Source organism: Mixophyes fleayi, chromosome 6, assembly GCF_038048845.1.
Source record: "Mixophyes fleayi isolate aMixFle1 chromosome 6, aMixFle1.hap1, whole genome shotgun sequence".
Lineage (NCBI taxonomy): Eukaryota > Metazoa > Chordata > Amphibia > Anura > Limnodynastidae > Mixophyes > Mixophyes fleayi.
Window position 1 is genome coordinate 190,829,741 of NC_134407.1, and position 72,089 is coordinate 190,901,829.

General features: G+C 40.8%; 1 protein-coding gene across 1 annotated transcript; it reads left to right on the top strand.

Annotated features, from left to right (window-relative positions):
* The first annotated feature begins 22,918 nt into the window (after positions 1–22,918).
* On the top strand, positions 22,919–52,786 carry LOC142095004 (protein-glutamine gamma-glutamyltransferase E-like). Its single transcript, XM_075177704.1, has 13 exons — positions 22,919–23,046; positions 25,403–25,576; positions 28,235–28,471; positions 29,357–29,475; positions 37,027–37,155; positions 37,243–37,414; positions 38,827–38,965; positions 40,621–40,724; positions 43,866–44,108; positions 45,494–45,832; positions 47,765–47,922; positions 48,951–49,084; positions 52,223–52,786. Exons 1-13 carry the CDS (start codon positions 23,040–23,042, stop codon positions 52,371–52,373), a joined length of 2,106 nt encoding a protein of 701 aa, XP_075033805.1. The 5' UTR covers positions 22,919–23,039; the 3' UTR covers positions 52,374–52,786.
* Positions 52,787–72,089: the final 19,303 nt, after the last annotated feature.

Below are 72,089 nucleotides of genomic sequence, written 5' to 3' on the forward strand. Positions count from 1 at the left end.
CCGCATACCACTGTATACAAGCCCACTTCTTCCCTGGAGTGATACAATATTTGAGTTCTGCTTTTGCTCCACCATCCTGTGGCATGTGATTCCACACTGTGGCATTTATTTATCAAGATCCTGCTAGGTTCATCATCATCATCATCATCATTTATTTATATAGCGCCACTAATTCCGCAGCGCTGTACAGAGAACTCATTCACATCAGTCCCTGCCCCATTGGAGCTTACAGTCTAAATTCCCTAATATAGACACACACTCACACAGACACAGGCAGACAAAGAGGGAGATAGACAGACAGGGAGACAGACAGACAGAGACTAGGGTCAATTTTTGATAGCAGCCAATTTACCATACCGGTATGTTTTTGGAGTTGAAGATTTTCGATTGCTGCCTCTATTGGAGATAAATGGAGAAAAATCTTCAGCTACAGAATTTATCCAGAAAATATCACCCTTCCTCACCTGTGTACTTCAGTTAAAATTTGATTTGACATTGGTACAGATAAGTCACAGCGCTCATGTCACAAGTCACAATCAAAAATAGCAGTATTCATAGAAGTTTTTCCCTAGAACAATCCAGGAGGAGGACATGCAAGAAGATCTGTAAGCTCATTTTCTAAGACTATAGACATGTGACACTGTCTGGATTCCTAGTATGATCTCCAGGAAGAGGTAATAGTATTTGAACAACAAAGTGTCCTTATTATAGCAGCGATACACAGGAAGTCAATTGGTGCAGACAATTGTAAACAGCAACTCTGTTCAAAAGATTTTCAGGTTTCAACAGCAGAAAAAGCATATATATATGGATGACACAATAATGTACAGATGCAGTGAGTGCAAAACTTAGTCCATAGAAGTAACAGGGTTCAAGATACAAAGAGTGAACAGCAGCACAGGGTAACAGGTTTACTAGGTATGATTTTGAGGCTGGAGTTGCAGAGACCAGTAGTCAGAGTTACCCAGCAATCAGGAGACACTAGGCACTAGATGATCCACAGGTATCGGGATTCCAAGTAGCCAGGAGGCACAGGGCATCGGATGAGCCACAGGTATCAAGATTCCAGGTAGCCAGAAGGCATGAGGCACTGAATGAACCACATGAGATACAAGCAAAGAAGGATCAGACAAGCCAGGGAGTCAAAAGCCAGGAATTCAGCAAAAGCACCAGGGAATAGGGAAGAGGAAAGTTAAACTGAAGTCAGGGGTCAGGGTCACAAGAAGAAGCGACAAAAAATTATGGACAAGCAGGAGTCAATACAGATGAGCAGGTCAGAATCAAAGACAGGTTCCAGCAGCAAGTACAATTAATGAACTGCACAGGTTGCAGGGAATGGCAGTCTCTTAAAGGTTAGTCACAGGTGATTAGCATCCAGGACTTAATGTGATTAACTCCAGCAGGTTAGGAGAATGTTCTGAATACAACAGCAGCACCTCTGGTAGTGTAGAGGTACTGCAGGTTAGATTCAATATAATGGTAGAGTCCTAAGAGACATGCAGTGATGCTTACTGATTGACTTTTTTAGATTGCATGTACTGTGATCCACCAGATGACATTATTTATTCTACAAATTTTGGTTAAATCTGGACCGATTAACAAATCACTTAAATTTGGAAATCCTGAAACTGTCATTCTATAAACCTTGTCTCTAGATGATGACAGACGAAAATGGTAGTGACCATCTTTCTTTAAATCGACTTAATTGTCATGTCTTCTTTACATTGCACAAAATACCAATGGCATTGAGAGAAGCTACCTGCTTGCAGAGGTACATGACGAAGTATGAACAAACCTATTCCAGCATCAATACCAAACACTTTTTCAAGAGATTTTGCTGCATACTTCACCAAATCAAAGCCATAAATAGCAAACTATAAATGAAGCAGGAGGAATATAAATGTTAAAATGATAGCTGTAATTTTGTTTATGCAAACAAGAACTGTGCACTAAAATTACAGGGAAATAAGGATCTGCATTATAAATCAACCGAATCCTGGATTTGGACCATCCCTATAATAAAGTCATGAGTGAGGACAGCTTTAATTCAAAAGACTACTTACTTTGCAATTAGACAGACATACATAAAGAACGGCGTTGAGCTCTTCCACAGTTTCACTGCCACTAAGTTTGTTATTACAGGTAGAGCCGCGTCTGGGCTCTCTGCACCTGCGCGTGGTTACACAGAGTCTCCCCGATGCCGTTGCAGCAAGTGTTGGTCTGTTCTGTAAGCTCCGCCCTAACAACGGAGGGGGCGGAGCTTAATCACGGCGGGGCCTACCGGTGGTTAGCCCGGCAGGCCAGTCCGAGACTGACTGCACTACTTACATATCCAATCAATAAACTGTCAGATTTTGCTTCTCATAGTTCTTCTTGTTCTAAAGCTGTTGATTTGCTTCAAGCAACTTTATTTGCTTCTGATTCAGTGCAAGCAGCTCATCTCAACAATGCTACTACAAAACTGCAGTTAACTAAGAACTACTGTCTAACAAAACCGAGGCCTGCTGGTGGCCCACGCCCCCATCTGACAGAGAAGGAGTGATGGTGCAGAAGGATTAGCAAACTATGCCTCTATTGTGCCAGTAACGAACACTACTTACAAGACTGTCCATTCCGCATACCACGACATACGATAGAATAGTCTTCAGCTTGTTCCTCTTTGATCTTGGATTTGTTTGTTCTCCACCGTCTGTTGCTACTTTTCAACCTGACCTGTTCCTGGGGAAGGGGTCTAACCTCTCAGTTTTGCATGCTTCTCCTGAGGTTCCAGTTCCAGTTGCCTGTCCTTAGGTGCCAGTTCCAGTCGCCCAACCTGAGGTGTCAGTTCCAGTTGCTTGTCCTGAGGTGTCAGTTCCAGTCGCCTGTCCTGAGTTGCCAGTTCCAGTCGCCTGTCCTGATGTGCCAGCCTCTACCTAATGTTCCACGGTGTCAGCCTCTGCCTCCTGTTCCAAGCTGCCAGCTTATGCTCCAGAGGGGGCACTGCCCCACCAGCCTGCTCCAGAGAGGTCCTGTCCCTCCAGCCCACTCCAAAGTGGGTCCTGCCCGTCCAGTCCCTTCCAGAGTGGGTCCTGCCCCTCCAATCCCTTCCAGAGATGGTCCTGCCCCTCCAGAGAGGGTGCTGCCCCTCTAGTCCACTCCAAAGACATTGCTGATAGTTAAGCCCGAGGTGCCACACAGTACGGTTCAGCCAGAGTTGTCTTCTGGCCTTGTCCCATCTAAAGCATCCTACAGTGCAGTCAGGTCCGAGGCTTCTTCTGTCCAGTCCAAGTGTGCCCAGTCTGGGCCTGCCTCCAAGTGTGCCCAGTCCAAGTCTTCTTATTTTTAAGTCCAGCCTGAGCCGTCTCCTGCCATAGGTGTTCAGCCTGAGCCCTCTCCTGACAAGGATTGTCATTACTAATTCCAGCTATTGGCACAGAAATGTGACAGCACTCCAACTGATTAGACAAATGATGGGCAACTGACAGCCGCAGGGCCACATGCGGCCCTCCGAGTCTTCACCTGTTGCCCCCAGCTCCTGCCTGCTTTGTTGTCAGATTTGTTTTTCTACAGCTGGTAACATTTGTTTGAAAAGCCTGCTGCTATATGTTATTATATTTATATTTTTTGAATATATCCCTTTTCATCTATCAAATTACTTTTCATTTGCTTAATTAATTATAATCAAATTTTATTTATTTAGCTCATTATTTATATTTTTAACATTTAATTTTTCTGCCTTTGTATATATATATATATATATATATATATATATATATATATATATATATATATATGCATACATACATAATATATTCATCCACCACCATTGGCTCCTAAATCCTAAAACATCCTTTACCAAGACCAGATTAACAGATACATGGCCTACTTTCACCAGGCTGGGGGAAGAAGAGATATCCAGCACAAAGAGGAAGGAAGGAAGGAAGGAAGGAAGGAAGGAAGGAAGGAAGGAAGGAAGGAAAGAAGGAAGGAAGGAAGGAAGGAAGGAAGGAAGGAAGGAAGGAAGGAAGGAAGGAAGGAAGGAGAGAAAGAAAGAAAGGAAGAAAGAAAGGCAGGCAAAGCCAGGTAACTCCACACACAAACTCCACCCTGTGCTCCACAGCAGCAAACAGCTAAGTGAAACGTTTAGTTTAGTCTAACTTTGTGGAAGATTACCATGTTTGTAGTACAATCTCAACATTCCTATACAAGAAAAATGTACAGGTGAACATATGAAACCACACACCCAGGAAATGCTGCCATCTTGTTCTGTACACCTGTGAGCTTTGTTGAAACCTATGTGCCCTTGGAGGAGAGGGAAATTTACTTGCTAGATAAGATAAGGAAATATCTGGTTGGAAGGAAGGTGGAGTTTTTTTTTGCTAGAGGGAAGGGTTGTATGCTTTAATAATGATGAAAGAGTTGTTTTTGTGTTTGTTGGAAGAGAGAGAGAGAGGTGTTGCTGGAATTGGAGTGTTGTTTGATGAATGTCAGGGAACAAGCTACCCCCCTGTGTAATCCCTGCTGGATCGTGCAGTCACCTAGTAAAAATATATGAACCAGTCTTTAATAAAAAAAAAAATACAATTGAGTACTTAATATAATTCTATTTTATCAGTTAATGAACAAGCTATTTATAAGACTTAATATTGAGTTACTTTTATTAATATTAACCCCTACAGAATTCTTTCATAAACTCCTTACCCTACAAGGCCCTCTCCCACTTCACTGTCCCTTATATCTCCAATCTCCTCTCCATGCACACTTCCACCCGGTCCCTGCAATCGGCCAATGAGCATCGCCTCTCCTCCACTCTGATCACCTCACCCCTTTCCAGAATCCAAGACTTATGCCGAGCTGCCCCCCTATACTGGAATGCCCTCCCATGCTCCCTAATTTGTGCTCCTTCAAACGGTCACTTAAAACTCACCTCTTCCTCAAAGCCTTCCACACATCGACCTAACCCTCTCTCCATGCTCACTCTCATCAGCTCGCGCCTCCTGCGCTAGTTCCCCTCTTCTATCTCCCTTTGTGCCAGCCGTCTGCTTGCCCTCCCTTTAGGATGTAAGCTCTTACAAGCAGGACTCTCTACCCTCCTGTCTCTTTACCTACTCTTCTGTTTCAACTTCAATATAATTGCTTTGCCTGGAGCCTCTGAAGTCATGGTATTATTGTTCTGTACTGTTTTCCCTGTATGGTCTACTGTTTGTATTGTGAATGGCGCTGTGGAAATCTTGTGGCGTCTTATAAATTAAGGATAATAATAATAGTAATTTTAAATAAGTGGAAATGCAGTCCTCATCTCTGGTCGGGATGATGGATATAAAAGGACACACTTCACTTGTGGTAGTAGACATGCCGTGAACACACACAATTTGCCATACTTTCTGAAAGCTATTTAGTATGAAGCTGCAAATCACCGAGCTAGCACTGAATTTGGTAATCAAGCAGGATCTATAACCAACAAAAACTATTTTTAATTATACAAATGCATAAAAATACTTCCTAACATATAAAAAAGCCCAAACAGTCAATAGTTACTAAATGTGGCTATTTTTATTAAGCCCATTGTATTGTATGTTGCTTAGCAGGACGATCACCCCCCCTAGCAGGGGCTTGCTGCCGGCGGCTGCACACTGTGCAGGTCCGTTCGGCAGTGATAATGTGCTGCCCGGCTGCTCTGATTGTGTTTTAAACACACTCAGAGCAGCGGGACAGCACACTGTCACTGCCGAACGGACCTGCACATACTGTGCAGCCGCCGGCAGCCTTAGAAGTTAGGAAGGGGCGGGGCTTAAATCTCCCCCCCTATATCGCCAGGGGTAGAAAAAATTTCTAGATACGCCCCTGACTAGGGATGAGCAAAATCTCCAAATGTTACATTTGCATTTGACAACAGAATTTAACATGTTTCACAGGTTGCTTTTGGCCTTAAATGTTTCCAGTCCAACCCCAACCAAAGCCCTCAGAAGAATGATTTGTCCCAGGTCTATTCATAAATCCAAAGAAATACAAATGTACAGATACAGGGGCTCATGCAGAGTCTGATGCGGAAGCTAGAAATGCACTTTATCTTGCTGTACAAGTGCAGTAGTAAGTATTACGGTTCAGTCTGCAAGCAGTACATCTATTCAGGGGAGTTTTATTGTACTCACTGCATATACCTGTGATCTGAGATCTGTGCACTGGATTAGCTTGGGATACTCAATGGTCTCTTTTTGTGTGTGTTTTTTATGTATAATCACCATATATAGATTTTAAAGTGCTGTACATTATTTCTGCATTTTAGGGCTGCTTGACATTACAACAGGGGGACCCCACACGGACGGTTTCCCTGTTAGATTGTCAGCAGCCAAGTCTGTTATTGAGTAGTGCTGGTAGCAGCTTTTCGCTGTTTGCCTCCTGACATTTCCACTGCCAGGCCAATCTATGAACGACATAAAAATGCAAATGTGTATATTTCAGGGGCAACCAGAAATAGGGAAACAGCCTATATATAACATAGATCTGGGGGTAAATGTATCATACTCCGGTTTCTTCAAGTCGCCGGAAATCGGCGAGATGACAGCTAAAATTTAAAGCGGCGCTGCCTTGTAAAGGCAAGTTTCCCTTTACAAGGCAGCGCCGCTTTAAATTTTAGCTGTCATCTCGCCGCTTGAAGAAACCGGAGTATGATACATTTACCCCCTGATGTTTTTACTATTACTTATTCCATTTTAGCTTCCATATTATATGGCAAAAGTAATCAAACACACATATTTTACCTGATGTCGCCCATGTCTCTTTCTTTTTCCTTATGATATCAGGAGACATGCTGTTGAAGATATTTTTCCTCTTTGGTAAACAACATAGCAATGATGAGAGAGATCATTATTACTTACCTTAAAGACATTTGAGACCAATCTTTGGGTTTATGGACTATCCTTTTGAGAGACATTTGAGTATTCTCATTTAGAGCTATGTGTGTTTGATTACTTTTGCCATTTAATATGGAAGCTAAAATTGAATAAGTAATAGTAAGAACATTAGATTTATGTTATATATAGGCTGTTTCCCTATATCTGGTTGCGCCTGAAATATACACATTTGCATTTTTATATCTGTTACTTTGGGAAAAAATGGATCTCAAGTGAAATATTAGGGCAGCACCTGTTGGAGTGCTTGTAAAAGGGTCCATCTGTTTTTTATTCAACCTATCAACAATGTTGCTGGTATATTTTTTTTATGGGTCGAGAGGGGGAGGGGATCACAATGTTTTTATTTATTTATGTTTATGTAAAACACCAAGAGGAAAAACACCATTCAGCATCATCTAGTTCCTGATGATGATTAATGGGGTCTTGCGTGTTGATACCATTAGAGTATATCTTTATAAGCTTTAAACCTATGGTCATGAAAACACATATGTATATTTAAATATTCTCAATATAGATGCACTCCCCAGCAGGCCCGGCGCTCCCATTAGGCAACCTTAGGCAGTTGCCTAGGGCGCCGGGACCTGCAGGGCGCCGCTGACTAGATTTTCTAATCTAGTCAGCGGTTCAGGAGAGAAGGGCAGCGGCGGCGGGGTGCCGCTGCTGTTTTTCCATCTCACACTAGTCACACATGATCACTGACTGACGTCAGTGATCATGTGATAGTCTGTCCAGCGGCGCCTCTGAGTTCTCCCCTCCACTCTCAGCATACATCGCGAGTAGCAGCTAAAGGAAGAAAAGGTAAGTAACATTTAAATTAATTTTAATTAATTATTCTTTTATCTGGTGAGCGGGGGGTGAGCGGAGGGCGAGCGGGGGGCGGGCGAGGGGCGAGCGAGGGGTGAGCAGGGGGCGGGGAGGGAGCGGCGGCGGCGTTATTTTGCCTAGGGCGCCGTGAACCCTAGCACCGGCGCTGCTCCCCAGAGATTGATAACGTGTGTGCTGCTATTTACCCAGAGCAACCCTAGATTCCCTGTACCAAAATTAACAGTATAAACCGGAGAGAAAGGGTTACTATCATTGCACTAAATGTGCCAGTTGTACAATGTTGGGATACAATAGTACACAACCTACCCAACACTTTAGTTCCAGCTACTCTTATAAACAATACAGGATTGACATGTGATAGACAAAATGTAATATACCTCCTCAAATGTCCCTGTAAAAAACAATATATTGGACGAACGACAAGGAAACATCTTGGCAGAGCGGAGAGGGCAATTAAGAGTGCAGGTAGAGATGAGGTTGGAGGTGTAGGGGGGGATTGATTGAGAGCTTTGAAGGTGACGGTGAGGAGTTTAAATTTAATTCTGTAGGCCATGGGGATCCAATATTAGGACTAGTGGAGGGGGACCGCAAAGAAAAAGCGGCGGGAGACAAAAATGATGAGGATAGCAGCATTGAGGATAGACTTTAGAGGGGCAAGGTGAGGTCAGGAAGGCCAGAGAGAAGGAGGGGACAGTAGTCAAGGCGAGAAATTACAAGAGAGTGAACAAGAGTTGGTGGCTTCCGTGGTGAGAAAGTGCTGTATCTTGGATGTATTCTGGAGGTGGAAGTAGCAGGATTTTGTGAGGGACAGCATGTGAGGTTTGAAGAAGAGCAAGGAGTCGAGGATGACTCCAAGGCAACGGACTTGAGGGACAGAAAGGAGATTAGTATTATTAACAGAAATAGAGAGGGGGGAGAGGGAGAGTCGTGGACGGGGGGAAGACAATTAGTTCAGTCTTGGCAATATTAAGTTTAAGAAAGCGCATAGACATCCAACATTATATAGGAAAAGGTCTGAGGATGAAACATAGATTTCAGTTTCATCAGCATAGAGGGGGTACAGGAGGCCAAATGAGAGATTGAGGGCACCAAGGGAGAAGGTGAAGAGCAGGTGCCTTGAGGAACTCACACAGGTAAGGGAAGAGGGGAGATGTGGAGTCATGCGTAGAAACTGAGAAGGAGCGGTTGGTGAGATAAGAGGAAAAACAGGAGAGGACAGTGTTACAGAGGCCTATAGATTTGAGAGTTTGCAAAAGGAGGGAATTGTCAACAGTATCAAAGGCAGCAGAGAGGTCAAGAAGGATAAGAAAGGAGAAGTGTACTTTGGATTTAGCATAGAGAAGGTCATTAGTGACCTTAGTGAGCCCAGTTTCGGTGGAGTGAAAGGGATGAAAAAGAGATTTGTGTTGGTCAAGGAGTGAGTGAGAAGAGAGATAGGAGATGAGACAGTTGTAGACAACCTGTTTGAGAAGTTTGGGGGAAAAAGGAAGGAGGGAAATATGCCAGTAATTAGAGAGATGGAAGGGCCAAGGGAGGGTTTCTTGAATATGGTGGAGTTGAGAGCGTGATTAAAGGAGGAGGGGAATATTTCAGAGAAGAGGGACAGGTTGAGGAGGTGGGCAAGATGAGAGTAGGCCGAGAGAGAGAGAGAGTGGAGGAGGTGGGATGGGATGGGGTCAAATGAACTGGTGAACTGGGGTGAGGAAGAGAGAAGGGTGCGGTATCTGCAGATACCGGAGTGAAGGATGAGAAGACGAGTGGGCTAGCAAGTGGGAAGGAGGGGAAGGAGATAGCATCCACAAAGGAGGGTGGGAGGAGGGACAAAGTAGGTAGGAAGGGGGCAGACGGTGGGGCAACAAGGGACTGCTGGGAGATGTCATTACATATTCACTCAATTTTGGAGGTGAAGTGGGTAGCAGAGTCGATGGCAGAGAGTGAGTGGGGGAGTGAGGGAGGGGAGAGGTGGGAGTTGAAGTTGGTAAAGTGGTGAAAAGGGTTGGAGGATTGGGAGGAAATTGTTTAGAGAGTGATTGGGCTGAAATGTAAGAGGCAAGAGTGAACTTGAAGTGGAGGAAGTCAGCATGAGTGCTTGTCTTTCTCCACAGCCTGCACTGCAGAAGCATTTTTGAAGAGAGTGGGTAAGTTTTGAGTGCCATGGTTGAGGTGGGGACCGACGAAGCTTGAAGGTGACAGCCAGGGCGAAACACTCAAGTGCAGTGGTAAAGGTATGAATATAGAAGAAGACAGCCTCATTGAGCAAGAAAGACTAATGATGGGGAGAGGAGTGAGATCAGGGAGGTGGAGATCGTGGGAGGACCAATGGTGTCAAGATTACACCTGGTGAGAGTAACCTTAGGAGAAGAGGAACGTGAGATGGTGGGGGGATGCTAAAAGAGAGGAGATGGTGGTCAGAAAGAGGAAAAGGTGATTTACTGAGGTCAGAGAAAGTACAGAGGTGTGAAAATACCAGATAATGGAAGTGGCCACTGCAGTGGGATGGATATGTCCATTGAGAGAGACAAAGGAGGAGGAGAGTGAGAGCAGTTTGAAAGCAGCAGGGTTTGAGGGATTATATATAGGGATATTAAAGTCCCCCAAGATAAGGAAAGGAAGGTCAGAGGAGAGAAAGTGAGGGAGCCAGGTGGCAAAGTATTAAAGGAATAGAGAGACAGGACAAGGAGGATGGTAGATAACAGCAACACAAAGGTGGAATGGGTGAAAGAGGCGAATAGAGTGTACCTCAAAGGATGAGAAAGAAAGAGATAGTTCAGGGTGAAGAAATCAGTAAGAGCAGCAGGGGGAGAGAAGTATGTCACCTTGCCAGTCCAAAGGTCTGGGTGTGTGGGAAAAGGACAAGTCTCTGAAAGAGAGCTGCAGAAGAGGTAGTGTCCTCAGGGGATAGCCACTTCTCTCACTAGCCAGTCTGTTTTTGGCTCCTCCCCTTTTGGCCAAGAATCTCCTGGAACCTTCTAGTTCATTCACTGCAGTTGCCCCATCCCAAAATAACAGATGCAATTTGCATTTAACTTCCCAGAGGCACTCTGGGAACTGAGTGCATACAGTAATATACCTGTGATTTGCAGGGTATTACAATAGCAACAAGGTAATCGGCCATAACCCATGCAGGAACAGAGCACAACAATTTAATAAGTATAGCCTTCAGCCTTAGGTAGTCCATAGAGGTACAATGAATGCACAGTGGTGTGTAGTAGCAAGATATCCAAGTGTACACAGACTATTGGTAAAGAAATTAATTGTAGTCAAACAATACATGATCAGAATGGTAGGAAGCTAGCAACAATATTCAGTATAGAGCAGGATCAGGATACAGGTAACCGTAGTGCTAGCACTGATCTGGCAGATTTTCTGATAGAGCTGAACGGTTTGGATTCAAAGAAATCCGACAGATCTGAAATTTGGGAGTCTGAGTGAACCGAATCATGACATAAAAATTGGATCTGAAAACAAGGCACGACGTCATTTTCAGGAAAATGTCTCACGAGTTTTGGATTCATATCTGCTATATATAGCCCTCCCTCAAATTCTCATCTGCCATTTTACAAAAGACAATGGGCTAGATTTACTAAGCTGCGGGTTTAAAAAAGTGGGGATGTTGCCTATAGCAACCAATCAGATTCTAGATTTTTCCTGCCATAACCCACTTTGCGTTTGTCTTTCCAGTCCCCTTAGATTACTATGAGGACTGCGAAGTTCTGCAATTCATGAGGCTTTGATAAGCTTTACATTGTGCAGAAAGTTAACTCCACCAAAAGATGGCGTTACCTTTCATTTCCTATGTGATTCTGCTGAAACCTCTCTGGCTTTGCAGAATCCGTTACAGAGGAAGTGCTATGTGCATGCGCACAGCACTTCCTCCTTTCACTGGCAGAGCTAGGCTGCAGGTAAGTAGGGAAATTAGATAGCAGCAGAGGGGTCACTTCGCCGGGGCTCCCAGAGTAGCCCTGGCATGATGCATTCAAGCGGTCCTTAAAAATGGATCATACTCATCTACTTAATATGTTAGCAGCCGCGGCGGCCGCGGGCACCGCCGCGACTCACTTCCTCCTGTTGCTGGCATCCCAGCCGTCTCAATGATGGCCGGGGCATTACTTCTGGACTCCTCGTACTGGTTGGCTATGCAACAACCGTGACGCTTGAGGCTCCCTGCCACCGCGCCCGGCCAGCTGTCAAACAGCCGCACGCAGGACTATATAGGATCAGCCATCCATGGCTGATTAGGTTAAGTTATTACAGCCATCTGGCTGATTATGCAGCTGGGCACACTACATCCTCATTGGCCATCAGTACTAATTAAGGCAGTGAGGACTGAGGCTCACTGCTGGTTATATCGTTCTGTTCCAGTTTGCTACCTGCTTCTGTGCTGTGTTGGTGATAACCCTTTCATTGCTTTTCTGAGTATGACCTATGCCTGTACCCGGACTCTGAACCTTTGCCTGTGGCCCTGACCCTGCTTGTTCCAGACGTCTCGGCCTTTGCTCTGTCAGGCCAGTCAGACTTCATCATATATTTGTATAAATATGTATACGTATATATGTGTGTGTATATGTATGTGTGTGTATATATATATATATATATATATATATATATATATATATATATATAATATATATATATATATATATATATATATATATTTCTAGAAGACAAAAAAATAGAAGCGCCACACATAGTATATAATATGAGAGACAAACAAATCTCCAAGTGAGAGTACATATAGATTAGCCTCGTACCAAAGATCAAATAATAAACAGCTTATCTGTTGTTTTTTCCCAGATGTTTGTATGGTATGAGTCCTCTCATGTGATGTCTTTTTAGCTTCTGGCAGTAGTAAACTGAAAGCTCAGAAAGAGAACAATTATAGTGCAGTAAGCCCAAACAAGGCTGAGATCATATTGCTAGAATAGGGACTATAGTAAACTCATTCACGAAAAATTTCCATAATAAAGGTTATAATAACAAAGGTTAAAAATATGCCCGTACAGAATAAAAGACATAATGAGGCTTATCTGTGAATTTCCCCGATGATAGCTGCGGATCCCACAAGTCCACCTGGCCAGGGTAAATATGGTAGTCCAAAAGGAAAAACACAGGAAAGCTTTATCCCCCTCAACGCAATACTACCTCCTTACTTCAAATTTTGGCAACAGTAGAATGGAAACAGGGTTACAAATGGGTCACTCCAAGCTTTATACACCTCCATTAATCATCTAAAGGGACTTGTGTTATGAGCCACGGCGGCTCCGGGCTCACTTCCCCGGCAGGCTCTGCATCCTGCCCGTTGTCATGACGACCGGGACGTCAATTCCCCTGGGTCCCGGCCATTGCCTAGGCAACGGTCGAGGCGCTTTCAGTCAGTAGCGCTGCGTCCCGGCATCTAGGTAGCCGGGCGCAGGCACATAATCATTGTGTTATAGCCCAGCTAAGTGCCTCCTGCTGTGCAGGACAAATTCTTTTGGCCCCTGTTTATTTATTAGGCCGGTTATAGTTCCTGCTTTGCTGTTACTAGCCTGCTATATTTCTTGTTCCTGTTACCATTGGATTTGATTATTTGTTGCCGACCTTTGCCTGATACCTGACTTCGTTTGATTGCCTGTGCCCCTAGATCTTTTTGCCTGGACTCCTACGCTGCTGATTTGCCTGTGACCTCTGACCTTGGTTTTGTGTACTGGATATTCTGTCTGCTGCCGGCCCTCGACCCTTGCCTGGATTTCACTCTGCTAATTGCTCCTTTACGCTATTGCTGGATTCTCCCCAGTCAGTGCGCAACTCACGACCCTCAGCTGTCTGCGGCCAAGTCTGTCCCCACCACTAGGGGCTCCAGCGAAAACCAAACTTCTGCGTAGACTCCGGGTTTTGCGTTGCTGGCTGTTGGGGTTCCTAACAACTTGAAGTTATACAGTATTTTTGGAAAGTGATGGAGATCTAGATGTAACTCAAAAAACTTACACATGTGATCTTTATTTTATCCTCTTTATTTTGTTCCATAATTATTTTAAATTTCTAGAAGTTTTCTATTTACAACTATGCGGGACGGCAATGGGCACTATTTTTGCGCCTTCCCTTGCTAATCTGTATATGGGGAAATGGGAGGAGGAATTTATCTTTGTGGAGAATGTATTTTCGAAATCTCTCATTTTATACCGTAGATATATTGACGATATTATAATTATCTGGGATGGGTCGTTGGATTTATTTCAAGGCTTTCTTCAATATATTAATAATAACCAATTTAACCTTAAATTCACTTCCTCCATTAATGAGATAAGTACCGAATTCCTTGATTTGATTTTGGAAATTAAAGAGGATAAAATTGAGACTAGAACCTTCATTAAGAATGTTGACACCAACAGTTACATTTATTATGGTAGCAACCACCTAAAAAAATGGAAGAACAATATTCCACTATCTCAATTCAGTAGAATTAAACGCAATTGCTCTAATCAGAATGTGTGTAACCAGCAACTTGAGATATATGCTGGAAGATTCAGAGAACGTAAATATATGTACTCTTACTTGGAGATTTGTTTGTCTCTAATATAATATACTATGTGTGGCGCTTCTATTTTTTGTCTTCTAGAAATACCTGGGCACTTGCAAATAAGTGCTAAATTATAAGGAGCTGCCTACTGCATTAAGTTGTATGTTTCATCATATTCACACTTTGGATGGTGTACACGTATACTATATATTTGGTTTGAATTTGCCAAAATCTCTGTTGTATTACAACTTTTTCACTAAGTGCCTATTGCTTATTTCTGTCACATGCCGGGTACCCGCTAGCCGGGACCTGGCTCGCTTACCTCTCCGGCGCTCCGACGAAGTCATGGTGGTGGCCGCCATCTTGGATGGGTCTGCGCAGACCCGATTACTGTTTTAAAGCCTTTCTCAGCCTCCTATTGGCTAAGGAATCTCCCTCCAGTATTTAAACCTGCCTCTTCCTCTTTTCTGAGCCTGATCTTAGGTTCAGTTTGGATGTTCCTAGTGAATTCCTCCTGCAAACCGCAGCAATTCCATACAGCATCCTACAATCCGCAGCAATCATCCTGAAATCCGCAGCAACTTGTACAGCTTCCGCTATCCCAGCGGTCATCCTGCAATCCGCAGCAACTTGTACAGCTTCCCGCTATCCCAGCGTTCATCCTGCAAACCGTAGCAACTTGTACAGCTTCCCGCTATCCCATCGGTCATCCCGCAATCCGCAGCAACTTGTACAGCTTCCCGCTATCCCAGCGGTCATCCTGCAATCCGCAGAAATCATCCTGCAATCCGCAGCAACTTGTACAGCTTCCTCTATCCCAGCAGTCATCCTGCAAACCGCAGCAACTTGTACAGCTTCCTCTATCCCAGCAGTCATCCTGCAATCCGCAGTATTCCATACAGCTTCACTATCTCAGCGGCCATTTCTGTTTCCACCAAGCTCTGATTCTCTGAACTCCGTGGAACCTGCCCCACTACCAGAGGATAGCGACCTGCAAAGTCCATACCACCTTGCGGCGGTTCTTGGTGAAGGCCAGCCGCTACGTTAGACTCCGCGCCTTTGGTGAGTGTTAGTCTTGGCAGGTCAGGGGTCTGTATCCCAGTAAACCGTGACAATTTCTTTTTGTTTGTGTATATATATATATATATATATATATATATATGCTGAAACACAAGAACAGGCAGGGCGCCTCTAAGTGGAATATCGAATATACAAGGTGGAAATGTGTAATAGTATGCGTACCGTAAGGTAAGCAGCAATAGATCTCCAGGAGAAGGTGGAGTAGTCTCTGCTATACTTGTAATCCTCCAAATCTCCGCCAATCAGTAAAACAATATGGAAAGAGCAAACATAGTATAACACCCTCTGCGGAGCCGGTTTTTGCAGAATATGTGGGAGCCAGGTTTGGGCTTTCAGTTCTACTCTTCGCTGCCTTTCCAAGTTGTCCCTGTGGCCCTCAGTAAAAGGTACCCAATTCAGAGTTGGCAGAGATCGGGTCTCATCATATGAATTCCATGAGACAAAACAATTCCCATTTACAGTGTATTGTGTTCTAAAAATAACTTATGTAATAAAATAAGGGGTATCCCCCTGCAACTGTGAAAACCAACCCCAAGGTGCTTCTTTTAAGGGGGGAGTACAAAAATCAGCATGTATGGGGGAATTAACAGAAATGGGACCCCTGGAGAGGTAATTTTGCCACCGCATGGTCGCAGTATACAGGACAGACCATGGCCATAAATAACAAGAGTAAAAGAAAAATAAAACAAACACAATTTCCAAGTAAACTTTAATTGAATAAACAATTCCCTTATGGGCAGCATAGGGGGGAGAGACTTTACTGACCCCTGTCCATTATACCGGACCACAGGGGTGGCAAAGATCCCACTCAAGGGGTACCAGTCTTGTTAAATACCCTGTCTTCCATTTACAGTATTATGTAACATGTTTAGAGTTGTCATATAAAATATCTCATTCTTTTATCAGCTATGAGATGACAGTAGACTGCAGGTATTGGGTAAGAAGCTCTGAACAGAGAAACACCTTAGGGATTTTTTTGCTCATAAACACTCATTATTTAGTCAACTGCCAAGTTACACTTGCAACAGATAGAGTCATATGATACCCAGATGATTCTGAATTCAGTATCAATTTGCATGCAATTTTATAAGTATTTACCACACCTATTGTAAGAAACTAGTAATAAGGGAAAAAAACATTCACAGATGTGAATTCACTCCAAAAACATACTAGTAGGTTAATTGGCTGCTATCAAAATTGACCCTAGTCTCTCTCTCTCTGTCTGTATGCGTATGTTAGGGAATTTAGACTGTTAGCTCCAATGGGGCAGGGACTGATGTGAATGAGTTCTCTGTACAGTGCTGCGGAATCAGTGGCGCTATATAAATAAATGGTGATGATGATGATGATGATGTTAGCAAGCAGCAGCAACATTTCCACATTGATGGGAAACTTCTTTAGTCTTAATCTTGACTCATTCCATATTGTTTTGGTCTTAAAATAGTGTTACTATTATGACTCACTAATTTTTTGTATATTTACTTTTGCTGTGCTTCCCCTTTTAGCTGCGTGCTTTTACCCTGGTTTAAAGCCTCCAGACCATGGACACGAGTGGCCAAGGGCCTGGGCCTAAAAGAGAAGATCTTGTGAGCCACTCCCTGACTTCTCTCGCTTGCTTTCAGATTTGAAATTGAAATAAAAGACTCAGGGACTATCTTTACCCTACAGCAAGAAGTAAGATATGAGGCAGCTCTCTGATCACGTGACAAGAGAGGAGGCTATTGTGCAGCCTACACTGGCCAGTGGAAGATTGAATTCCCAGTCTGCTTTAAGTAAAGAAAGAACTTCAGAATTAAGTACTACTGAGGGCTTCAGTAGCCAAGAAGATAATGGCCATAAATTAAGTGAAAATGATCTTGCCAAGTTAACCATTCCATGTGAACCTGGATTTGTGGAACTTTTAAGTGCCTTGACTAAGAGAATGAATGAAGAACAAAAAAACATAACAAGTCACTAACATGAGCTGAGATGGGAAAAGACTGATGATAATAAAGCGTTTAGAGCAGTGATTGCGCAATTAAGACAAAAATAAGTGTTGGCTTGTGTAATGAATGGCTGGAGATGTCGGTAGAAAAAAAGGATTAAAGGGGAAAAACTGCAAAAACATCTTCACTCCAATTTATACAATCTGTTATCACGAAATATAAATGAAGAATGGATTACAAATACCAGGTGGATGAAGTTTTGCTTCCGTTTAAAGAAATAAAACATCTTGAATACCCCAAGTTAAATTATTTGAAGGGGCAGATATGTGTTCATTATTACTATTTTGTAAATATAGGAGTTGGCACCAGGGTACTAATAAACACATAGGGCCTTATTTAGAGTCAGACATACGTCCAAGTTTTAAGCGCAAAATTCAGTGTTTGTGCAGTTAAACAACATGGAATTTTGAGTTTCATGTTGCACTCGCGAAACCCTACTCCTTAAATCGTTGAGGTTCACGTGTTTCCCTGTTATAGTGGGACTAACCGAACCTGTATTAGCTTAGCAGTGGTTACAGCTTTGGTGTAAGGACTCCCCATTAGCTGTAACCAGCCCAGACTATGATCGCTGAGCGCTCCATTCAATTTTTGTGGGTGAGAGTTCACAGTTTGTTTTTTTTTAAAAATTACCATTTATCTTTTTTTTCAATACACATTTAAAATGCATTTCATAATCCTCAAGTTGTTGATGATGACTGGGGTATCTATGCGTCAAGCGTATATTGATGAGCTTTAAACATAACCCATATTATTTTGAGTTGTATGCAGCTTCCCTGTCCAGGCCAACAGTATACATCCCAGGATGGAATGTGAGTATAGATTCCTGTCACCATGATGTAAGATCGGATACTGTACAGTCTTTCCTGGCATGATCCATTCAGTACAGTCACACACACATTTACCTCCTATAGGCAGCTCTGTAATGGTTTTTAAAAGTGGTTAAATTGTTCAGCGCGTAATCTCCTCAGCTCGTGAAGCTCAGGTGATTCACTTTCTGAACCTGTAACAACCATAGGGTGGATGGTGCTTTGTAATTCAAAATGACAGAGAAAAATATGCAAAGCAGGTTCAATTGATTGAGATAATCTAGGAAACAGGAAAGAGGGGAAGGAAGTGCTATGTTGTCCCAACAACAATGCATGCAAGATAGACTGGTTTCTAATTTGTCCATGAGAGAACATAACAAGACTGTAAAGATATATTAAAACAGGGTTTCCCAAACCCAGTCCTCAGGGCTCCCCAACAGTGCAGGTTTTCCGGATCACATGTGACATAATTAGGACCACCTGTGGATCTGTTACAATGTGTCAGTCAGTAATGAATACACCTGTGCTACAGCAAGGAGATATGGAAAACCTGCACTGTTAGGGAGCCCTGAGGACTGAGTTTGGGAAACCCTGCATTAAAATGTTCTTAATGCGTACTGTACATACAATGTGTTTTTATGGTTTCTTTTACTTACATACACATTTTTGTGCTATCTAGTGGCACGCATAAGGGTACTTTTCCAAATAAAGACTATGCCGTGCCAGTCATCACTATCAGTCAGCACTTAAACCTGCCCAGTACCTGTTGCAAATGAGACAGCTGAAACAAGGGTACTTAAGAGAACCCGAGAGAGTACATTTGTCAAGCTGCGGGTTTGAAAAAGTGGAGATATTGCCTATAGCAACCAATCAGATTCTGGGGCCTGATTCATTAAGGATCTTAACTTAAGAAACATCTTATTTAAGTATCCTGGACAAAACCATGTAATAATGCAAGGGGTGCAAATTAGTATTCTGTTTTGCACATAAGTTAAATACTGTCTGTTTTTTCATGTAGCACACAAATACTTGATAGCTTATCTGTAAACAGAAATTTAAAGTTGATATTTGTGTGCTACATGAAAAAACAGTCAGTATTTAACTTTGGTGCAAAACAGAAAACTAATTTGCACCCCTTGCATTGTAACTTGGTTTTGTCCAGGAGACTTAAATAAGAAGTTTCTTAAGTTAAGATCCTTAATGAATCAGGCCCCTAGTTATCATTTATTTAGTACATTCTACAGAATGACAACTAGAATCTGATTGGTTATCATAGGCAACATCTCCACTTATTCAAACCCACAGCATGATAAATTTACCCCAGGTCTTTAATCTGCCGCATCTACGTTGCATTCCCTCGGCACGCCCTTACTGTACAATTCCTATGTCTATCTGCCCCTTGCCACCTTGTCCTACCTTTCAAGTAGTAGGCAGTCATAAGTGTCACTTGCTTTCGGACATGAATTGCATACAATTGCGTTTATTGGCGTTAGGTCCATTCTGAGCAAGTGCAGAGATATTTTATGCAAGATACGGCATGCAAACATGAATCAGGCCCTATTTTTTCATCTTCTTTAATTGTGAAATATGTGTTATATTCAATCCCTAATGCTCTTCCCTCATGCACCATGCATGAGGTTATGAGGAAACAATAAGAAAGGGCACTGGGCTAATGACAATTGTAGCAGGAATTAGTGCTGGATGAACATCAGCAATTGGTCTGTTTGTCTGAGTATGTTGTCACCTTGATTTGTCTACAAGAGATTAATATGTTTTTAGTACAATTTGGGGAGTGTTTGTATCCATTACATTAGTCAGATGTCAGAGCGATAACAAGTCTGGTTTATAATGAAATTATTCCAATACAGAAGTGGTTGCTCAATCAATTTATAGGTTCATAGCAGCAGCTTGTAAGGGTGGGGTTATCCAGAACGGAACAAATACAGAGAGAAATCCCCCAGCACACTGCTATAACCAGCAAAGGAGCTGCTAATTCTACTTATACATAAAAATGTAAACCACCCACCCCGTCAAGGCGCTTCTACTAATAGAGTGGATCTACCTCTAAACAAAGAGAGTCCCTATTTTTGTGTTTTTTTAATGAAATTGTTCCACCATCAGATCTGATTGATTGGTTGAAAAGATGTAGAGTGGTACTAAGGAAAAATTCTGTAAAAGCAGCATATTTAATAAGGGATCTGGAACTCAAAAGTTAGGATACATCAGGTATTGAATATTACTCAATATATTTCAGAAGCCACATACATTTGTAGAGAAAGGATTGAGTGTTTCTACCCATGTCAACCTTAGCAGTGCTATTAGTGTGGCATTAGCAGACACTTTAGCACTGCTTTAAGTACACTAAAGTGCTCTCTGTGTTATGCCTTTGGGTATGTTTATGCTCTGATGAGGAAGACCCAATGCTTTTAAAATGGATTGGTTGCTAATAATAATGATTAATAAAAAATAAGTGATCCTACAATGCAATCCAGCGGTGTACACATTTGCCTTTGTCTATGAACTACCTCCTGGGGTTTGAATCCCTGACTTCTGCATTTCAGGCTATAGGAGCATGTGCTGGGACATATCTACCTCCATCTTCTCATGTTGTGTGTTTTGCCTCCCCATTGTATGTCTTTCTTATCTGCTAATGAGCCCAGCTTTAATAAGTTCCCAGTAAACTCTAGGGTGTATTTACTAAACTGCGGGTTTGAAAAAGTGGAGATGTTGCCTATAGCAACCAATAAGATTCTAGTTAGCATTTATTTAGTACATTCTACAAAGTGACAGCTAGAATCTGATTGGTTGCTAAAGGCAACATCTCCACTTTTTCAAACCCGCAGTTTATTAAATATACCCCTAGGAGTATATAAACCCTGCTAAAACACTGGAGTGCTCCAGTGCATTGTGTAGCCCCTATATGGGATCTGGTCCTGCTTTGGATCTGAACTTGTTGCATACTTGTCTCAGTCTGAGCCTGTCGCCTAGTGCTTTTCATCTTTGCAGAGGTGGGACTAACCTGGAATTAGAGGATGCAGCTGCTAAGAGACTCCTTCTTGTCAAAGCCCCAAGCAGCATTAAGGCTACAAACAGTTTCTCACCAATTTCTGCTTACTGAAGCTCCCTCTAGTGATCAGGCCATTGCTAATGTCATAGTAACCACAAAAAAAGTCTGTCATTGGGAAGGCTACTACCTAATGCTTATGTAAGCAACCACAGAGGGGGTTTCAGTGAGCTGGGGGAAGTGAGAAAATGTCTACTTCATGCCAGTGGGACCTCTTCCAAATTTTAACTATGAATCCTAAAGATGCCTAGTTACTAGCCTGCATCTTTGTATCCATCTTTGTCTTGTGTATCCTGTTTTCTCTGGACCTTTCTTAAAATCTATATATATATATATATATATATATATATATATATATATATATATATAGACATATTCATATTGTTAGATATTATTGTTATTCAACAGTTCAACAGACATGACAGACATATATATATATATATATATATATATGTAAATAATATCTATTTGAGCATATCACTCCAAAATGAGCTACAACAACCCTCTGACCAGGGCTGTTACTGTATACGCAGCTATGACATTTCATGCGCTATAACAACTCTTCTTACCTGACACCTGCCAGCCTCTACCTATAGCACAACTACCTATTTCACAGCCATAAACATTCAAGAACTGTAAACACTCAGAGCTCCCCGGAGACTGCACAAGCCCCCCGCCCCCCCTCACAGTTTTTGGTCTCTCCTGGGTACAAGCAAAAATGGCATCAAAACTATGGATACACTCAATATGTTACCCACTGACCCTCACCATTACCCTCAACAATGTGCCTATCTGGACGTACTCAACACACTGATCACAACCAGCAATCCTCTGCGGTTTGCACCATACAGGTAAGCTCATTTCTATACAAACCCATAAGCACACAGCCTCAATTTTGCACCACAGTACCCAAAACTAACACAAAACAAAAGTACCTGGAACCCCATTTCTCCACCGTACGCAGCACTACAGTCAACACAACATCAGCACATACAGTCCTAGACCTCATGTCGTACAAAATCTAAATATATCTAAAAAAAAGAATTAATTTGCAGGCATTCTGAAATGAAAAACGGCTTTATTTAAATAAATAAAACATTTTGGTAAGTAATACATTTTGCTATCACTATCACTGGAGAAGCCCAGAGAATCCCTTTGTTGCCTGTTTTCCCCAGAGAAATGGCTTTTCTCTTCTTAATAAAATAGAGCCCTAAGGTGTTATCGTTTTTGCTCATCGATTTTAATTCTACATTCTGTTTAATAATATCAATGGAAACAAGTAGATAGGGGCTGTAGTACCATCAACTTATTTCTTGGGATTGCCTCCAAGGTCAAAGTAACAAGCGTACTGCTTGCTCTATACTGGTCAAAACACACATATTAGTTTTCAATACAGTAATACAGTATGTTGTCTTTCTGGTTTCTGAAGATTAATTCATATTAAACATAAGCAGTATACAGGAACCACATCAATTTTCCCATCATATTAGAAGAAGGGATCCAAGCCTGCTCCATCTTGTCATGATTACATAAGTTGACTATTTAGATGAAAACTGTGTTTCTCCCGTAATTATCACATTGCAGTTTTGTATAGAATGTAGAAATGATTGCATGATTCTGAATAGCTCTGATTGGCATGTCCCCAGACAGGCTCTGCAAATTGTGCCTCATGGAACTGTACCAGCACACACCCAGACTTAAGCAACCCCAATATGTGCGTGTTCAGTAGTTAAAATTGTTAGGAAAAACCTCACCCATCTACTTTGCATATTTCAAGCATTGTCAGAAGAAACACCTGAAGGCTGGATATAAATACTGGGAAAAATATTGAACATTGATCTTTTGCTAACATCTTATCACCCGAGCAGAGAGGGAAGAGGAATCACAATGACAAGTAAGTTGTGTGACTGTGATGTGTTCCTAGTGGTTTAGCACCTATTCTCTTAAGTATTTATTTTATTCCCTTTTATGTGTAATAGGGGTATTATTGAGGAATTTTCTTTTGTGTTTTTTTTATCTTTTATGTTTTTTGGCCACACACTAGTCTGCATACAGCCTAAAGCTGCAATAGATAAATTAGAGTAGATGTTGTGTTTGATAATATTATAATGTTGAGATTAATAAGAGATAATGTAATGTAGAATTTCCCAGGTTCTCTTTAAAGTCCCACCTTTAATTATTAAACAGAGAAGACATCCAAATGTCATTTACTCAGTCTATAAAACCACACCTTGCTTCTGTTTGGTAGCCAAGTGCAGTAAAACAGTTGTAGCACTCTATTCCCACAAATCCTATGGTTACACAGAACATGCATCAGGACTGTAAATTATATTTAAAAAAAACACAAACATACACACACATAGACAGCGTAAGTGAAACATTTCACAACCAGGCAATTATTTCTGAAACAGCCCATCCAACTTCATTACTTTTATGTGGACACACAAGTAGATAAATAAACTAGTTTCTGAAACTTCAGAAATAACCATTTATAAGACGTTAGGGAGTAAAATGAAGTATATCACACCTGTACGTTAAACTGCACTTACCTCTGTTTTTCAACTAACTGCTACTGCAATGCAGTGATTAATATGAACAGCGACTGCACAGTTTTCAAAGTAGTATGAGATATATTGAGAGGTTGTAGCACTACAACATTATGTCTGTGTGCAACTTTATCCTGCGAGAAAGTGGGGCAGCTGAGTTTCATCAGATGGTCACTAGTTATGATGGCACTAGCTGGCTGCTTCTGATTGGCTGATTGGGGATTGACCTCTGAAACGTTTGTCATTGCTCATGTTTGTATTATATCATTTTATGGGTTTATTTTAGAATGAGTTTTTACTATTTTCATTCATACACAATAAGAAAGATTACACCTACTCTGTTATAGAGAATTTTGTTTCTTTAAAACAAAGCTGATAGAGAATCCGTTTTCTGCTTTTTAAACAAATGTTAACAAACTTTTCTTGTGATTATGACCTGGTTGGGTGTAAGTAATCCTGATATAAACCTGGTGCATCTTGAGATGCTTCCGAGACAGCATCAGCCCCTGAGTCATTAAACAGAATATTCCAACTTAGCCTGTGTTTGCGTGGGTTTCCTCCGGGTGCTCTAGTTTCCTCCCACACTCCAAAAACATACTGGTAGGTTAATTGGCTGCTATCAAAATTGACCCTAGTCTCTCCCTCTCTGTCTGTGTGTGAGTGTGTGTCTATAATAGGAAATTTAGACTGTAAGCTCCAATGGGGCAAAGACTGATGTGAGTGAGCTCTCTGTACAGCGCTGCAGAATTAGTGGCGCTATATAAATAAATGATGATGATTGTAAAACTAACAAATTTCATTCACTTTCATTCCCATTACATTTTTCATACCGCCACTTCTAAATTTCCATACCACCACTTATGAATGTCCACTTCGACCACTGCTTACAGTACTATGAATTTGTAAACACTGTTACAGGTTAAAGGAGGTCCATGTGAATGTGCTTTAATTGGGGCACTTCTTGATTAGATTTTGTATAAAATGATATCCTTTATTGAATCAAATTTTGAAATAGAAAATTTTGGAACTTACAGCACTGATATTTCTCCAGTTCACTAGCGAAATATTGGATCTCCAAGTGATATATATACATGCCACTTATCATATATGATACTTACAGCAATGTCCCCTTACATTGCAGTAGGAGTTTGTTAATATCAGAGCAGTTGACCATAAATAATAAATACCAGAAAACAATACTGGATAATATTGAATTTATTTAATTCATTAATATAGCGAGGCAATTTTATATTACTATTTTATGTTTATGCTTATTGTTTTTAATATTTCGCTAGCAAATTGGAGAAATAGCAGGAATGCTGTAAGTTCCAAAATGTTCTATTTTAAAATTTGATTCAATAAAGGCTAAAATTCTATTCAAAATCTAATCACAAAATGCCCCAGTTAAAGCCCATTTTTCTTCTTTTTTTTTTATTTACATGCATTTGAACTGTAATATCTGGGTGCACCGCCTGATATTGGTATTAAGATCTGATAATAAATTCCTAAATTACATTTAATATTCGGGTTAAGCAATCGGTTTGGTGAGGTGGTAATTTCCTTTGTTTTAGAGTTCCATGTGAATCTGATGGAAATGACTTATTACCCCATAATAAACTGCATCCAGAAGCTTGTGTTATACACATGAGTCTTTTCTGCCTTTGGAGTTTATAATATTAACCATTGTTTTTTTTTTTGTTTCAGGCCTACAGCTCAGCAATGTAAACTTACAGCAAAGCAAAAATGCTGCTGCTCACAGAACCACCGCTTATGATACTAGCGCTTTGGTTCTGAGGAGAGGTCAGCCGTTTGATATCATTCTCACATTCAACAAAGCTGTTCAGCAAGGAGACAAACTCTCAATAACTGTCCAAACAGGTAATTTTTTATTTTTTTTTATTTAACCATAGCAGTAACTCCAATATCATAGCATAGATCAAATGAACACTTAATAGTATTTCTCACTATACAATGAATGACTTTTCAGACTTTAGAGCTGCAACAATTTCCTCTCTAAAAATATTGCAAATGTCTATTCTGTTATCTGAGATTATACATCCTAGGCCACTTTCTTCTCATGTTGATTACATACTTGCCTACTCTCCTGGAATTCCCAGGAGGCTCCCGAATTTCAGAGAGTCCTCCCAGGCTCCCGTTAGACTAGGCAAACCTCTCGGATTCGCCGAAATTCATAGCATTGAATGGCTGGGGTGGGGATTTAATCGCATCATTAAGCTCCGCCCCCGCTACTCAGTGCCGTGAATTTCTGCATTCTATAGTGGGGGTGGTGCTATGGTGAAGCGACAACATCACCCTGCCCCAGGGCTATCTTAACAACATTATGGGCCCCCGGGCAAAGCAGTGCACCGGGGCCCCTAGATATAGATATAGATATAGATATATAGATATATAGAGATAGAGATAGATAGATGTACTTGCTCAGTGACCCTTGTAGGTTTTTTTGTAGGTTTTTTCTTTTGCAGGATTATTTATTCTCATTAAGAGCCGTGCCTATGGGGCCCCCTTGCCCGTGGTGCCCCTGGGCAGCTGCCCATCGTGCCCAATGGAAAAGATGGCCCTGCCCCCTCCTACCTCCTGTCACATGACTTCTCCCCTGGGATCTCCCGGGGGAGAAGTTTTGAAAGTAGGCATGTATGTGTTTATATTACTATGTATTTAGTATACTTACTGGAGAATAAGCCTTACTAGAAACACATCTCTTAACATTCCCAATGCAAAAAAATCCTTTAAAAACTGATAAGATTATGGAGACATTGAGCTACTTTTTATTTAAGTATAACAATCTTACATTTGTATTTACTTTGGCTAATGTTTGCATATTAATTCCTATTAATTCACTTAAACTGCATAGTGTAAAACATGTCTTATTAAAAGTGTCTGAGGACTGTTTAGAGCCAAATGTTAATAAGTCATCTATTTTATGAAAACAAGAACGCCACCAAAATGCGCACTCTCCACCCTTGAAGTTAATAAGAACAGATCCTGCCACTAAACATAAAAGAGTTTTTGCATTTCTATGCAGATTCAGGCAGATTCCTGCTACTGGCCTGCATTTTCCATGCTAAGTAACTGCCCCCATCATGTCAGCCATTTCATCCAATTATAATGCCCATCCACAAGTGTTTACTCATGCACATTTCCATAAAAAGTAGCACACATGCACACAAACAGGCTAACAATGTCACAGAAGAAGACATTGCTTTTGTGTGGCACATCTGCATTTGTCTGTGCTAGTAAATTACCCTCATTAGGTGCAGATGGTATACATCAAGGATCTTAAAAGACCTTTAAAGAGTGGTTACACAATTAGCTAAACCAGCAACTTCTAACAGATGTGGTGGCCGAGTACTGATGGGAGAGTAATACTAAGTAAGAGGTTCTTTTTTGTTCGGACATCCGGTGGTCAGGAGATAAATACTTCAATGAGAGGGACAAGGATTGGACAAATAACTTGGGTTTATTAATAATGCGGTAAAGATAATTTTGGTAAGACACCGCGCCACTGACCCCTTCAACTCAATGGTAATGACAAAATATTAATTTGATCAACATAGAGCACAATAGCATTTAACATATAGAAACAATAAATCAATTTTCAGGTAAATCACATAACATTAACATCATCTAAAACATTTGGTGCACCAATATTATCCCTGGTAACGTTACTATATTTTACACTCAGTCCTGGGTTGAACTGTGCACAGGAATTTAGTAGAAGTGCTGCACGTGGTTGGGGCCCATAAATTACTTTTTCACGCCAAATAAGCTGATGATATTTTGTATTCACAGTCTCTTTATTTTCTCTCCTCTCACACTGTTCTCAGTACATAGCTCAGTCTGTTTCGTGTGATGTCCCAGATCTCTATACTTCTTATTTGTTTTCAGTACTTTCCTTTTTACTCACACCTCTCTTTGGCTCACTTCTTATCTTCTTCTCTTCTTACACTTACTTCACTTTTAATCTGCTTATAGATCACTTTGTCCGATTTTCATTCTGTTCCTATTTTTCTCTCTCAGTCTATGCAGACACAGGGATCTCTCTCCCTCAGAAGTCTAGAACTTTCCTCTTCCCACTGCCCTCTGGGAGTTTACAGTTATTACCCAAGTTAGTGGACTTGTTGCTATGCCACACACTCCTCCTTCCTGTTACTCCCGGCAACCACCAACCACTCCCCACTGTCACCCCCGGCAACCACCAACCACTCCCAACTGTCACTACTCCCTCAAGAAAATATATATATATTTTTTTTAAATCTTTATAAACACTTTTAACAATTAACAAATCAAACCAACAAACTAAAAACATATAGATACGCCCCAGGGTACTCAGATTTTGGGGCACCACATTGAGCCAAAGCAGCATGGGCTAACTGGTGAACTGGTGTGTATGTATGACAAGAATGCTAGAGATCACCTTTCTGCAGATGACACATATTCAATGGGTTTATGCTCCAGATACGCAGAGAACAGAGATTTGGGATCTTAGATTTAATGCATCATACTTGTTATTGCCAGGTCCTTCTGCATCTGAATCCAGAAACACAAAGGCCGTAATGCCCGTTTCCAGCTCTGGGAGTAGAACATCTTGGAGTGCAGTGCGTGGAGCCAGCAGTAACAACTCCCTGACAATCACCATCAATGTTCCAGTGACTGCAGTCATTGGGCATTACCAGATGAGTCTACAGGTCACCAGTGGAAGGCCCGGCACTAGTCTGGGAAAGTTCACTCTGCTATTTAACTCCTGGGCATCAGGTATTTTTGCTTTTAATTGTATTCTAAACATAACTGTGTGAAAGTGGCTAAGTAAGTACCATCAATTGCAAGAGTTACGGAAATTCTAGAACTAGAGCCAGTAAGTTCAATAGAAAGCACAAAAACATACAGCTATTTTTAATGATTGTAGTGGAAACACCTTAACTAATACAGACATGGCCTGTTTGGGTCATTACATACTACAGGTCAAGGTGGTCAATCTGTGACCTGTATAAGAACACATTTGTGTGTCATGATTTTATCTTTAAACTATGACCAGATAGATCATTCTTCATAGGGAATAGTCAGACCCCTCCAGGATTAACCTTCAGAGATCTGGGTCATGCGATGGATTGCAAGTTACCATGCCATAAATTTGGAAATTCAGTTGTTTTAGCCACTAATTATTGCTATTTAAACGCATGTGTAGTGTGGCATGACTTCTTTGTTGTGTATTAAAATTGAATATTTACATATGTGGATCAACAATTAATGTGATAATTCGCATTGTAGTGTTCATCTGAATTATGTTATACTTTGCGTTAGGGTTTTAACTATATTTCCGCTTTTCTCCCGGCATGCCCAGTTGCAATCTCTTGGCAGAAAATATCCAGAGCCCACTGGGCATATTCACTTTCTTTGTGTGGGAGAAGCTGGGCCCCCCAAGCATGATCTGTATGCCTTCTATGGAGCATGTCTTCTGCCCACACACACAGTGATGTCTGTCTGATAGCCTCTCAGCAGACTGTCTCTATTTCTGACTCTTTGTGTATTAACCTAACTTTGATTGTTGACTGCGTCGGTTTGTCTGCTTCCTGACCTTGGCTTCCATTTCTGACCTTTTTTGTTTGATACTGCTATTGAAATATGTTATTTCTCCCTCAGATGATGAGGTGTACATGAGCAGTGAAGCAGACAGAGGAGAGTATGTTCTTAATGACACTGGATTATACTGGTATGGAAGTGTTAGCAACTATGGAAGTAGACGATGGGACGTTGGCCAGGTAATTGGAACACTTCAAATGGGTAATTTTCAGAGAAAAAGCACAGGGCTGTGTAGAAATGTAATAATATGGATGAAAAGTGTATATCATGCAAGACCTATTCTGCTAGACAGCACTTTCAGTACATCATGCACACAAAATTAGACATAATTTGCACTGAGGCAGAAAAGGAATACATGTTTATATAACAGTGAAAAAAAATGAAAGTCAAACACAGGAACGGTCGCATTGACCAGGATGTATATTTTCAACCTATACAATGGAGTCTATCAAGATCCTGCTATTTTTCAAACATTTTTTATCACTGCTTATTGCAGCGGTAGAAAATCTTCGGCGGCACAGTTTATCAATACAGAGTCACATGGGCACCTGAATGATGCTCGGATTCCCCCACAATACTGGCTGGCAGCAGTAAGAGTTGTCTTATCGCTGGTCAGGCCACTCTGCACATGCATGAGCCGGCTTGCCAGACCTGGGCTTCCAGTTGTAGATTCATTTAATTAAGGAAAAAAAAAATATTGAAAAAAAAATGTAAAGAATTAAAATAAACTGGTTTTAAAATTAAGCAAGAAGAAGTTCTATATTTAAATAATAAAGCATCTCTTCCTGTAGTGAGCCTCTGCTATCGCCATTATGTGATGGCCATTGAAATAGGGGTACAGCTTCAGTACTTGCATTGGTTGGGTAAGTTGCCCTAACTACCAGTACACCGACAAGGACTTACCTGACTTGAGAAGGCAGAAGCTGGCAAACCCGAAACAATGTTAACAGCGAAGGTTTCAAATCAGTACCTGGGAGAATGGCGAGGGATGCAGAAGCCGGCACACAGAAAGTCATGTGACTTTCTGGGACTATGCTATTATTAGGGGTGTTAAATGACTAATCCAGGGAGGCGGCGGATGTAAAATATTTTATAGTAAGGCTTCTACTTTGTCCATTCGGCGCTATTATACATTACTTTGATAACACCCTTAATAATAGTCTAATCCAAGAAAGTAACATGACTTTCTGTGTGCCGGCTTCTGCATTCCTCGCGACTGTAGCAGGTAGTGATCTCAAACCTTCAGTGTTAAGATTGTTTCGTGATTGACAGCTTCTGCCTTCTCAAGTCGGGTAAGTCCTTGTCGGTGTAGTGGTTGTTGCGTTAGTGACTACCACCGACTTGCATAGTTGCCTACTCATCCCGTATGAAGGTGGGGCTTAATGATGTCATTTACACCCTCTGCCAGAAATTACAGCTGACCTTCTCGGGATCTCCTGGAGGAGGGACAGCAAAGGTTGGCAAGTATGGGAAGGACTGCCACCGGAAATTGAGGGGCCCAGTACAAATGTAACAGGCAGGGCCCATCTCCTTCCTTCCCTCACCCCATCCCCATTTTTAAATTATCCTCTACCCAACAATTGCATCCTCCCTGTTTTCTTCAGTAACCCCCGTCAACCGGTTCTATGTAGCCCCTGCTGTAACTTACCTCTCTGTTTCTTCTTGCTGTCTCCCTTTTGCTCCACTCCATTGACAGCGTTGTGACGATATTAATTTCCTTACCATCATTGACCATCGTCAACAAAGGCTCCCACTGCATGCAGGAGCCTAGTTATCAAATATCGCAGCAATGTTTGTTCTGTTAACTAAAGGAAAATACTAAAAAAAATATTTATTGATAACATAAAGTAATATTTTTCAGTACATGTCTCTTTAAAAAAGAAAGGGCTATTTATTTATATAAAATGGCAAATAGAATATGGATAGCCATGTGGTGCTGGATTAAATTGCAAGCTGAGTAGAGCAGGGGAGGGGCCTCTATGGCAATTAGAGCAATATGTGTCTATTGTAGATCTGACTAGCTTTCACCATAGCAGCTACTAAATCAATAAAATGCTGTTAAATAATGATGAAAAACACTTTTCACCTCAAAGTGAGGAAAATAATGATAAATTGGCCTCATCGCCTTAACATAATGGACATTGCAAGTTTGATTAATTACCTAGAGACCTTTAATGTGCATTGAGCTTATGAGTCTGATAAGTACTGTTCATGTAACTAAATGCAGAAATCATTCTAAGCACCAAAGTGACCTAGACCTTTTATACAGCAGTGGGTAACTGGCCCTCGCCTCTTGTTCTCTGAGTAGGCCAAATTTCAGCTCTTCTAAGATTTCCTTAATGGATCTGATATATAACTATGTATATAATGTTCTGCCAGTGATATAATTAAATTGTCTTGAGATGTTAATGTATATTTTGCACTGCATACTAACTATCATTGTAAATCATGGTTCCTTAAACACTGCCGTGTCTAGGGGGTGCTTAGGTACCAGTCGTCCCCCCAAGTTAAGAAATAATGGGCAAAGGCTGATTAAATATTTTTTTTAAAAAAACTAACCTATTAGTGCATTAGCATTAGGGGTGTGCACCGGCCACTTTTAGTGTTTTGGGTTTTGGGTTCTGATTAGCTTGAGGTTTTGGGTTCTGATTTGTTTTGCCAAAACACCCCACTTAAGGTTTTGGTTCTGATTTAGGGTTTTGGGTTCTGATTTTTTTTTAAAAAAGCATAAAAAGTGCTAAAAAACAGTTATTTTGGTTTTTTTTCACTCCTACGCTATTATTAACCTCAATAACATTCAATAACAATCATTTCCACTAATTTCCAGTCTATTCTGAACACCTCACAATATTGTTTTTAGGCCAAAAGGTTGCACCGAGGTAGCTGGATGTCTAAGCTAAGCGACACAAGTGGGCGGCACAAACACGTGGCCCATCTAGTAGTGGCACTGCAGTGGCAGACAGGATGGCAATTTGAAAAACTAGGCCCCAAAGAGCACATAACGCCAAAAAAAGAGGTGCAAGATGGAATTGTCGTTGGGCCCTCCCACCCACCCTTATGTTGGTGTAATAGGACATGCGCACTTTAACAAACCAATCATTTCAGCCACAGGGCCTACAAAACTGTGGCTGAAATGATTGGTTTGTTTGGGCCCCCACACAAAAAAAGGTATTCATCTCTCCCTGTACAAACTAAACTGGCTCTACTGAGGCAAGATGTCGTCCTCATCCTCTGATTCCTCGCCCCCTTCAGTGTGTAGTTCCTCATCCTCACACATTATCAATTCATCCCCGCTGGACTCCACAATCAGAGGTCCCTCTATAGTCTCTGGAGGCCAGTGCTGGTCTTGATTGAAGAATTGATAATTCATTTTTATGAACATCATCTTCTCAACGTTTTGCGGAAGCAACCTCCTTAGCCGCTCACTGACCAGGTTCCCCGCTGCACTAAAAACTCTTTCGGAGTACACACTGGAGGGGGGACAACTCAGGTAAAATAGAGCCAGTTTGTACAGGGGCTTCCAAACTGGCTTTTTTTTCCTGCCAGTAAGAATAAGGACTGTCTGACATGTCTACTTGGATGGTGTCAGCAAAGTAATCCTCCACCATTTTTTCAATGGTGACAGCATCCAATGCAGCGACAGTAGACATGTCTGCAATGGTTGGCAGGTCCTTCAGTCCGGACCAGATGTTCTCAGCATCCCCGCCAGTGGGTCGTTTATGAAATCTCAGCTGTTTCCTCGCAGCCACAGGTGTGGAAGAAAATGAAGGAGGAGCTGTTGGCATGTCACTGTCCTCTTCAGAGGACAATCTCCTGACCAGCAGGTCTTTGCACCGCTGTAGGCTTGTGTCCGCCGGAAACAGAGACAAAACATACGCTTTAAACCGAGGATCGAGCACGGTGGCCAGAATGTATTCCTCTGACTTTAAAAGAGTGACCACCCTCGGATCCTGGCAAAGCGTACGAAGGGCTTCATCCACAAGAGCTACATGCTTTGTGGAATCGCAATGCTTTAAGAGCTCCTCCCTCACTTTCTCCAGCTGCTTCTGCAACAGCCTGATCAGGGGAATCACCTGACTCAAGCTGGCAGTGTCGGAACTGACTCCTCGTGTGGCAAGTTCAAACGGCTGGAGAACCTTGCACAACACGGAAATCAGTCTCCACAGCGCTTGACTCAGGCGCATCCCCACTTCTTTGCCTATGTCGTAGGTGGCTGTGTAGGCTTGAATGGCCTTTTGCTGCTCCTCCATCCTCTGCAGCATATAGAGGGTGGAGTTCCAGCGCGTCACAACCTCTTGTTTGAGGTGATGGCAGGGCAGGTTCAGCCTTTTTTGATGTTGTTCGAGTCTGCGGTAGGCAGTGGCGGTATGCCGAAAGTGTCCAGCAATTTTGAGGGCCACCGCAAGCATATCCTGCACACCCCTGTCACTCTTCAGGTAATGCTGCACCACCAAATTTATTGTGTGGGCAAAACATGGCACGTGCTAGAAATTGCCCATATGTAATGCCCGCACAATGTTACTGGCGTTGTCCGACACCACAAATCCCCAGGAGAGTGTAAGTGGGGTAAGCCACTGCGAGATTATTTCCCTCAGTTTCTCTAAGAGATTGTCAGCGTTGTGCCTCTTATTAAAACCGGTGATACACAACGTTGCCTGCCTTGGAACGAGCAGGCGTTTTGGAGATGCTGCTACTGATGCTGCTTCTGCTGTTGCTGCGGAAGGCGATGCATCTACCCAGTGGGCTGTCACAGTCATATAGGCCTTAGTTTGCCCTGAACCACTTGTCCACATGTCCGTGGTTAAGTGGACAGTGGGTACAACCGCATTTTTCAGAGCACTGAGGACACTTTTTCGTACTTCTCTGTACATCCCGGGTATCGCCTGCCTAGTGAAGTGGAATCTCGACGGGATTTGGTACCAGGGACACAATACCTCCATCAACCGTCTAAATCCCACTCCACTGATGGCAGACACCGGGACGCACGTCTAACACCAACATAGCTGTTACGGACGCAGTTATCCGCTTTGCCATAGGATGACTACTGTCGTACTTCGTGCTCATGGCAAACGACTGTTGTACGGTCAACTGTTTAGTGAAAGACGTAGCGTTCTTACTACTTCCCCTCTGGGAAGATGACCGACTACCGGCAGCAACAGCAGCAGCGGCAGTAGTAGGCGTAGCGCTGCAGGATCCTCCAGAAGAATCCCGGATTGAAGAGGACTCAGTCATGCCGCTGACATGGTCTGCAGGACTATCTACAATCGAGATCGAGGAGGAAATTGACGAGGAGGGTGTTGCTGGTTTGGATACAACAGGACCAAGGGATTTAGGTGTCCCTGGACTGCTGACGGTCCTAGCCCCAGTTCCTGAACTAAACACTGAATTATGAAGGCTATTCAGGTGACGTATAAGGGAGGATGTCCCTAGGTGGCCAAAATCCTTACCCCTGCTTATTTGAGCTTTACATAAGGTACATATGGCCATACATTTGTTGTCCGGATTGGGATAGAAATAATTCCAGACCGAAGAGGTGGATTTCTTGGTCTTCTGGCCAGGCATGACGATGGGCTTTTTCTTCCCATGGACAACAACTGTTTCCCCCCCTGGTGCCTCATTTAAGATAACCACATCAGCATCCTCCTCGTCAAGTTCCTCCTCAGCGCCAGCTACATCAATATCCTCCTCCCGGTGTACAACATTCACACCTTCATTAGCCAAATCTGTAACTGGACTGTGGGTGATCCTTCCAGCATATGCAGAGGGCGTGCTGCAAATGGTGGAAGGAGCCACCTCTTCCCGTACAGTGATGGGAAGGTCAGGCTTCGCAACCACCAACACCCTTGGACTCGCTTGGGGATTTGTGATGCCATCTCTTTAGAAGGCAGAGTTGTTTGCTGTGTTGTTGATGACAGCTTAACTCTCTTAAATTTTTTAGAGGGGTGGGGAGGAGGAGGGCTTAGATCTTTGGGTGAAGCTGAACCACTAGTCATGAACACAGGCCAGGGCCTAAGCCGTTCCTTGCCACTCCGTGTCGTAAATGGCATATTGGCAAGTTTACGTTTCTCCTCAGATGTTTTTAATTTTCTTTTTTTGCTAATTTTAGTGAACTTTGGCTTTTTGGATTTTACATGCCCTCTACTAGGAGATTGGACATCGGCCTTGGCAGACGACGTTGATGGCATTTCACCGTCTATGTCATGACTAGTGGCAGCAGCTTCAGCATTAGGAAGAAGTGGTTCTTGATCTTTCCCTACTTTATCCTCCAAATTTTTGTACTCCATTATAGTTTAATCTCTGGTACTAATATTTCTGGACTGCAGGAACAGTGAACGCAGTTTAATCTCTGGTACTAATATTTCTGGACTGCAGGAACAGTGAACATAGTTTAATCTCTGGTACTAATATTTCTGGACTGCAGGAACAGTGAACGTAGTTTAATCTCTGGTACTAATATTTCTGGACTGCAGGAACAGTGAACGTATTTATATATTGCAGTACTAATATTTCTGGACTGCAGGAACAGTGAACGTATTTATATATTGCAGTACTAATATTTCTGGACTGCAGGAACAGTGAACTTATTTATATATTGCAGTACTAATATTTCTGGACTGCAGGAACAGTGAACGTATTTATATATTGCAGTACTAATATTTCTGGACTGCAGGAACAGTGAACGTATTTATATATTGCAGTACTAATATTTCTGGACTGCAGGAACAGTGAACGTATTTATATATTGCAGTAATAATATTTCTGGACTGCAGGAACAGTGAACGTAGTTAAATATTGCAGTAATAATATTTCTGGACTGCAGGAACAGTGACCGTAGTTTAATATTGCAGTACTAATATTTCTGGACTGCAGAAATAGTGAACGTATTTATATATTGCAGTAGAAATTTTTTTAGAGTTTTTTTATATATATTTTTACATTTTTGTTTATTATTTTTGTATAATTTTTTTATACATTTTTAATAACAATGGACTTAGCAGGACAAAGCACAGGACACAGCACCACTGGACTCAGCAGGACAGAGCACTGGACAAAGCACCACTGGACTCAGCAGGACAGAGCACTGGACAAAGCACCACTGGACTCAGCAGGACAGAGCACAGGACAAAGCACCACTGGACTCAGCAGGACAGAGTGACAGGACACAACAGCACTAAAAGACCAACCTCCCTCTTCCCTGATCTTAGCCCGACTGAAGATGGCGGCGGCAAGCGGGGAATTTATAGAATCCGAGTCTCGCGAGATCCGACGGCGGGATTTGGAGTCAGAGCCTCGCTTTCAGTGTTTCTCCCCGCCGGAAATACCCGAACAGTGCTCGGATTGCCGTCGGATCACGATAATCCGAGCCCGCTCATCTCTAATTAGCATTACTACATATAAAAAACAAGTGCCAACATTTTTGTACAAAACTTCCTTGCAAAAGGAAGTTTGTGGACTATAATAATAAATTCCCAACAATGCCAAAAAAGTGATGTAACATTTGAAAAATATTGTTGCTCATAAAAATCATGTATGAAAATCTCTGATAATCTAATACTACCATACCTTTTACATTTGGAATCCTGGGAAATCCTGTCATGGAAAGATCTGGGTATTGCTTTGACAAAATGTTTTTATTAATGTATTGTATATTATATTGTCTGACCTTGATATGTTTTTATTAAAGGTGTCTCCATAATTGATAGTTTTGTTGTGTTTGCTTCATCACACAGTTTGAAGCAGATATATTGGACATCACCATCAGCCTACTGGACAAAAGTACAGATTACCGGAGGGATCCAGTTACAGATGTCTCTCGCAGAAATGATCCCATTCACGTGGGGAGAGTGCTGAGCGCTATGGTGGGCATTGTAGTCTTATATCAGTGTATACTCATTCAACAATGCTTTGAAACAAACCCATTTTAAAATAAAAATAATATTCTTTAGGTCAACAATATTGATGACAATGGGGTCATTGTGGGCAACTGGAGTGGGACTTACACTGGGGGAAGGAGTCCCACATATTGGAACGGAAGTGTCCCTATACTCCGCCAGTGGAAGCAGAGTGGACCAGTTAAATATGGACAATGCTGGGTGTACGCTGGAGTTCTTTGTACAGGTTTGTAAAATGTGCTTTATTGTTTTAGATATACTATTTTTCAATTATAAGCAGCCTGATTCATTGTAGGTGTGCTATTACAGATCTTTAGAAATGTCACACATTTTTCTAATATGCAAATATAAATGACATGATAGGCCAGGGCTTGGGTGCTGCAGAATTACAGCCTATTATTTTACTGTAAACGGTTTATAATTAATTCTACAATCTTATTTTATATGTATCTGTTCGTCTCAGGTCTTGTGTTGTGTTTGGGCACACATTAAAGAATGCGATCGCTTGAAATTAGTGGTAGAATACATGTATTTATGTTATGCAACTGGGACATGTTGAGGCGATAGACAAAGGGATGGGATCACAGTAAAATATTAAAATCCAGGCTTGTACATGGATAATGTCTTGAAGACGTTAATAAAGTGTCAGTAGTAAAACGGCTGAAGCAAATGTTGCAATCACATACATACAGGGGTGGGCTTAGTCATTCTGCCGCCTGAGGAAGCCATCTCCGGTGCCTCTCTACATCAGTGCCAGTGCAAGCCCTAAGCGCCCCCTCATTCAGAAAAGACATAGCCGGTTTCTCAGATTGGGACTGTGGCACTTGGCTATGATGTCACAGCCAAGCGCCACAGTCCCAAGCGCAACACTGAAATAGAGGAGCAGCAGCCAGCAGCATCACATGTAAAAAGCTGCTGACCGCTTCTCCTTCATGTTAGTGACTGGTGCTCCATGTGGAGCCACCACGAGAGAAATAAAACCAATGCATGAGTGTTTGCGACACCCCCTAACCATTGGCTCCCTAGGCAGGTGCCTAAGTTTGCCTAATGGTAGCGCCCAACCAGCTCTGCATACATCTTAACAGTTCAGTTCCACTTAATATTCAACATATTTTTTTTTTCTTGTTTATTTTCATTTTTCCTTTTATTGCTTGACACCATTGTATGTGTGCACAGAAATTTGGGAGACACCTATTCTCTGTGGTTTTCTTAGTCTACATTTTCCTGGATGATGTTGTGTCTTTGTCTGTACAGGGTTCCTTTACCCTCTGCCTAATTCTTCCTCTTTACCGATGCACTCCTGTTATTGCTCTGTCCCTCCAATGTTAGTAATATATATAAAGAGAAGCAGAATGAAACTAGCCAAGGAAATCCTTCAATACATTATAGTATGAATAATCAGTTGCATACAACCCCACCCAAGTGACATTATGCTAATAGATGAGGTGTGCTGTCTATTGCCTGGTACAACCTGCCCTGAGTACAGACAGCTTTAATTTTCCCTACTTAAAGGTAGCTGGGTGGTTCAGATTAATAGTTATCAGACTTTGCTTTTTGAAAAATCATGACACAAATTAAAATGTGTATGTCAAATGAATGTAAAGTGATTTGCTATATATTTATCTTTCCATAAACCAGTACTGAGATGTCTGGGTATACCCGCTCGTGTGATCATTAACTTCGCGTCAGCTCATGACACTAATGCAAATCTTATTATTGATGAATATTACGATCAATATGGAAAAAAGGACAACACTTTGACATCAGATAGTGTGTGGTAAGTGGTCTAAGTGCAATACTAAGAACGCACAGAAATGAAGCCCAATAAAATTAAAACTATTCCAAATAATTGTGTTGGAAAATTTGATAAACATTTGTTTTATACATATAGATGGAGTAGACTTAATTGCAGTTAATCTTGTTCATGTATTCCTTTGTATTCTGTGCCGCTCATGTCTGTGTATGTACTGTACCCTTGTGTGTTTGCTTCTCGTCGCATCTGGGTATGTGCATCGCATTTCCGTGTATGTACAGTATTCCCCATATCTGTGTTCCCCCTTCACATCTATGTTCTGTCAATGTCTCTCATGTCTGTGTATGTACTGTACCCCCATGTGTGTGCCCTTCAGCTCCATGGGAGGTTTCTGACCTCCCTGCGCTTTCCTTATGGTTTGGCAGGTGTACCGCCCCTCATCCCATCTGTGTATGTGCTGTACTCCCCATGTCTGTGAATGTGCTGTACTCCCCATATATGTGTATGTGCTGTACTCCCCATGTCTTTGTATGTGCTGTACTCCTCATGTCTGTGTATGTGCTGTACTCCCCATGTCTGTGTATGTGCTGTACTCCCCATGTCTGTGTATGTGCTGTACTCCCCATGTCTGTGTATGTGCTGTACTCCCCATGTCTGTGTATGTGCTGTACTCCCCATGTCTGTGTATGTGCTGTACTCCCCATGTCTGTGTATGTGCCGTACTCCCCATGTATGTGTATGTGCTGTACTCTCCATATATGTGTATGTGCCGTACTCCCCATGTCTGTGTATGTGCTGTACTCCCCATGTCTGTGTATGTGCTGTACTCCCCATGTCTGTGTATGTGCCGTACTCCCCATGTGTGTGTATGTGCTGTACTCTGCATATATGTGTATGTGCCGTACTCCCCATGTATGTGTATGTGCTGTACTCTCCATATATGTGTATGTGCCGTACTCCCCATGTCTGTGTATGTGCTGTATTCCCCATGTCTGTGTATGTGCTGTACTCCCCATGTCTGTGTATGTGCCGTACTCCCCATGTCTGTGCTCCTCTTCACATCTGTGTATGTACTGTCTTCCCCAATCCTGGTTACAGCAGTTATGAAAACAGGTAAGCATTAAGAAAATGTGCTGTAACCCATAGCAACCACCCAGAGGATTGCTTTAATTTTAGAGACTGTACTAGAGAAATGATCTGGAAATGATTGGTTGCCATTGGTTACTTAATTTTTTCTTCATTGTTACCTCTGCACTAATTTTCATAAACATATCCCACTATGTTTGGTCAATGGTCTATTATGAACATGATTTGCTAAAGCCTTAAACACAGAATGAATATCAAACTTTTTGTGCCCAACTTGCCTTCTAGAAATGTGATTCTAGTAAACGCATTTTTTTACCTTAAGGGGCAACAAACAGCTTATTCGTAATCACTGGTCATCCACACCAGTATTGGAATTGGTGGAAGTATAATGATCATGTTTGGAGAGAATAGAACACAGCATGTGTAGGCATTTTTCTTATTTGTAGTTTATAAAAAAAGGCTTTATAGATTTGGCCTGATATAGTTGGTTGAGTTATCTTCTACTTTGCTGGATTTTATATTGATGGTGATAACATAAACACTATTTACTATAGTAGTATGATGGAGAAAATTGGTGTTTGCTATCTTCACAGGAATTTCCATGCCTGGAATGAAGCTTACTTTGCTAGAAAGGACCTTGGATCATTTTACAATGGATGGCAGATACTGGATGCAACTCCACAGGAGGAAAGCCAAGGTATGAGCCGCACATCATAGATCAACACAATCGTTATTAATTATTAAGGAAGGAGGCACGTGGTAAGCTGGAGACGCAGATGTTGTTGTACATGTTGGCTCTAATGATTTATCTACCAGTCATCCATTAGAGACAGATTTGTCAGTCAGCATTCATCATCATCATTTATTTATATAGCGCCACCGATTCCGCAGCGCTGTACAGAGAACTCACTCACATCAGCATTCTCAGCGGTTTTGCCTGTTTATAAGTTAAAGAAAGATAGAATACTTTGCACCAGACACTTTAAAACGTGGTTAAGGAAATGGTGCATGAAGGGAGGGTTTGGGTTTGTCAGCAATGAAAGAGAAGTTTAGAAGAATAAGTTAAAAAGAGACTGCTTGTATTCTGGTACTTAGAGGAGATCATCATCAACCATCAACATCATCATCAACATTAACATTTATTTATATATCGCCAGCAATTTCTGTAGTGCTTTACAATAAGGGACAAACACAGCAATAAACAATACTGGGCAATATAAAGTGCATATGGCTAATGCCCTTTCCTTCACGCACCTTACCAACCTTCGTATCTTATAAGTGTAACTTAAACTAATGAAATAAAGACACAGACACGTATAGCTAATTTTGGCAAAAGGTTGCAGTTTTATTAATTATAAACCAATTAAATGTCTCCTGGTGGTGGCGAGAGCAAAGTGCAGTCAACTAACAACCAATCATCTAACCAAATACTGCAATACCCAAATGGCATTCAAACTAACCAAGGAAAAATCCCTTAAAATTGGCCGGTGTTAAACAGGCGTCAGCATGACTGCTCCCTTCTGGACTCAACATTGACGGCCACGCAAAGCACGCCAAGGGATCCTCCACTCAGAAGGATCAAGAGTAATGTTACTTGAAAGGGGCAGTGACGTGCGGCCAAATATCATAACCACCGTTGTGACTAGTCGCTGACTGCACTGCTCTCCCACCAACTGCGCCTCCTCTGTGAAAAAAGAATGTTAACAAAAACAAACAACTAGTTGGGCGGGCGGGAAGGGATCCGAGAAAGTGCGGGAAGAAAAGACCCAGAAATCCATGGGAGTTACTAGTGAAGGAGCTATGCCACTCCCCAACGGATCCTATTGGCTGGGCCTCGTACAACATTTAACCCCGAATGGGTAAGGGCCTGAAATACATAACCAAAGCTCTTTAAGTACCCTCAGCTTAATGGCTTCGCTTAACACAGACAGAGAGAGAGGTAAGTGGGCCCTGCTCCCAATCTATAGGACAATGGGAGTTTGATACATGAGGTTAAACGCTACATATTACATATTGGTCCAGCCAGATTGCAAAGGTAGAAAGTGCTTAGTTGGCTACATGATCCAGTCACACAGCAATGTGGGTGAGAGGGCTGATTGAGTATAAAAAGAACATATGCGAGTCTTTTGTGTAGAAGGTGGAGAGTGGTTGAGAAATATTATAAGCTTGCCTGAAGAGTTGGGTTTTCAGAGAACCCTTGAAGGTTTGTAGACTAGTGGAATGTCTTATTGTGCAAAGGGGCGAAATTCCACAGTGGGTGGGTGAGAGTGGATGAGACACAAATCTTGTGCAAAATGGAGGTATAGAATTGGGAGATATTTTGAGACCAGTGGAAGTCGAAATTCAGAATGTCATTACACCGACACTGACTATACCTATATAAAAATACCGAACACTATGAGAGCGACATAAAAAAAAAATAAGACTTACCAACAAATAGAGAAGATTTCCGACCCGGCTTTTACTCGACTCCTATGAATTGCAACTAAAGAAAATGCCTGCACTTGGAATTAACGACAGTTGGCACAGCGACACTGACATTTCCTGCTTTAAAGCGGCAATGCCAGGACCTGCCACCTCAATAATCCAAAATAAGGGTAAGGGTTAGCATTACAGTTAGCGTTAGGGATAGCGATAGGATTAGGGTTAATATTAACGTAGGGCGCTGGGTCCTGGCATTTCCGCTTTAAAACAGGAAATGTTAGTGTTGCTATGGTAACTGACGTCAATTCCAAGTGCAGACATTTTCTTTAGTCGCAATTCATAGGGGCTGGGTCGTAAACCTTCTCTATTTGTTGGTAAGTCTATATGTTTTGTATGTCCCTCTCATAGTGGTATTTTTCTTTAGCTATAGTCTGTGTTGGTATTAATGTCATCGATCAAACGTACCACACCCTTTGAAACAAGTGAGGAGATGTATGTTGGTGGAGTTTTGTTGATGGCCTTGTATTTTAGTAGAAGCTTTGTCTATTGGAGTTGGTGAAAAACAGGTTGACAGAGTGGATCAGCAGTGTACGAATGATTTGCAAGGAGGAGATCTGGGGGTAAATGTATCAATGTCCGGATTCTTCAACTCCGGCGAGATCGGCGTCTTCAGCGCTAAAATTTAAAGCGGCGCTGCCTTGTAAAGGGGGAAGTTTCCCTTTACAAGGCAGCGCCACTTTAAATTTAAGCGCTGAAGACGCCGATCTCGCTGGAGTTGAAGAATCCGGACATTGATACATTTACCCCCTGATGTTTCAGTAGTAGTTATTTAAAGTAGTTAAAAATGGCAGATCCCTCTCACCTGCTAATGGGGATGAAAAGTGTATAATAGTGACAAGTTAAGGAAAGGCAGTAAGGCACAGACGCAAAATGCGGGAGTCTCCCGGACATTCCAGGAGAGTTGGCAAGTATGGATAAAAGCTACTTTAATACAGGGCACTGCACATAGGATTGAGAATATTTGGGTAAGTTAAGAGACAGAGGTTTTGCCAAAATATGGAGAAGTTAATGATCACCAGCACAAGAGGGGGGGTTGAATTGATTGAGGATCACCGAGATGTCAATGAAAGATGACATCCTGACTCTATTAATAGAGTCAAGACAATATTTTGAAATTAACAGCATGTGGTGGATTATATGTCAATTTAATGTTTACTACATCTGCAACTTAGAGAGGAAAAGTGGAAAACCTTAGGATAGTTCTGTGAAATTTGAGTTTTGGAAACGCTTTATTTAAACGTATTACCCATGCAGACATAAAAATCATCTGTCAGGAGAAAATGTGTTTGTGATTTTTAAAACTGTTGTTGTAAAATTTACAGATTGAATTTTTTATTTTTTTTTTCCCAATCAGGTGAATACCGCTTAGGACCGACCTCACTAAAGGCCGTGAAAGAGGGAGATGTGGACCTGGATTATGATACCGCCTTTGTGTTTTCTGAGGTGAACGGTGACACAGACTCATATATTGTATACCCTAATGGAACCAGAAGGATATTTAAGTCTGATCCTCAAGCTGTGGGAAGGCTTACTAGCACCAAAGCAGTTGGCTCTTTCACTCGTAAAGATGTAACACTTGACTACAAATACGCTGAAGGTGAATAAAATTATGACATTCATTGTTTTACCTAACTAATAGTGTTTATTTGCTACTATATATATCCATACTGGTCAATCGTAAAAATATTTTTAGAAATGGAAGTTTCAGTTTATCTTATTCATTTTGTTTATTTATACAGCTTCAATCATATTACACAGCACTGTACAGAGAATATGTAGTCATTCATATCAGTCCCTGCCCCATTGGAGCTTACAATCTAAATTCACTACCACACACTAGGGGGTATATTTACTAAACTGCATGTTTGAAAAAGTGGAGATGTTGCCTATAGCAACCAATCAGATTCTAGCTGTCATTTTGTAGAATGTACTAAATAAATGATAACTGTAATCTGATTGGTTGCTATAGGCAACATCTCCAGTTTTTCAAATCCGCAGGTTAGTAAATATACCCCCCAGGGATCATTTTGACAGAAGCCAATTAACCTACCAGTCTGTTTTTTGGACTGTGCGGGGAACAGGAGCAACGCAAGAGGAAAAGCCAAGCAAACACCGGAGGGGAACAAGTCTGAATCAAACACCATGGTGCACCTTATACTATGGATAAAGTGCTTTTTATAGTACAAATACTAAGGTATTTGTACTATAAAAATAAATCCTATATAATTAGACATCTTAGGACCATTTAAAAGACCTGTCTCTAAAACATATACTTTACCCTCTATATCAAATTACATTTGTACAAATCCCAGGCTGATAAAGTTGGGAATCAATCTACTCTGATGTCTTTTCTCCCGATAAGTGGAACCTCATTCTCCAAGATGCTTGCATTACCAATAATAGCACAGCAGAATGCGCAGGTATTCAAAATGCTAAAATAAATGTGTATGTATATATGTGTCTCACCAAACTAAATAAAGTATTCAACCAAATTCCTGCTGAGGAGACTCCTCCAATGTCTGCCACATTCAGCTCCCTCCTAGCTGCCCGGTAATTTTTCATACAGGCAGCGCCCTCCCCACCAACAATACATTTCCAGTGGGAGCAGTTAAGAAGTATTGGCACTGCTCATTGTAGCAAGAGGCGGGTTTATGCAAAAGGGATAACCATTTATGACAGAGAATTTTCATACTCTACTTAGCATCCATGTGGAGGTCACTAAGATTTATTTGATAGTTGGAAGCAGAAATAAACTGTGTAAGATGAAGTTTTAGGTTGATCTGGAGAGTGGCACAAATCACAAGGTTCCGTCAGACCTGGAAGGATCCCTTGAGCTGCTTGCATAGTTCCTACTTCACCTGTCCTTGTCTTCCTATTCACCTGTGACTGATATTTATTTGTTATGTTATGCCTTGTTTGCATAATCATATTCTGCGCTTATATTTTGTTTTTTCCTTCATTTGTATCTCTCTTCCTCCGCAGGCTCTGCCAAGGAAAGAGAGATATTTCAGAAAGCTAAGGATAAAATGCGACGACCAGCAGCAGGTTTTCGCATGGCAGCGCGAGCTTCTGACGACATGGCATCGATGTCATTGCGTGAAGCAGCGCCAGCAATAAAACCTGACTTTTCTGCCACTTTTAAGAAGAGTGGTGAACCACAGGTTGGAGAGGATTTTTCAGTCAGCCTTACTCTTAAGAACACTGTTGGTGACACCAAGACTTTGAAGGTTAACATGACTGCCACCATTATAATATATAACAACACACCAGTCAAGGTGGTCCTAACTGAATCCCAGTCTGTTACACTGGGACCTAATGAAGGTATGTATGCATATGTCTCTGTCATAGACATGACCTGTTTTAGTAATCTAACATAGTCATCTTCAAATTGCTTTGTTACCGAAGCATGATCCATAATGCTTCCATTTTAAAGAATGATCGGATAAAAGGTTTAATAGAGATTGGGTCAGCCAACCGCCAACCATGGCCGCTGAGAGGAATTTCAGGCTCTGGTACTTCAACATTTTGGGGCTGTCTTCATAAAAACTTAGGGCAGAGTTTGTCTAAGGGGCATGGCGACACCGTGTTGAGGGCATGGTCACATTGTGGTGTGGTTGCTAATGAGTCGAACTCCTTTGGAGTCAAAAATGAAAAGTGCAGTCCTAGTTTTCCACCCGCCCCCCCATACCCTGTGTATCCCACAGTATGCAAAGTGTCCCCATAGTAGTCAACAGTATGAACAATGTCCCCATAGCACCCCACAGTGCACAAAGCTTAACCATAGTGTCCTAAATTTATACAGTATCCTCATAGCACCTTTCAGTACAGACAACCTCCCCACTGTACCCTATAGTTTTACACAGCTCCCCCATTGTGCTAATTATGTGTCAGTATCACCAGTACTACACATGAGAGGACACATCAATCTATATGGACAATCTTCTGGACTCCACTCCCTACTCTCCTCTTAACCATCTCTAGGAGTACAGCTGTTTCTGTGTTCATGACAAAGCCGCTCCTTTTGCCTAGCCAATAATAGAGGCCCAGGTACAGGGCTTTCTGGTGTGTACGGAGCTGAACATCTCAGGCTTCAATCTTCTCAGCTTACATGACGCCATTACTGTATCCACTGCCCCAAGGGGAGAATATTTTCACATACAGATGTAAAGTGTATGATGTCACAAGACAAATGGAAAGTCACTTCTCAAATGCCCACATTCAAGATAGCCACCATTGTACTTAGTTATATGCCTGCAGTAGGCACATTATTCCCGGACTCAGGCTGTGCAAGTGCAGTGCTGCAAGGAGCTGTTTGAGTATACAGCTGTAAATTCTGGTGTTCGGGGCGAGGGGGATGTTACACAAAACGCACACTACAGAGGCCCATGGGCTCCAAGGAGGCCCCCGCTCCTCTCTAAGGGGCATTTATTTAACAAATAATGATAGTGCACTATCGTGCACTTACCATTAAAAAAACGTCCCTCTGTGTCCCTCACATATTTAAGAAGGGTGCATCGCAGCAGATATCGTGGATAGGAAGCAGTGACCTGTGCATTAGTGTGATTGTGTTAGTGAGGACCGGGCTGCATGTGTCATGATGTGAGGAGCAGGGTCCCAAACACCTCAAAGTCATACTTGCCAACTCTCCCGGATTGTCCGGGAGACTCCCGCATTTTGCGAGAGTCTCCCGGACGAGTGTGGCAATCTCCCTGATAGGAAGTGGGAAAAATTCAGTTTAAACGCCGCGATTCACCCGGAATCGCGGCGTTTAGCCCTGCCCCCGCTATAAAATGACGCGATTTGCGTCATTCCGTCACGGGGGCGGGGCCAAAATGACGCGATTTCGCCGCCCCGCCCCCTGCACGCCCACGTCCCAGCCAGCATCTCCCGGAAAAATAAAAAGCAATGTTGGCAAGTATGCTCAAAGTACTAGTGTGAGGCTGTTATCAAACTGATTCCGGAATATTGTAGTGTCAAATGAACAACTGAATGAAAAGAAATTTCTACATTCAACTTTTTTTAGTATAACTTTGGTTACACCACACTTATACAAATCGAAAACATTTTTTGCTGACATGAGTTTACATTTTTTACTGCGAAAATAAAAGAAATCTGCAAGCTTTATTTTCAATATAACTCTCCCTTTTCACTGCTCATTTTGTTATGTTTATATTGTGATAAAGATGTGCTGGTGTTCTTTCATTTTTTTTTTACACTTTTACTTATTTTAGATTGATATTTATTCTTTTTCAGAGAAAAGTGTCCAACTAAAAATAAAATATGACCAATATGAAAAAGATTTAACTCCAGACAATATGATCAAAGTTGTGGCTGTGTGTGAGGACTCAAAAGGAGGGAAATTGCTGGCCGATATAGTAGTTCTACTGAAGAACCCCCCACTGCTGTTCAGGGTATGAAAATTGTCAGATATTTCTAGATTTTTTTTTCACATTCACACTACATTAAGAAACAATGTCAGAATTGTCTATAGTCAAAATCTAAATCCTAACTATCCAGATTTTCAGAGACATCTTTCTACTGTGCTGTGGCATCCAACTATGGTGGATCTTGTGTTCTATAACATCATCATAATATATTTATTAAGCTTGGCTATAGTTAATTGTTTTTGCATTTTTACTCCACAAATGTTAATTATATACCTTAAGAGAAGAGGTGGTAAGAATCGTGTTCAATATACAACTAGAGACATAATTATGCTTTTCTTGAAGTAAAAGCCAAATGACAAGCTAGTTTTATTATTTAAAGCAACATCTAGTTTGGTTCTAATCCATCTCAAGTATCAAATATATGACCAACTGGAATATCTGTAACTTGATATATTTATTTGCCTAGATTTCCGATTTGTGACTTCCACAATTTAGCATCATTAGCAGAACATTCTATAAGTAGTTTTAAAGTGGATGCTATGGACTGGGAAAACTTATGTCACGTGGCTGTCCTGGGGGTAAATGTATCAAGATGGGAGTTTCCGGCGGGTTTGAAAAGTGGAGATGTTGCCTATAGCAACCAATCAGATTCTAGCTCATTTTGTAGAATGTGCTAAATAAATGATAACTTGAATCTGATTGGTTGCTATAGGCAGCATCTCCATTTTTCAAACTCGACCGAAACTTGCAGCTTGATATAATTACCCCCTGGTGTTCTGATGGGACCTTTGCTCTGATTGTAAGAGTAGGGGGGCCATATTAAATATATAATTAAACATTGTTTAGAGTAGCTCAGGCAATTCTTAAAGGGGATGTATTAGGAAAATGGTATTTCCTATATATGGTCCTACTCTCCCCAGCACACAGAACAATTAAGTGCTGCTATGGGGATTTCACGGTTTACCATCACATGCTGCATGTCAGATAACCAGACTATGCACACATTTAATTGCATAACAATAATGCTTTAAATCCTTTTTTTTTGTTTCTAGCTCAAAGAGCAAGCAAAACTAAATAAACCTGCAACTGTGGATCTGATATTCTCCAATCCCATTCAAGAGGAAGTTGATGACAGTATTGTCACAGTAGAGGGGAGTGGCCTGTTGAAGACACCACTTAATGTTACGTAAGTGTACAATGTCTGCAGTTTTTTGATGGACTTTAAACTGAAAAAAGTGCACAAGTACAAAACAAGAACAGAAAAATGTATTTACACTAATTCCATGATACTCATATTTGATCAGTGAGGCCCTACTCAATTTTAAATCAAAATTTGCATGTAAGCATTGCCATAACGTTGTTTCACATCACTTTAACACAGCATGGTGGCTTAGTGGTTAGTACTTCTGCCTCACAGCACTGGCGTCATGAGTTCAATTCCCGACCATGACCTTATCTGTGTGGAGTTTATAAGTTTTCCCCATGTTTGTGTGGGTTCCTCCCACACTCCAAAAACATACTGGTAGGTTAATTGGCTGCTATCAAATTGACACTAGTCTCTCCCTGTGTGTGTGTGTTAGAGGAATTAGACTGTTAGCTCCAATACGGCAGGGAAATGAGATGTGAGTGAGTTCTGTCATGATTTAAGGGTTCTGTTGCGCCATCTGGATCGTAAAAGATTTGTTCTGATCAGGCCGGAGGGCTGGGATCTATGTCATGCTCAACGCTTCCACACATAGCTGATCAGCTACGAAGGGTTGTCACACACACCAGTTAGGTGTCTGCTGCAATGAATGGTTGGTTTTAAGGGATGGGAATTGGGCTGAGGGTGGTGCCACGTGCCAGAAGCAATGCACATGTCGCTATGACACTTGAACCCTCACCCCTACTCATGTGCACACACATTTGTCCCGATTCCTTGACTGCAAAAGTTGGGAGGTTTGCATTTTATATAGTCCATATAAATGACCCAATAAATAACACAATGCCCAATAAGCTACAATTAGGACATTTTTGTATAAAATATTTTGTGATACAGTTAATTTTCCCATGAATTGAGTCGGCAGAGTAACATTGAAGGTTCCTCTGGTGACTTTAATAGCCAGTGACAGACTATATATATTAAACAGAAGACATTTATATTCTACTCCAGCAGTCCTGCCTAAATTGGATGCTTCTGTCTCCAAGAGCCACTCAAGCAGCTTTTCACTGTGTGGGATAAAGTAGACATTATTTAGTGGAACTGAAAATGAGGCCAAGTACCCAAGAAAAAGAAGCTTCACTACAAACACTTTCCCCACTAACCTGTGTATGCTGGATATGATGGTGTTCTGAACTGAACTGAAACGAAAACTATCTAAAAAGTATATTGTAAAGAGTTGCACTGATCAGCATACTCTCATTAAATTTTTCTTTAAACAATTGAAAGCAACAATCCCATGAACAAATGAGGTGTGTTTTCTTAACATAAATCACTGTGACAGGTTACAAGGAGCAGTTTGGTAATTACCCTTTTCCCTTGGTTTGTTTCTTCAAACTGCTACTAATAATTGACAATTCTTCGGATTTTCCACAGTCATATGTGATTACTATGACAACCCAAGTCACCTTGCACACTATTTAGTGAGCCGAGAAGCTTCGGCATGCCTCTCTGAAATCTGTTTTCACTGTGTCATCCTGTCTCTCCTACCTTCCCTCTGAATTCACATGACATGCTGATAAATGTGACCCTGTGTCAGCCATTATTGTTTGCTCAGAGAGGTTTTGAAAAGGAGATAATTATCTGTAAGAGGACAGTTAAGAACAATGAATACCAGATGGATACTTAAAAGGTGCTTAAGTTGTTATTTAAAGAAAGAGAATATTAATCTCAAATACTCAAATCACATCCTATTTCAGGGTTCAGAGCATATCTAATATAAAATTGTTAAACTTAAACAAAAAATATATATTTTCCCCTTGAAGACATTATTGAAATTGTTTACCAGATGTAAAATCCAGCTACAACATGGTTGACTGTGGTCTAAAAATAGTACTAGAAGTATGGAATCTATTATCCAGAAAGGGCATCCAGTCTTACTACTCCTAAGATCCACTGGTCACCACCAATATATAGTACAGCACAGTGGCCTAGTGGTTAGCACTTCTGACTCACAGCACTGGGGTCATGAGTTCAATTCCCAACCATGGCCTTATCTGTGTGGGTTGTATGTTCTCCCTGTGTTTGCATGGGTTTCCTCCAGGTGCTCCAGTTTCCTCCCACACTCCAAAAACATACTGGTAGGTTAATTGGCTGCTATCAAAAATTGACCCTAGTCTCTACCTCTTTGTCTGTATGTGTGTGTGTGTCTATATTAGGGAATTTATATTGTAAGCTCCAATGGGGCAGGGACTGAGTGAATGAGTTCTCTGTACAGCGCTGTGGAATTAGTGGCGCTATATAAATAAATTATGATGATGAATATATGGTCTGTGTTGCTTTCTTTGGTCCCACTGACAGGTCAGTGTTGGTTGCTGGTGGATAAAAATCTGGGTCAGCAGGGGCAAGTAGAGTCCCATGACTTTTCTCGCTTCTGCCAACCCTAGTTTTCTTTTATACTGGCCACAAGTTGTCCACAGAATGTTGCAAGCAAGTTGTGTAAACACCAGGCTATAATATTAGCATGAGCAATAGACTGTCACCACAGTATTCATTAGAAAAACGTATGGGCTATATAGAATATCATATCCTCTACTGTAAGTCGTATTTTGGTGTTTTTATATTGTCAAACAGCTCCAATGAGACTTATCATTAACGCAATATGGTTATTTTAGTAAGAATGCAAGCATGATATATGATTTGTAAACAATAGCAAGCATTGATTTATTAGCTTTCATTAGTCTGAATACATTAGCAGGGGCACACGCAGGGTTTTCAGGGGGGAGGGGGGGCAGCAGCTCAGTTTCGGCAGCGCTGTCCTATACAGCAGCCATGACGCTGTCAAAGAAGTGTCCGCAGCGGTGCTGTATACAATACAGCACCGCCACGGACGCTTCTTTGACAGCGCCGCATCTGCTGTATAGGACAGTGACGCTATGGTGGCCACTTAGTTAGCGCAGGGGCGGTTTCTGGAGACTTAGAAACCCCCCCTTCGTGCGCCACTGATTAGGTTGATATGGGTTACAGTGCCATTTTATTAAATAAGCTTCAATTGTGCAATAAAGTTATGGCTTTCCTTAAATTGCAATTGCAACATTGAAATTAATATACCGATTTTAAAAATATTAACACCATATATGCTGCAAAAAAGCAAAACAGAAGATAAACACGTTTTCTTCTTTTCAGTGTGCCACGTCTGAAGCCACATCAGAAAGTTACAGTCCAGTTTGAAATCACCCCGTACAGAGGCGGCGAGAGATGTCTCATGGCGGATTTCTCCTCCACAAAATTCCAAAATGTCAAGGCGTTTCAGTCTGTTGAAGTGGCTTCGTCTTAAAGCCGTATTGCTGTAGGAGAAAGAAAAAAAAACCTCCTCTTTCAAAAGTTTTTGTTTTGTGTATGTTTTGAACTCTCTTCATGTAATAAAATGTTGTTTGTATATTCTAACACAAATAAACCAATATAATCTACACAAATAGCCACTGCGAAGTAGCTTTATAATGTCAGGAGCACTCCGTCCAACTTAGAACTTAATGCTGCGTTACCTTCTCTGTACTTGTTAGCATAGATGTAGGCAAGGTTCAAACACAAGCTAGTCAGGTCAAACTAGTAGGTTTTTTTGCTACAATCACTGCGCACAGAGCGGTCTCTGCAGGTTACATTTCTCCTAACATGACTTCATTTTATCGTTACTATGAGTGCAGGACTGCTACAAATCTGTTTATGAGCAATAAAAAGAATGAAAACACAGTTCAGAAAATATCATCATTATTACAATTATTATACAAAGATGAAATTACCTATTAACGTACCCTCCAAAATTGTAACATGCAGAATCAGGACAAAATAAGCCCAAACATTGTCCCTGATCTGCCCAACCCCAGCCAAATCCTCACCAAAATGCCCATTTTGGGTGGCCGAGATTTGGAATTGCATCACCACAATTGGGACAGTTGGGAGTAGAGATGCTCAGGCTTGGTTCCTCGAGAACAGAACACACCCAAACTTAGGGGATCCGAGTACTGAGCCGAGCCAGCTCGGTACTCTTGCGCCTTTTCGGAATCGATAACGAGGCAAAACGTCATTGTTATGTCGTCACATCTCGTGAGCTTTGAAATCCATTTTAAGATCCAACATTATGGTGGGCGGGAGGGAGGGCGGTCCCATGGACAATTCCATCTTGAAGGGAGGGTGGTCCCATGGACAATTCCATCTTGAAGGGAGGGTGGTCCCATGGACAATTCCATCTTGAAGGCAGGGCGGTCCCATGGACAATTCCATCTTGAAGGGAGGGCGGTCCCGTGGACAATTCCATCTTGAAGGGAGGGTGGTCCCAAGGACAATTCCATCTTGAAGGGAGGGCGGTCCCAAGGACAATTCCATCTTAAAGGGAGGGCGGTCCCATGGACAATTCCATCTTGAAGGGGGGGCGGTCCCAAGGACAATTCCATCTTGAAGGGAGGGCGGTCCCAAGGACAATTCCATCTTGCACCATTTTTCTTTTCTGCCACTGCTGTTTGCCAATGTGTCCAAGATGTGAGAGGAACTGCCGTGTGTTTGAGTCATTGCTGTGTCGCTTACCATCCAGTCAGGTCGCTGCAGTCTTTACTTGAAAGTATATGAAAATAATATTGTGACCTGTGAGGTGGTCAAAATTGACTGCAAATGACTTGAAATTAGTGTTATTGAGGTTAATAATAATGTATGAAACGGAAAAGAGCAAAATTATGTGATTTTAGCATATTTTAGGATTTTTTCTAAAAAAAACCAAAACCAAAACACGGAGCTAATCCAGATCCAAAACCAAAATCCTAAAACCACTTGACGGTGGTCAGTGAGCATCTCTAGTTGGGAGATATGCATTAACAATACACTACAGATATGGTGTCGCCTTCCAATAGTCCTGTTTTGGGCATTGTTAGAAGGACCTGGCAGGCTTTTGCTTGGCTTTCTGTTCTAAACCTGGCCCTTCATCTAAAGATGCCACTGTTCCTCCCCTGCTTTCACCATCACCCCCAGCATGAAAAACACAAGTCCAGAGAGCGATAGTAAAGGACAGTAGGAATCAGTGGAAGGCAATTTAATATGCCTTGGGTGGATCAATGTGTAAAGTTGTGTTCTTTTTTTATGCTGCATTGTGATGTGCTTCATTACATTACAATGTTATGTTGGGTGTTACACAATCCCTTCTTTTTTTACCTCATCTATCCCAATTCCCTCATTGTGTCATCTTATGTTCCTATAACATTTTGTTCTGACTACTTATAGCACCCTGTCACTCTGTTTCTTTTGTACTTCTGTTACACAATCTAGTGCGTAGTCAAAGTACTTTATCAATTTAAACCCCCAAATGTTGCCATGTCCTTCTCATTGTAGTTTATTTGAACTGTGCATTCCAGGCACATATACCGCATTACATTTCCAATAAGGATGTCTGCTTACTTGGACCCTTAAGATAGATACTGTGGGGAAACAAGCTATTAATATCACCTCAACCTGTCAACTGCGGACTATAAAAACATATACTTTTTCTAGCCCTCTGGTTCCCCATATTTCTCAGTCATATTTAAGCTTGTGTATATTCTATTTTGAAAGTAGTAAAATAAATGCCGGCTTGCATCGTTAGCATGCAGACAAGTCCATTGTTTCACACTCTTGAAGTTCTTTAGAGGATATTAAAAATAACAATCTCATTCCTCACTTGTGCAGATGAAAGTTATTTTGTTTTCTTGTGTTCAATTTTCTAGCCTGAGTCATAAAAAGATGATCATAGGCAGATTTATTCACATTAATATCTAAATGTCAAATCAAATTGCTCAGTGGCGCACGCACCCAGAGACTCAGAATCCCCCCCTGCGCTAACTAAGTGGCCACTGTCATATACAGCAGCCGCGGCGCTGTCAAAGAAGCGTCCGCGGCGGTGCTGTATTGTATACAGCACCGCCGCAGATGCTTCTTAGACAGCGCCGCGGCTGCTGTATAGGACAGCGCTGGCGAAACGGAGCTGCTGCGCATGCGCAGCAGCTCTCTCTCGGGTTTGTTGGGTTTTTTTTGGGGTCGGCGGGGGGAAACCCTCCCCCCCCCCCCGACAATCCTCCGTGCGCCGCTGTTGCTGGAGGGGTTAAAATGGAAATTGGCAGCTAACACTGGGACATGTGATGCTTTTCTATGGCAATCTCTGAAGTGCCTAACAGATTAATACATTAGGTCCTCTGACCTTAATGAAATTCATCTAAAAATGTTAATTGACACATATGTCTGTGCATTTAGTTTCACAGGGATCTTTATTTTCTGCATATCTGTATGTGGGAGATAATGCACTACCTAGGTAAAAAGAAATATGATCCAGAGAATCCAGTTTGTAGATGAGAAAAAGCTCACTATCAAACAATCTGCGGGAGATCAAGTCTTTCAGCAATCGGTATGTTGCTAGATACACAAACAAGTTCCACGGATCAAGAGATAAAAAACATACAATTATTATGCCATTATAAAAATGTTTTTCACATTGCCATCATTCTACCTTGTATGCTAGGCACCTGTACTGTAATTACTCACAATAGATGTCACCGGCTGACGCACGCCACCCATATGGTTGTCCCTGCTTAATAAAGCTGTCCACATTCAAACTGGATGTTCAACTGGATGTACAAGTGCTGCGGATCTCCGGAGTAGTCATCACAGTTGCTGGACTGGTTTATTATACAATCTGTATAGCGTGTAGGTGCACCTACTTCGCTACAAGTTGAATTTGGCACTGATACTAGCACACATGTGGTTTTATTTTGCAATACCAATTATGGCTTTTAATATGTTTTAATAAATACCTTTATAACTGTACACTTTGTGCATGAGTGTTTTTGTGGCAGACCCGGTTATACCATCGCATACCCTGGTTGTTACATTTTGTTAAATAAACTTGTTTGTTTTATTTCGGATATTTCCCTGGGTGATGTTGGACCTTGGATAGGTACCGGGTAGGCCAGCTGTGTGGCCCAGAAGGTTACGTTAAATCTGGTATCTTCACAGATACATATATAGTAAAGTGAAAGGTAACACTAAGCATTAATTTAATATTTCAAATCTGCAGTGATTTTGAAAATTGCTACCAAAATGGCATAACCAAATATGGAATACAGCAGCATTTACTTTATTTGCAGAAAAATAGCATAAATAAATTAGCCATAAGTGAATGCCATTGCTTTGGCTTTAATCAGAGCCAAATTTAACATATGTGGTGCTATTTGACCTAAGTAGATTGAGTCTGGGGTGCCTGTTTATTTGGATGTGTGATGATCTTGTTGATCACAGCCAGGCTACAGCTCATTGTTCATTAATTACACATAACCAGACAGAGATCAGCATCTCCTCGAAGAGCATGAGCAACCACCGTGATGTGCCATTTGCCTAGGTGGCCAATAGGCCTCATCCAGAAGTCTGCAATGTTCCCTGAGCCCATGACATAATTATTGATGGCTTGTTGTGACTCATGATGCCACATAACTCCACAAATATATTGAAAAGACCATCTGGTGGAGACCAGCATTTTTTTAATTTTTGCAATTGCAATTTGTTCCTAACCTCAAGTGTGTGTAACGTGTTTTAGGCTGTGTAGGGTAGATTAAAGTGAGGGCAGGTTTTGCATGCCTGCAGCAAAACTCATTGAATCAATGCATGCAATGTATGCTGTGGGAACAGAGGAGGATGTATGTCAGCCTTAGCCTGGGGATATCTTCATCCATTATCATCATCCCTTAACCACACATTGTAATTAATTAAAATTGTTTATAGTTTTTTAATTGACACTACAGAATACAAAAATAAATCCAATTTTAACCCATGATGTTACAAATTACAATGTGAAAACTAGGAATCATTTTTAAAACTACTGTATATAAAATAAAGTAAGCACTCTAAATATGTATATAAAACACCCATACTAATGAATTTTTATAAGAGCACTACTGATACATATTCCAAACATATCTAGTGTACTTTTGTGCTAATTATAATGCAAATAAATTGAGCCAGACAATTCAATTTATACTTCTGTATTCAACGTGGGCCTTGACATCCACATCACAATACCTACTTCTAAGCAAGTGCCATTGAAAAGACAACTTCTGTTATTATTTTGGAAGTACCTGCTATATTTGTAAAACACATTCTTTCATAGGGTGTTCCAAGACCATATCTTGTCACTACACCTGCTCATCTCATCCTCCCTATCTCTAACAATCAAGATGTCTTCCCTATTGCTTGACACCAAGTTATCACCAGATGTACAAGGACCAGTTGTAAGACTAGTCATTGTCATCATCACTGGTACAGGCAATGTAACAGCAGAAATAATGTTATCATTATCAGCACACCAAGCAGCATTTTATTGAGGAGGTGCAGATGTACTATGTGCTGGGGTAATGGAGGAAAAAGTCAGACATGGGAATAAAGACTGGAGAGAAAATTGCTAACTTACTGATCCATTGTTTTCATTACCACCCCCACTTTCTACATCTGTATTTTGACATTGATGTAAGTAAACTCTCACAAAGCAACCTCTCTGACTGTGGTCAATGTCCAAAACTTTGCTTTTTACTTCAAGGTCAAGATTAAGAAGATCTGCCATGAAATTGCATCCTCTTCACTGACCAACAACCTAATCAATTCCTTCCCTGCACCCAATGGCACTTCTCTTCACTCTATCTCACAAACACTGTACCCTCACATATAAATTGATCCGGATCTCCTATGCTCATCAAATCCTTAACTAAAATCTGTAATCTTTTCCTCTGAATTGGTATCTTTCGATCATTATTCAAACATGCAGTGATTACTCCTATTCAGAAAATAATAATTCTGACCCTCTCTCAGGTTGCTCCCCAATCTCTCAATTTCCCATGCCTTTCCAAAATTCTTGAGAAGCATGCCTACACTTGCCTCACCTGCTTCTTTTCCTAACAAAACCTATTGAACGCACCTCAGTCAGTCATAGATGCCCGATATTCCACAGAGACTGCATTGACTAAGGCGCTTAATAACTTGGGGCCTGATTCATTAAGGATCTTAACTTAAGAAACTTCTTATTTCAGTCTCCTGGACAAAACCATGTTACAATGCAAGGGGTGCAAATTAGTATTCTGTTTTGCACATAAGTTAAACACTGACTGTTTTTTCATGTAGCACACAAATACTTGATAGCTTATTTGTACACTGAAATGTAAAGTTGATATTTGTGTGCTACATGAAAAAACAGTCAGTATTTAACTTATGTGCAAAACAGAATACTAATTTGCACCCCTTGTATTGTAACATGGTTTTGTCCAGGAGACTGAAATAAGAAGTTTCTTAAGTTAAGATCCTTAATGAATCAGGCCCTTGATTGCTATTAAATCTAAAGACCATTTCTCACTTCTAATTTTCCTGGACCATTCTGCTGCATTTGGCACTGATGATCACTCAAAACAGCGCATCTACCACTTTTCCAATTCCTCTATCAGTTGGAGCACCACTAAACTCAGTCTAGATCTTGATTCGGGGAACCAGACGATTTTGTTCAGCACTATTTGAAGTTAGTAAATGTGCAATATGAACAGTGGTTTTACAGCTTTCTTTTATGTACATTTTGTTGACGCTATGAACAATTAATATAATATTAGCCCGATCAATGCTGCTGAGCACTGTCACTGTGGTCTTCCGTCCCCGGCGCTCAGTAATCTGCTTACTGAGGAGATCTCGCGAGTGAACTCTCGCAAAATCTCCTCAGTAAGGAGCTTACAGCGCGCCGGGGACGGAGGACCACAGTGACAGGTAAGCGCTTGGGGGGGGGGGGCCTCACCGGGTACGGGCGGGGCGGCGGGTGGCTCACATTGGGGGCCTCATGGGGGAATGGAGGCGCCCTTAGCCCAGGGGCCTCCATTCCCTTAATCCGGCCCTGATCGCACATCCCTAGTTACGGCCCTGCATGATACCATACATACAAAAATATAATACATGTAGAATAATATAACAATCTTAGCCTACTTGTCATCTAATCCTAAAGGTCATTTACCAACTGAAAAAGAAGAAAGGAGGCAGAGAACTGGTCTTGTCCCATACGTAGTATGTGAATGTTTTGTATCTTCCCGTTTTACCTCTGCTGTAAAGAGCATTTTGAGTCTCACTTCAAAACAGGTCATGGAAATCCTTAAACACACATAAATGACACGTAATAAATACAGTTCTGTTATTCCTTCAATGGAATGATAAACTTAAGTCATATATAAGGCTAAACTGAGCAATATGTAAAAAATAAAGTACGCCTGTTGAAATGAATACAGGGAATGGTCCTAAGTTGGACTAGACTAAAATTGTGGTGGTATTTTCAAAGACATTAATGTGGGCATGTACTTTACAATGGGCTAGGGAGACAAGTAGGCCCTCTTGCACACATAATAAAGCATTGCAAGTCTACATGTTTTGCAGTTCATAAATGACCCTTAGGGGTATATTTACTAAACGGCGAGTTTGAAAAAAGTGGAGATGTTGCCTATAGCAACCAATCAGATTCTAGGTATCATTTATTTAGTGCATTCTACAAAATGAAAGCTAGAATCTGATTGGTTGCTATAGGCAACATCTCCACTTCTTCAAACCCGCAGTTTAGTAAGTCTAGCCCTTAATGTTCTTACTTTTCACATAATTTAAGGGCTTATTCAAACCTGTCAATGTTAAAAATGCATAGATAGGCTTTTATGCATTTTATCTATTTTCCCAGCGCATACCTGTGAACAAGCCCTAAAAGTGGAAGAAATTAATGACAATGCTGATAGATTTATTTTCAGGCGACTGTTTAAACACATTAGTAAGCATACTGTGAGCACAGGTTTCTGCTGAATCCCTGTGTGACTTCTCCTGAAACCTCAGGTAATCACAGGTGAGTCCTGTATACAGATCTATTACAATGACTCATCACTAATTGACAGACATTTATCATATTAGGAAACTCCACAGACAGCATTGTTTTTTGCCTTGGTAAAAATTTAGGGTATGTTCTTATGTGTCAATGTTTATGTACATATTCTCAAATTTATCTTCAGGCTCTAGTTTCAAATTACACAAAAGTACATACCTACAGTACAATCAATAGAACAAAAATGGCAAATTACTCTAATAAATTCCATTTATAGCGCATACTGTAACGTCAAGAAATTCAAACCTTCCCAGGCTGAATATATGTAATGAATGCTGCACCTTACTAGACTGTAGAAATGGCCTAAATTTTTAGACCAGTACGAAATTCAATCAAATTTGTCTGGTTTGAGGGGCTCAAATTTATTCGCTGTAATATTGTGATTTTTGGGATGTTTCAATTAGAGTTTGGCAGAGTACGTCATAAGTTACAATTTAGGTTCAAAGTTCGAATTTGCAGCTCTCAGTTAGCAAAAATATCTTTATTTAAAATTTCCATCTTGCCATCTTGACAACATTTACCCCTTTTTTAATTCACACAGCAAACTTTACTGTGCTCAAGTGCAAAGTGTGAGGTCATCATTTAAATGGAAAACCTTTGAGTATATACAACAGAGCCATTTAAGATGAAAAAAAATCATTTGAACATGACCGTACCTGTTTTTAAAGTTAGAGGCTCTGAGTTATTAAGGAAAGTAAGGCAAAAAAAAAGGAGTAAATGTTCTCCGTGACAAACTATGTTACAATGCAAGGGGTGTAAATTAGTTTATTATTTTGCACATCAGATAAATGCCGGTTGTTTTTTCATATAGCACACAAATACTTCATAGCTTTATTTTTACACCGAAATTTAAAACTGATCTAGGACATGTCCTATCCCAACTATCAATCTGTCCATACATTTTAAATTTACCTCCCCCTCCAATTCAACATGGTTTTGCCCAGGTGCAAAGTTACTCATTTCTCATGCTATGCTTCCTTAATGACTCAGGTCTGTAGAGTTTTTCACAAATTTTTGAACTTCAGAAACAATTCCAAGGACCGGTTGAAGAACCACTTGAAACAAATTTGAGCATCTCTAATGGGAAGGAACCACAGCCAATATGTATATATAATTTTTGTATTTTGTTTGGCTGATCAAAATATTTAAATGAGCCTCAAAGGGCACATTTAAATATCCATTTTTACATATATTTGTGGTGGCGGAAATTTGACATCAACTTAAACTTCATTGTAACATCTTTTTTCACTAACCAGGAGCATTTTATATGGGGAAAACATGTCATAAAAATACTCCTAATAGCCCCACACACTTTCATAAGTGATATTTTAGCAGTATTTTAGGAAAAATGTAAAAGTTTAAATAAATTAAAGGGGTGGTCATGAAGTGATGGGCAGCACGGTGGCGTAGTGGTTAGCACTTCTGCCTTACAGCACTGGGGTCATGAGTACAATTCCCGAGGAGTTTGTATGTTCTCCCTATGTTTGCGTGGGTTTCCTCCGGGTGCTCCGGTTTCCTCCCACACTCCTAAAACATGCTGGTAGGTTAATTGGCTGCTAACAAATTGACCCTAGTCTGTTTGTCTGTCTGTGTCTGCCCGCCTGTGTGTGTGTGCATATGTTAGGGAATTTAGACTGTAAGCCCCAATGGGGCAGGGACTGATGTGAGTGAGTTCTCTGTACAGCGCTGCAGAATTAGTGGCGCTATATAAATAAATGGTGATGATGATGGTAGGCAGGAGTTTAAAGTGACATTTTGACTTCTTCCACTAGGGCCCACAAACTAGCAATCCAGAAACAAGTCGTACACAGGAGTTTCATGGAGTCACTTCCCAAACCAGTAACCAGTACAAACAGACTCATTCGTTCACTATGAAATGCGCTGCGCATTCACATATTCTGCAAGGGGTAAATGGGCCACACAGCCTGAAAGAATGTAGTATAATTGAGCATATAGGAAGACAAAGACAGAAGATAAAAAAAAACATATACAGATATAACATCTCTGATATGAACACTTTATCCAGGATTTTCTGAAAGGGATTCTTATCTCCAATTGTCTTCAAGTTTATAAATCAATAAATAAATAAATGAGTTGTACATCCTGGTAGTTTTCTTTCCGCTGAGAGAGAGTGAACAATTTGCCATAAAATGACATCATTTCCATTTACTGCAAATACCTTTTCATTTAAAATGATATGTTTAATAAATTTATGATTGGCAATTACATTTAAATGTAAACTTCATTGCAAACAAATGAGAATCGGTTACAATTTTTACTCTCCCATTACAAGACAAATGACTAATCTGTTGACATGTAACCAATCCTCTCTTCACACCCCTCTTTATAATGAGTCATGTGATTTGAGGACAATTTTCTTCTTAAAGTGTGTTGTATTTAGGAGACTGGGCACACATAATTATTTAAAGGCATTAAAGTATGGTAGATTGATGACTACAAAAGTATAAAAACCTTGGCAGGCTTCCAAATATAAATGAATATCAATTACAAATTACTATTAAAAAAAAAGCATTAAAACTGAAACAAGTGCTCATGTTGTAGCTTGTACCAGACAAGGATGCAAATACAAAAGATCTCTGCAAAAGAACCAAAAAAGGACTACACGAAACAATAAAATGGACTATAGGAAAAAATGATCCTTAAAATTGTATTATTATAGCTAGACAGACTGATTTGAGGTTATGCATTCATTATTATACATCTATAATACTGGGGCAGCACAGTGGCATAGAGGTAAGCATTGCTGCCTCAGAGAGCTGGATTCATGAGTTTGATTCGCATCAGGGTCATCTCTGTGGAACTTGCACGTTCCACAGAGCAATGATTGTTTGCAATGAAGTTTACATTTAAATGTAATTGCCAATCATAAATTTATTAAACATTGTTTGTGTGTGTTTCCTCCAGGTAGCCTCCCTCTGAACCAAACTGTAACTCTATGTCACCACATTCTTGTCGCAGCCTTGCCGCTCACCATTATAATTGTACGCTCTCATGAGCAGGACCCTCTTACCTCCATTTCCCACCTCATCCAAATGTACATCTTTGTATCATACCTCTTGCGTGTTCTTTAAAACACTTGTTTGTCATATATCTTGCCTATTATGTCTTATATACAGTATTAAGCTTCTTGAATGTCCTGTATTTTGCCTGTTGCTGCTCTACATCTTTGTATGCTCTTTTTCCTCAATGTATGGCACTGCAGAAATTTTGTTGAACCTTATAAATAAACAATATTAATAATATACGCCTTATACCAGTGCATTCATTAACAAATGCCGCAATGTACATTAGTACTATATGGCAATGTGCTAGTTAAATCTATAAATGTTAGTCATACTTTTACGTAACAATTATTTTCTGTAAGCTGAATGTAAAGCATTATGTATACTTCCTAGTAACTTTAACAATATTTTAACTTATATTTCCTCTTACAAATACCTTGTTTGTTAACTAATTGCTTCTTGTAAGACCCATATTGAAAACAAGTCAAAAGAGTGATTGAATTTTTCTGAGTAACCATAATTGCCATGCATTCTGTCAATCTTTACAAGACACACACCCAGCATTGTGCAACCCTCAAAGGAGTGTATTGCACTTATAAAATGATGCATTTAAGCCTTACCCCAATTACTTTGCATATTGTAGGCACATTTGGAGGAGTGAAGGTAGAAATATGGGATAAAAGCAGAGAAAAATCTATTTGGAACTCAGTTTTCTATTCATTTCACCATTTGACAAAAATCGTAGAAGGCACCATGATATTTAAGTGCATTTGTTTTTTTTATAGCAGATGCTCACTCAGTTTTTGTTTAACCTTCAGCGGTGACATAATCACGTTCGTCTTACTATAGCGATAAAACATACAACTGCACAGGTGAGAGAATGGGAACTCAGTACAATGTTACTAATGGGAAGGCTGTATTACATAAATGCATCTATGAAGGTATATGTAAAATAGGAATGTAAAGCCTTCACAAGCTAAAGCTGGGTACACACTATAGAAATTTCGACCAACTTTTTATGCCGAGCGATTTTACATCCGATCGATGTTCCGATCGCTCGGTCCATGGACTGCATACACACTAGCCTTGTTTAGGACGATAAAGGGAAGAGCGGACGTCCCTTTAGCGACTTTTTACAGCCATGTTGTCGTGAGCAAAGACTGTAATTTCATACTCACTGTTGTAGATCGGTCGGAAGTTTATACACACTACACAACGGAAACGAGATTGGAACGAAAATATTAAACGGTACGACCAACCAAATGAGGCGACAATCGTCCATTTGGGCAGACTTTCGACCATCCTGTCACTGCACACACTGACCCGACTTTTGAACGAGCGGTCGTATGTTGGCTAATTTAGCCGATTATTGGATGAAAACTGTGTAGTGTGTACCCAGCTTTACATACACAAACTAAATCTTAAAGAAAATAACACTGTATTCACAAGTTGTTTTATAATAACAGCAGTTTGCAATTATATGTACAATATTTTCATATCTATCTATCTATTTATCTATCTATCTATCTATCTATCTATCTATCTATCTATCTATCTATCTATCTATCTAATCTTTGGGTAATAGGTAAAGAGTGCCAAAATGTATAGTCTTCTAAATTGAATTTAGTCAAGGCCTTACCTGGGTGATGTTTTAAATTTATTGAATGGAAGTTCAAGTTTGTTAAATAATTAGTTTTAGGTATAAAATAAAGATAACATAACAATTGAATACTGATTAAATGTTAATTCCACAAGACCTTACTTTCCCTTTCCATGAATCTTGCTATTTCTGGTTCACACCCAGAAGAGACTAGATTAGTAATGTTCTACTTATAGCTACATTACCACCTGATAGAAACCATCTGTCAATCCTATGGCCAAGGAGCCATTAGTGCAGATAATCTGCCAAAGTGCACCATGTACAGGGCATCAGTTGTAGTCATATTTCCAACGGAAGAAATACCAACACTTATCCCGTCTACATGAAAATGCTGACAGGCTAAATGCTGGTATGTAAATTTCCCTGACACAGATAAAATACCAACATTAAATGGTAATGGCCGCCGGCAGTAAACAGTGATCAAAAAAAAAATTCAAAAGAAAACATGCATGTCTCCAACTCCCCTCCCCAGTCATATTAGCCCTAGTACTGCCGCTTGGGGTCCTCCAGATTTTCTTTCAACAAGCCCTATGCTTAGCTAGCGTTGCCGTGATGCCAACCAGACCCAGGCTGGTTAGCCGAAGGCTGAATTCCCTAGGGAGTTGGGGTCTGCAACAAAAATGTGGGATCCCTCTCTAGGGATTCCCAGCCCCATGCTGACAGCACCAGAGCTGGGGTTGCTTTCCACTCGTAATACCCTACCAAGCTGCGGCACACTCCCACTCCTACACTTCTTAAACAGACTTTGCATCCGACTCTAAATGAGGTTCAAAGTGTGGGAACCCCCTGATTTTCCTCCAACCAGCCCTAGGCTTAGCCAGCCAGGGCTGGTGGCACCATAGCAGGTGAACATGCAGCAGAGGGTCACCCTGCCTTGATGACAACCAGCCCCAGGCTGATCAACATGGGGCCGGATTCTCTAGAAGTTGGGGTCCGGAAAAAAAATGTGCTTCCCCTCCCTCTGAATACCCAGCCCTGTGCTGACAGCACCAGGGCTCTTTCCATACCCCTGGGCAGTGGGTGTGGGGTAATAAATGGAAATTAAAATAAAATAAATTAAAATAAAAATGAATGAAATGCTATTTTACATTGGTGAACTACAGGCCCCAGCAAGCTCAGGCTGCCATGAACAGTCTGGGCATGCTGGTGTTTGCAGTACTACAAGCACCAGCATACCCATGGCTGCCAGAACATGCTGGCACTTGGAGAACCACAAGCACCAGCATGCCCTGACACCCAGGGCCTCTGGGCCCAGTAGTGTCCCAATGTAAATGTAAATAAAAGACACCCCTCATTCAAACCACAAAATGTTATTAAAAATACAAAAAAAAAACATTCATACTTAGCAACTCTGTTCATCTTTCTTCTGTACAATCCAGTCTTGTAAGCTTTTAATCCAAATTGAGTTATTAAAAAAAAAATAACCCCAAAAAATATTCTAAGTGCCTTCGGAAAAATAAAATATTTTGTCTGGCAACTTGATCCTCCAAATAATCCAGCCAGAACATGCTTGGCAAAAAAACCCTTCTGGAGACACTGAAACTGCTTCTGAATACAGAAGCAACCTGCCACATAATGAAATCCTAACAGCCGGCATTGCCGTTTTACTGTTGACATTGTGACTGTCGGTATTTTCACTGTCGACGATCACAATGTCAGTATTGTGTCTGTATATTTACATATCGGCATTTAGACTGTCTGCAGGATAAGTGTTGGTATTACGTCGGTCGGAATTTCATACCCATCCCCAGGGCATCTGTGAAGTAAATTAATATAAAACACATTTGTTGATAACTATGCCAGCGGTTCCCAAAGTGCTGCGGCGTTGTCAGGAGCACAGTGTGAGCATTAAGGGCACAGTGTGACCATGAAGAGGTACAGTGTAATGGGGGAGGGGTACAGTGTGAGCATGAAGGGACACAGTATAATGGTGAAGGGGCAGTGTGAGCATGAAGGGGCACAGTATGATGGTGAAGGGGCACAGTGTGAGCATGAAGGGACACAGTGTGATGGTGGAGGGGTACAGTGTGAGCATGAAGGGGCACAGTGTAATGGTGAAGGGGCACAGTGTGAGCATGAAGGGACACAGTGTGATGGTGGAGGGGTACAGTGTGAGCATGAAAGGACACAGTATAATGGTGAAGGGGCAGTGTGAGCATGAAGGGGCATAGTGTAATGGTGAAGGGGCACAGTGTGAGCATGAAGGGACACAGTGTGATGGTGGATGGGTACAGTGTGAGCATGAAGGGGCACAGTGTGATGGTGGAGGGGTACAGTGTGAGCATGAAGGGGCACAATGGACAGTGAGACCATAAAGGGGCATAGTGTGATGATTTTTGTACATATTGTTGTTTTATTTTGTTTGATCTTATTCCTCTTAATGATAGTTGTAAATTGTTCTTCGACAAAAATATGATTGAATAAAAAACATAAAATATTATTTTCCCATGGATTCATGTATATTTGACTTACAATCAACTTAATAAGTATTTCTGCCCTGACCTAAATACTTACTAAGTTATTTTGACCCAACTACTTAAAAAACGGGACTGCTCTGTAATTATTTTGGGGGGGTGCCTCGAAAAAATTATGAAGACCCTAAGGGTGCCGCGAACTGAAAACGTTTGGGAGCCACAGCACTATGCGCTTATTTTTTCCAGTATTTGATTGTGGCAAAAAATAAAATGGTAAAGATATACACCAATTATCCATTACAGATATGAAGATGTATTTTGGTTCAGCCATTTTCATGTCATTGGCATAACTGCCCTTTACCGCAGATGGGTGTAAAACTGAAAAACAGATATATAAACATAAGTTGTCACATGGATAATTTGTATCTCAATACTTGTCATACTTTAAAAGGATGATAATATTGTTAATTATTATATTTGTCTGCAGCCTTGATAGATAAATTGCACTTTTGCCTGGTGATGTCACAGGTTATGAGTGAATTGATAGGATGCATTCTCAAGTGCATTGGCTTAACCCACAGAATAGCCTTCACTGTGTGTAGATGACAGTTGTTCTTTAATCCTACTTGTCTACTCTCCCGGAATTCCCGGGAGGCTTCCAAACTTCGGGCATTCCTCACGGACTCCCGGAAGAGTAGGCAGAGCTCCCGCATTTGCCAAAATTCACGGCAGGAGGGGCGGGGTTTATTTGTGTCATTAAGCTCCTCCCCTTTCATTCAATGCCGTGAATTTCGGCTTTTCATAGTGGGGCCGTGACTATGGTGACGCGACAATGTCCCCACACCCTCCTCCTACCCATGGCACATGACTTTTCTCCCCCAAATCTTAAAAGTTGGTATGGTATGTTTTTAATGTACATAGGAAAGAGATAATCATGTCTGGCTATAGGAGGCAATGTTTTTGCATCTGACAAATGACAGAGATGTGATGTTAATTAATGTTACACAATGAAGAGACATAATAAGCACTACGGGCCTGATTCATTAAGGATCTTGAATGAAGAGGATCCTTATTTCAGTCTCCTGGACAAAACCATGTTACAATGGAAGGGGTGCAAATGTGTGTTCTGTTTTGCACACAAGTTAAGTACTAACTGTTTTTTCATGTAACACACACATATCAACTTTAAATTTCAGTGTACAAATAAGCTATCAAGTTTTTGTGTGTTACATGAAAAAACAGTTAGTGTTAACCCTTGTGCAAAACAGAACACACATTTGCACCCCTTCCATTGTAACATGGTTTTGTCCAGGAGACTGAAATAAGGATCCTCTTCATTTAAGATCCTTAATGAATCAGGCCCTACATTCTAATTCCTCAAACAACACCTGAGTTAAACTTATACAATTGCAACTAAAGAACAACAGGAACAAGTGTTGAAAGAGCAAGTATTGCATGAGACGTACAAGGTAATTTTGCCATGTATGGGTAAAGGTTTCAACATGTACATAAAATACTTCAGAATTTGGCAGTAAAATACAGTGTTAAATAAACACACTATTGTTAGAGTAGTGGCATTTGTTTATATTTATAAATAAAATTGTATGAAAGAGTTATAATATTATTATTTCAGATGGACTGTTTATATATGTGGAGACAACCTACTGTGGGACTGCACACATGACCATGTTTAACAGTAATCTGCCTTACGAGCAGAAGAGGTCGTAAAACTAAATCTAAAAAAAGATAAATATCCCGCTCTTGTGCCGTCCAGCACTAAAAAACTGGAGATGGCAGCCTCCACCCACAGCTGTGACAAGCACACAGAAATGTAAACATTTAAATCAAACTAATCATAAAGTATAATCTCTATATGCATAGAAGAAGGAAACTTATACTTTTTAATATTTCAATCAAATATTTCTTTGCTTTTTTAATTATGATAGGCAGTCATGCACAATGCAATACAACTGTTTTCAAGTAAACAGCAAAATGATCAAACTTAAATAATCAAATTTGTGAATGATCTTTTGTTCTTATTGCATCATTTTCCATCATTCCTGTGTCATAAACAGAAATAATCACATGGTTTAACTGAATCATTAAACAAAACTGTTGTGTTTCGCAACCAACCAATGGTGACGGTAGTCGCCTCTATGCTATAAGAAACCTGTTTTTCTGAGTGTTCTTCGGAGTTACAAGAGTTACAATATAAAGAGGCCACATACTGCCACCCTCAGATTTACATTGTGTGGGCCATTACCTCTGTAGCTCTCCGTGGATCATAGCAATAATTCAGCCTAATAAAGTCAGTGAATATAATATATAAATAGACCACATTAGCTAAATTATTAATATGCAAAATTTATGCATAAAAACAATGGAGCAAAGTGAGATAATTTCCTCAGCTGCAGCTCTTCTGCCCTAGGCATTGGCCTATGTTGCCTTTCCTTAAATCTAGGACTGGTTACTGATCTAATCTCCAAACAAAATGGTGACTGATAAGTTTCACCAGTTAGAGAAAAAAAGCTACTAATTCATATGGTATAGACTATTATTTCAGTAAGACAGCTGATATTTTTTATTTGCTTTCCATACCTGTAATTATGAACTATCTTTTATTACAAACGTTAATTACTCATTTGGATATATTTGCTATGATGTTGCTCTGGTATTTAATTTATGCTGTGCTTTAATTTTATGTATGTTTAATACTTATAGGACATATCATAAAGAAGCCAATATTAATACTTTATGCTAACATCGGCAATTTTTCTAACGTCCCACTAAACCCCCATTGCTGTAACTCTCCATGGGCCAAGCACAACACCACCCCTTCTTTAAAATTGGGTGAATGTATATAACTCTGAACTAGTTTAGCCTAATTCAAATAATGTACAAAAGTGAGCAGACTGCCCAGGCATCGTTGTCACCTTAGACCAAGGCCAATATGGCCTTTCCTCTGATCCAGACCACATCATAAGCACATACAGGACCTCCTATTATAGGTTGTAAGGAGTACTGGCTGGCAAATACAAATCATTAAACATATTTTACTTTGTTTCATCATTCTTTGAATTGTGTTTGCATGGACACAACCTTTGGAATCAAGGTGCTTTTAAAGACAAGACACAGGACTGTTTAAATGCACAAATGCACAATAGCAAGTGATTTGGTTTTATATTAGAGCAGTTACTAGGCTGAGATTTGTGGAAAGCCAACCAAGGCCAGTACCAAGGGTAGAAGAGCTGCAAGGGAGGCAATGGACTCACTTTGTGCCATTGTTTTTATACTTTCTCTTTAAATTTTGTATATTTATAATCTAGATATTTATATATCCTATTAATTGGCTTAATTAAGCTGAATCATTGCATGAACTTACTTTATATAGATCAGAGGATAGGTGTAGGTCCCTGTTGCTGTCTCCTCCCCCATCCTGCCAGCTGCCATATTGAGCTGCCTTGCTGCCTACGCCTGACAGCTGCCAAATTGCTGCTTTTGGCACTTTCTGTCAATTAAAATCAATCTCTGTCAAGTTTACCTGGGCCCCAGATATCACCTTAGTTAACAGAAGTAGTGTGTGGGAGCCAACAGGAGTTGAAAGCCAGGAGGAGTAAGCAGTCCAATAGAATAACAGTAAACTTGTGTTTGTTTTCATTGAGTAAAGTTCTCTATGTATTGGTTCTGGTGAAAGGGATGGGAGCGTATTAATGTGTTGCTATGGGGTCCACTATTTACTAGTTCACCCCTGGGTGGAGAATGAGTATTTTGGGGGAGTTCCTGTGTTGGTAGATGACCATAGACACTCTTTTCTACAAGCAAAAAATTACGTGCTTTTATTGGTTCCCCTGGAGATAGCAGTACTCAGAAGTTGTAATACTTTTTGAGGTGCACAGATCACAATGTAAAAAAATCAACTAATGTGACACATGAAAGACAATTGTGAGGTTCCCTTAGACTCATTTATTTAGAATGTGAATGTTGTTTGAGTGACCAATATTTTATAAAAAAAATTAGTTCAAGTGAATGAAGGAGTTGGAGACAGGAAGCTTGAATTTCAAGTGATGTTCTTCCACCTTTCACATTTCCATCCGATCTCGCCAATGGCAACAGAGAACATATTTCTGGGCCAGTTCTGAAAAGTGAGGTGTGTGTAAGTCTAATTAGCATTAGCATAAAATTAAATGTGCTGCATATCTGTATATTACAGTAAATGCCATAAAACAATGCCAATAAACCTCATTGCATTTTTAATTACTTTTCATTCTTGGTGTGGAAACATGAAATCGCAACTCCCATAATTGCCTCAGAGCATTTGGGCAGACACAAAGCAGAAGAGTCTGCAATATTTTATGAGTAACACAACAGCATTGTAAAAGTATATACAGTGTACACAATACTGTCAGTCAGTGCATGTAAAGCACCATAGAAAGAAGAAGGTAATTTCTGTCTTAGTAAACAGGTGACTCAATATTGTGGGTTGAATCTATAGTTTCACCAAACAAGTTAAGGTTATATGAATTGTCAAACCTTACTCTTTCATACCTGTAAGTACTTTTTTGTTGATTTTGAGGTACAGTTTGGATTGTTGTCCTGCTGAAATATCAAACCTTTTTAATCTTCCATTTCTTCACTGATTTTGGCACATTAGATTCTAGCATTTGTTGATAGTTAGCTGATTATCTTCCTCCTACTACCAAGACAAAACTGCTTGTGCTACTCAAGCCCAGAGCATAACATATTCACACATCATGCAGTTGGCTGCAACTATATATTTTCTTGAAATATTTTTTTGTTGAGGCCAAAAAGTATTGTTTCATTACTTCCGATGATGACTTTTCTGATCAGAGGAATTTTCAGAACATTATTGTGTAAGCAACTGTGTACTGTAGACCTGTGTTAAACTCCACTGTCAGCTTAATGTTTCTTCTGGCCCATCTGAGGATTCTGTTTTCTATATCTAAACAGTTTATCAGCAGCTCTATTCTCTGTATACCTCTACGTAATA

What these genes read in the sequence shown, in the direction of transcription:
- LOC142095004 (XM_075177704.1), top strand. An exon ending in ATTTAACTCCTGGGCATCAG is followed by an intron (nt 28,472 to 29,356) that starts GTATTTTTGCTT and finishes TTTCTCCCTCAG; the next exon opens with ATGATGAGGTGTACATGAGC. An exon ending in GGAGAGTGCTGAGCGCTATG is followed by an intron (nt 37,156 to 37,242) that starts GTGGGCATTGTA and finishes AATATTCTTTAG; the next exon opens with GTCAACAATATTGATGACAA.